This window comes from Microtus oregoni, unplaced genomic scaffold (genome assembly GCF_018167655.1).
Source record: "Microtus oregoni isolate MIOR12 unplaced genomic scaffold, Mior012 000030F_ref0000283, whole genome shotgun sequence".
Lineage (NCBI taxonomy): Eukaryota > Metazoa > Chordata > Mammalia > Rodentia > Cricetidae > Microtus > Microtus oregoni.
Genome location: NW_024543089.1, coordinates 8,792,042 through 8,864,130, shown reverse-complemented (window position 1 = coordinate 8,864,130; position 72,089 = coordinate 8,792,042).

Genomic DNA, 72,089 nt, shown 5'->3' with positions numbered 1-72,089 from the left:
ACCCTGTCTCGACAAACTAAAAATAAAATAAAATACCAAAAAAAAAGACTAGAAAGGGGAAGAAAAAGCCAAGAAGTATCTTTCAGATAATTTTTAATCTTTTGACATTGGTCAGCAAATTTGCTTTATTAAATCCAACTCTAATATATGCACAAGAAGTATTTCAAAGCCATTTTTTCTCTGGGTATAGTTTACCTCTTTTGAAACTAAGAAGACATAGACTGTTTGATCTCTGCTAGTTTAAGGCTTGTTCTAATATAGGCAAAGAGGAGCACCAAGTGAGATGCTGCACCAAAATAATAAATTAAGACACAGCTTTATAATTTCTTTAAGCACAACTGCTATTCATTATTTTTATTTATGAGACAAAATTAATAGGGTAAAATATTATCTAAAAATGTAACTTTAAAGCAAGGACAGGAGTTGAATTGATGGGTCACTGAGGGAAGTCTCTAAATTTAGAACCACATTCCCAAATTATAAAAAGTTATAATAATTAAAACAGGTTTAGAGACATGTGTCTGTAACCTCAAAACTGGGGTAGGGATACAGAAATGAGAAAATTTCTGAAGGTTGTCGAATAGCCAACCTAGTTAAGTTTTGGCATTCATGAGATACCCTATTTTTAAAAAAAAGTGTGTCTAGTATGAGCACTGTCATCATGTTATAAAGTAATTGTGTGTGTGTGTGTGTGTGTGTGTGCATGTGTGTGTGTAAGCTTCTACAGTAGTAATTTTTTAATAATGTATCTCTCAATCTTCATCAAATGCAATAGACACAGGGACTCACAGTTGACTCAGATGCATAGAATCAGACTATGGTAGGTTCAACCCCAAATAAGACGCCTATGTCATGGCTCTGCTCCTAGTACTCATGGATCTTTGCAGATAATCAGGGAATAACTGTTAGTGCCAGAGGTGATGGATTACTCTAAGAAAACAGAGTTCTTTGTACAGCAGGGGAGCATCACATGTAAACTCATAGCAGTTGTGACCACATGTATAAGATAAGTAATTGGTCAAGCCAACCCAAATCCCTTCATGAAGAAGGAAGATAGTTACAAAACACTGCCCTTTGCTGAGTTGCTATGGAAATTGATAGCTTCTGGGAGAAGTAGAGTCAATTTTCTTTAAGTTTATAGTTTCTGACATGCTGACCATGATCCAGGGAAAGCCTCACAGTTGTGCACATGCAATGCAAATTAGATTAGGTAGGCTTTAAAAAAAATTGGCAAAGTGCATAAACTTGCATGGATGAGGAAGAGCTGGAGGAAAATATCCTCTTGGCTATGGGAAGTAGACAAAATTGCCGGGGAGAAAATTGGGATCTTGGGGGTGGGGTGGGATGGGGGTAAGGGCAGATGGGGAGAGAAAAGGGAGAAGGGGAGGATGGGGGGAACTTGGGGAAAAAGGATGATTGGGATAAAGGAAGGTTGGATAGGGGAGCACGGAAGCACAGTTCTTAGTTAAGGGAGCCACTTTAGGGTTGGCAAGAGACTTGAACCTAGAGTGGCTCCCAGGAGCCCAAGGCGATGTCCCCAGTTAGTTCCTTGGGCAGCTGAGGATAAGGAACCTGAAATGACCCTATCCTATAGCAATACTGACGAATATCTTGCATATCACCATAGAACCTTCATCTGGTGATGGAAGGAGATAGAGACAGAGACCCACATTGGCGCACTGGACTGAGCTCCCAAGGTCCCAATGAGGAGCAGAAGAAGGGAGAACATGAGCAAGGAAATCAGGACCACGAGGGGTGCACCCACCCACGGAGACAGTGGGGCTGATCTATTGGGAGCTCACCAAGGCCAGCTGGACTGTGAATGAAAAAGCATGGGATAAAACCGGACTCTCTAAACATGGCGAACAATGAGGGCTGATGAGAAGCCAAGGACTATGGCAAGGGGTTTTGATCCTATTACATGTTCTGTCTTTATGGGAGCCTAGCCAGTTTGGATGTTCACCTTCCTATATATGGACGGAGGGGGGAGGATCTTGGACTTTGCACAGGGCAGGAAACCCTGACTGCTCTTTGGACTGGAGAGGGAGGGGGAGAGGAGTGGAGGGAGGGGGAGAAGGGTGGGAGGAGGGGGTGGGAAATGGGAGGCTGAGAGGAGGCAGAAACTTTTTTTTTTCTTTTTTCAATTAAAAAAAGCATCTTATAAGAAATTCTTAAAGAACTAATAATATGACTATGTAATTGGAAGTGAAGTATGGTAGACCAATCAAGGAAAGACACCATAATTCATCTCCAGCCTCCAAATATATCACATGCAAGTTCATTTATTCCTGAATGAACACTTTCCTACATACACTGGCACATACATATTATGCGTGGTGCATTCCTGTTGTGGGAGGTCCTCCCGTTCCTCCAGCCTATAGCTGCTGAGTTACCAGCCCATTGGGGCGTGGTCTCTCTCTCTTTAAAAAAGCGGCCACTTCCCTCTCCTCTCTCTCTTCACTTCCTGCTCCACAGGCGACTAGACTCCCTTCCTGGTTGTGCAGAGGGCTGACGGTGATCTGTAATTTTTTTCCTCTTTAAATAAATACCACCCTATTAATCATAATTCCAAACTGGTGTGGCATTGTTTATGACTTACGCCTTCAGTTGGCACCCAACATTTGGTGTTAGGACCTCTCCTTTCCCCCCGCTCGGCTGCTGGCTGCAAGTTTGGCTTGGCGAGCCTCCCTTCCTCAGCTGCCATGGCCACTGCCGGCAGGCGGCCTTGTGGCCTGTGTCTTGTGCTTGGAGCCAGCAGCTTAATATAAATCATCACGCACTGGCTTTTATTGCTGCAATTCTTTATATTTCCTCTTTAGACACCTCAGATTGACTTCCTGTCCCCATGCACCCTATCGTCTGCCTCCCCACGTGGATTTAAACTCCACAGGCCTGCGTAGTCTCCGCCCATGTGGTTTGCTCTTTTCTGAGTCATTTTGAAGTCTCCCATGCAAGCACAGCACTTAAGTGGTAAGAACCAGAGCACGCAGTTGCTGAAAGCTGAATGCATAGGGCCTGAAGGGCAAATAGGAAGACTAAGGCCATATATACCCAATATTGCCATAAATTTATGGGGCCGTGACCTGCTACAGCAATGGAATACCCATATTAACATTCCTGTAGTTCCAGGAACTCATAATTCTGGGAAGGATATGATGAGGTATTATGGAAAAAGGTCACCAGCCATTCAGGCTGTACAAGAACATACAGCAAATACCAAACCTTTAGAGGTACCAACAGCCCTACCTCTAAAATGGCTAACTGAGAAGCCAATGTGGATCAAACAGTGGCCTCTAGCTGAAGATAAACTACAGGCATTGTAACAGCTGGTGCAAGAGCAACTAGATGCTTACCATATTGAAGAATCAACCAGCCCTTGGAATTCTTCTGTGTTTGTTGTAAAAAAGAAATCTGGTAAATCGAGAATGGTGACAGATCTAAGAGCTGTCAACAAAGTAATTCAACCTATGGGCCCACTACAATCTAGAATTCCTTTGCCTTCTCTGTTACCAAAAGGATGGCCTCTTATAGTTATTGATTTGAAAGATTGTTTTTTCACTATACTGTTACAAGAAAAGGATAGAGAAAAATTTGCCTTCACAGTGCCTACTTATAATAATTCTCAGCCTAATAGGAGATATCAATGGATTATCCTCCCACAGGGTATGCTCAATAGTCCTAAATTGTGCCAATATTTTGTAAGTAAGCCATTGGAAATAATTCGTAAACAATTCCCAAGTCCATAATTTATCATTACATGGATGACATCTTGTTATCTGATTCAAATAAAGTTACTTTAGAAAGGATGTTTGAAGAAGTAAAGAAAGTCTTGCCTAGGTGGGGATTACAAATTGTCCCTGAAAAGACTCAAAGAGGAAATTCTATTAATTACCTAGGTTACAGAATAGGGTTAGAGAAAATTAAAACGCAAAAGGCACAAATTAGGAGAGACCGGTTAACAACTCTTAATGACTTCCAAAGATTGTTAGGGGACATTTCCAGTCTACGACCAGCTGTTGGGATAACACCTGATCTAATAGTTCATTTAAACAAAACCTTAGATGGTGATAAAGATTTGAGTAGTTCAAGAAAACTGACAGCTGAAGCAGAAAAGGAACTGACAATGATTGAGGAAAAATTACAGGAGGCACATGTGGATAGGGTGAACCCATATCTTAGCTGCATCCTAGCCATATTGCCTTCCAGAATTTCTCCTACAGGGATTCTAATGAAGAGGGAAGATATTATTTTAGAGTGGATATTTATACCTAATAAACCAAGTAAAAAATTAAAAACTTATGTGGAAAAAGTCTCTGAATTAATTATAAAAGGTAAGCTGAGACTTCGTCAACTAGCAGGTATAGACCCAGCAGAAATTATAGTGCCTTTTACTACTGAAGAAATAAAAAAGTTATGGGAAGACAATGAACTGTGGCAAAGAGTTGTGCTAACTTTTTGGGAGAAATTAATAGCAACGATCCCAAAAGTGGTAGACTTAACCTCATAAAAAGAACTTCTTGGATTCTTCCTAGAATTGTACGTGATGCTCCAATAACTGGAGCTCGTACGTTCTATACTGATGCAAATAAATCACGGAAAGCAGGTTACAAGTCAGATGAATTGAGTATGGTATAACAAATCCCTTATAATTCTGTCCAGAAGGCAGAATTATATGCCATTCTTATGGTGCTAAGGGATTTTAAAGAACCTCTTAATATAGTTAAAGATTCACAATATGCAGAAAGAGTTATCTTGCATATTGAAACTTCTGAATTTATACCAGATGACACAGAGTTGACTTCATTGTTTATCCAGGTACAAGACATAATCAGGAACAGGCTTTGTCCGATGTACATAACACACATCCGGTACCATACAGGTCTGCCTGGTCCTCTAGCCCAAGGCAATGCTGAGATTGATCAATTATTGATTGGAAGTGTGTTGCAAGCCTCAGAATTTCATAAGAAGCATCATATCAATAGTAAAGGCCTAAAAAAAGAATTTTCCATTACTTGACAACAAGCTAAGGACATTATAAAGAGATGTCCTACTTGTTCTTTCTATAATCAAACACCGTTGCCTGCAGGGAGTAACCCAAAGGGTACTAAGAGAAATGAAATCTGGCAGATGGATGTGTTCCACTTTATGGAATTTGGTAAATTAAAATATGTACACCACAACATAGACATGTATTCAGGTTTTCAATGGGCAACTGCCCTGAGCTCAGAAAAGGCTGATAAAGTAATCACACATTTATTGGAAGTTATGGCCATCATGGGTATACCTGCACAAATAAAGACAGATAATGGTCCAGATTATGTATCTAAGAAAATGAAACGCTTTTTTGATTATTATAATATAAAACACATTACAGGTATACCAAATATTCCTACAGGGCAGGCAGTTATAGAAAGATCAAATCGTACTATAAAGGATATGCTGAACAAACAGAAAGGAACCGAAAATAGCCCCAGAATTAGATTACATAATGCTTTATTAACCTTGAATTTTCTTAACACTAATGAGAAAGGAATGACAGCAGCAGAAAGACATTGGATAATGGAAAAGTCTGCTGAAATAAATCAACCGATTTATTTCAAAGATGTGCTGACCTTTAAGTGGAAGCCAGGAGATGTGCTACGTTGGGGAAGGGGTATTGCTCTTGTTTCCACAGGAGAAGAAAAATTCCACAATTTTTGATGATACCATCAAAATTAATAAAGTGTCGATTTGAAGAGGCGAAACCTCTTGGAAAGGAGAAATGACAACTCATCCACAATGATGATATTCATACAACTGGTAAGAAAAACATAAAATGGGGGCAGGTTTCTGTTCTTATCTCCACAGGAAAACACTCATCTTTGAAAAATTCAAGGGACCCTGGATGTTTGGATACTGACAGATGGAAAAATACCTGCCCAATAGGAAATATCAAGAAAACTGAATGAGTTGTGTAAGTAAAATATATTAAACCATATTTCTAAATTTATAAAGCTGGTTTTGAAGTTGGACTCTGGCTCAGTCCCTCTCCAATTCTAAGCCTGTTAGTAAGAAAAAATCTCAGAGTTTCTGGAGTTTCTGTCTCATATCAAGAGCATGATATGGGACAGAAAGAAATATGAGTTTAGAAAACATCTTTGCTTTTCTTCATATCTATCATACTTTTCATTGAATATATCTATCATGCCTTTCAATGAATATTCATTGATTCATTATATGATTAATGTTTAAGTTTTTCACAATGAACAATGAGTTTTTCCTGAAGTGATATTTGAAGTCTCCAGGAAGAAGATGGGGCCCCATAACAACAACTCCACCTAGTTGATATGACGTCATGATACTGATAGCGCTACTACAAGACCTGCTTTGGGTACCAGCTGCACAAGACAGTTCCAACTTGGTTAGCTGAAATGGTGCACATCTTTTTTTTTTTTTTTTTGGTTTTTCGAGACAGGGTTTCTCTGTGGTTTTGGAGCCTGTCCTGGAACTAGCTCTTGTAGACCAGGCTGGCCTCGAACTCACAGAGATCTGCCTGCCTCTGCCTCCCGAGTGCTGGGATTAAAGGCGTGCGCCACCACCGCCCGGCTTAAAATGGTGCACATCTTATACAATATTTTGGCCAGACCTGCACAATATACTCAGAGACTCTTGGCGATTTTAAAAGACATTGATCTTGAAATTTAACCATTATTTTACTTTCACAGGATCCCCCAGAAAGAACGTCACCCCCATGACAGCTGGAAGTAATTCTAGAGGACGACGTCCCCTCTCCCAGTAAAGTTTGCCCTTGGGTTTAGGGACATCATTTAGGGGTTGATTATGATTAGTATATGATTGAGGGTTGGGGGAGGAATTTTATAAGCTCAGGGATCATTTTGAAAAAAAAAAGAGGGATGATGGGATAATAGATTTGTAATTGTGAGTTACTGTTTTAGACAAATATATTGGTATAGATTCTTGTATATTGATACAAAGTTAAATTATATTGACTATTGTATGCATGCATGTTTCTACCTCTGTTTAAAACATTTTTATGTATTGACATATATTGTATTGATATTTATATATATATTGTATTTATTTACCATATTGCAGTGTACATTTCTACCTCTGATTAAGATACTTATATAATGTTTGTGTATTGATATATATTTACCTACTGCAATGTATATTTGTACATTGTTTATATTTGCAGGTCATTGTCCTCATTTGTTTCACAGTCATTTATTGTCTTAGTCTTTAAGTTAGGTAGATATTGAGAATGATATAGACTAATAGTCATCTAAGTTTGTCATTTATAATTAGATTAATCAGGTTCTTTAGATATATAGAGATTATACTCAGTATAGATAGATAATCTTCAACTTCTTCAAAGAGCTGTAGAAAATGTCCTTTAATCTAACTCAGAGTTTTGTGGTAGTGAGATACAATTGCTCCTGGCAACACCGCTCTATTCCCGAGAGAATGTTGAGCACCAAGACACTCCACCTGGAGCCTTTCTTTTTGGCAGAACTGGCCGTTGGACAAAGATATGCCCATACCTCAACCACTGACAGAGATACAGAGCGTGCATCAATGGTTAAAACAGGATTGTCATATCCTGCTAAGACAGGGTAAGATAGTTTTGAAAAGTTGCTTGCCTTTGAAAATGGTATGTCAGTTATGTTAGGCTTTAGCCAAAGTTGGTTGCTTCAACGCTGCTAATGTGACTTTGGGTGATTGCCCAGGTAGCTAGTTGTCTCTGTGATTTGTTGCATGTTTTGGAAGTTGTTTTACTGAACTTCCTAATTACCCAGGTAACATTATTTCCCTTCTCAGATCTTTGATGGGGTTGAAGACTATATAAATGTAGTTACTTTCTCTCATGACTTGGCCAAGTTATTTATTATACAAGACCTAAGCTAGTTAGAATAGGATATTTGTACATATTGTATATAATTTCATAGTAGGTTTAGAACTCTCTTATTTAAACAAAAGGGGGAGGTGTTGCGGGCGGTCCTTCAGTTCCTCCAGCCTATAGCTGCTGAGATACCAGCCCATTGGGGCGTGGTCTCTCTCTCTTTAAAAAAGCGGCCACTTCCCTCTCCTCTCTCTCTTCACTTCCTGCTCCACCGGCGACTAGACTCCCTTCCTGGTTGTGCAGAGGGCTGACGGTGATCTGTAATTTTTTTCCTCTTTAAATAAATACCACCCTATTAATCATAATTCCAAACTGGTGTGGCATTGTTTATGACTTATGCCTTCATATTCCTATACACCATGCATAATAAAAACACAACACATTAACATATACACATTCATATAAAGAGTATTCTCCAAATGATTTTATAAATGTGAATGTTAGAATCTAGAGCTTGGTACAGATGTTGCAGAGAGTTGTTTATATCTTTGGTGGCAACTGTAAAACTCTGCTAGTAAACCCAATGAGAAAGATTTTGATGGTGCCTGATAACAGATTATTACAGTGAATATCTGGAGATTGGCTAGCAGACACCCAAAAGTGGAAGTGTCTGTTTGCTTTCACTAACCTATTTAGAGAATATGAACTCAGTAGTTTTTAAATGGATATTAAAGGAAGTCTTATTATACAAAGAGCAGATTTTTTTATAACTCTGGAAAGAAAATGCCAAATAGTATGAAAATCTGGAAGCATAGTTGAATAACATTATCAGTTTCCAAAGATAAATCAGGAAATCCTAAGAATAAAGTGGTGTCCATTTTTATCCTGCATTCTCCAGTAATAATATTGAATATTTAAGAAATGCAAAAAGTAAGACCTGGGATGTACAAATTCACCCCAAAAGACAGCAAAGTCTCCCAAAACATATATTCAAGGAAAACATTTTAAAAAGAATCTTTCATTGCATATACCACTTATTCCTTATCCATATTTGAACATTTTCCTTGAATCTATTTTTTGGGAGACTTTGCTGTCATTTGGGGTGAATTTTAGTAAGCAGATCTCAGACATCAGGTCCCACAGATGCGACATCCACATAAAAATCTGTATTGTCTTGGAGAAATTTCCCTAGAGCTACAGTTTGAAAGAATTAGATACTGCCTTCTGACCTCCCTGTAAGTAGAGCTGTATATGTGTGCAAATAAACACATTATACATACAAATAAATAATTTGCAAATGCAGTTTCCTTTGTGCCTTTTGTATTGTAGTCATTATCTTTTTGTTTAATCTATGGTGATTTTTATAAAGCAACTTCATATAAAAGCCTGTATGTGTAATAGAGGGAGCAGTCTGACTTTATGATAAAGCCGTTTTAATTATATCATGGCTGCAATTGCCTATCTGTCCTTAGCCAATGCTCCTTATTTTTTCTAAATCTTTGCTGCCCGGGGTACTATGTTAGTCCTGTTCTAACATTGCTTCTCCACCAATGTGCAGGTCAACTACTCAGAGACTGTAGTTTCTCAAGTCATAAGCCAAATTATGTTTTCTACTTTTAAATTGTTCTTTTTTTCTGGTACTATAGTAATAGCTTTAGTCAAACTAAAACAATAACAAAATATGAATTCAAGATTTGTAAAATGGATACCTGAACTGGTTTTTAAAAGTACACGAAAAGAGATAAGAATATAAAAAGCAATTTCAATACTTGCTTTGATGACTACTCATTGCCAAAAGACTCCAAACAATAAAAGACAGACCTGAGTATCTTAATAGAAAGAAACATATCATGAAGTTTACAGGGCATATTCCATAATGTTCCATAATGATATAATGGACCCATAGGATCCATGCCTGTATGGTCTTCCATATTTAAGTATAAATAAACTTGTTGATACCATTCTAAGAATAGGTTAGAGCTGAATGGTGAAATATCATCTTAGAAGTTGGGTTTATAAAGAACTTTTTCGTTTATCCATAATATCCTTTCCTTCCATGCTTCTTGGATCAATGACCATAATTAGAATCACTTGCCCAGAATGAGAAATTCTGACAGTTAGACCCACATATCATGTATGGAAACACATTCCGTGGCTTGACAACATCATGTGGAGTGCAAATGTTTTAACCTGTTGTAGGTGAATCCGGAAACATCTGCTGTATCAGCAGCTGGCAGTGACTTCACTGGAACTGCCACACACAGACTTCCAGTTAAGGTGCTTTCAGATCCCTGTGTCACAAACAATGTAAAATATAACACAATTTCCAGGAGATCCACCTTCCAGTGATGTGTCATAGTTGGAGCAGAGCTGAAATTAATATAGAAACCAAGCAAGGAAAAGAACAACTATCAATATTTCAACATGGAGAGCAGTGCTGAAATAAATGTACCATAATTATTCAGTTATGTATCAAGACATACACACTAGAAAATGCCTGGAGAATGAATTCAAATACAAAGCTTAAGAAATACATCCACATGTTGCCAAAAACAGTGAAGTAAAAGACTTTACCAAAGACCAGTTCTATTTAATACTACCCCTAAATTTTCAAATAGGGGATATAGATCTCATAGTCTGCTGACAAAAATATACTCAAGTAAGAGAAATAATTCTTGATTTTTTTCTTTTTTGGTTTTTCAAGACAGGGTTTCTCTGTAACAGTCCTAGCTGTCCTGGAACTAGCTCTCGTAGACCAGGCTGTCCTCCAACTCATAGAGTTCTGCCTGCCGATATGCCTCCCAAGTGCTGGGATTAAAGACGTAAACCACCACTGCACAGCAATAAAAAATTCTTTAAAAAAATAAGGAAATTGAAGAAATACTAAGAATGGTAAGCTTGGTGTTGGGGAGATGGTTCCGGGGTTAAAAGAACTGACTGCCCTTCCAGAGGACCCAGGCTCAATTACTGGCACACACAAGGCATCTCACAACTATTTGTAACTCCAGTTCCAAGGGATCTGACACCTTCACAGCAATGCACATAAAATAAAGTTAAATGGGTCTGCGAGGTCCCTGGCCATCCTACACCTGTCAGAATAGCTAAAATCGAAAACACCAATGATAGACTTTGCTGGAGAGGATGTGTAAGGGGAACACTCATCCATTGCTGGTGGGAATGCAAACTTATACAACCACTTTGGAAACCAATGTGGCAGTTTTTCAGGACATTCAGGATCAACCTACCCCAGGATCCAGCAATACCACTCTTCGGAATATACCTAAGAGATGCCCTATGATACAACAAAAGTATTTGTTCAACTATGTGCATAGCAGCATTATTTGTAATTGCCAGAACCTGGAAACAACCTAGATGCCTCTCAATGGAAGAATGGATAAAGAAAGTGCGGAATATATACACATTAGAGTACTACTCAGCAATAAAAAATAATGACATCTTCAATTTTGCATGCAAATGGATGGAAATAGAGAACACTATCCCAAGTGAGGTAACCCAGACCCAAAAAGATAAATATGGTATATACTCACTCATTAGTGGTTTCTAGACATAAATAAAGGACATTGAGCCTATAATCCATGATCCCAGAGAAGCTAAATAGTAAGGTGACGCTGGTGGTGGCGCACGCCTTTAATCCCAGCACTCGGGAAGCAGAGGCAGGCAGATCTCTGTGAGTTAGAGGCCAGCCTGGTCTACAAGAGCTATTTCTAGGACAGGAACCAAAAAGCTACGAAGAAACCCTGTCTCGAAAATCCAAAAAAAAAAAAAAAAAAATAGTAAGGTGAATCCCCCCAAAAAACACATGTAGTTATCCTCCTGGATATTGGGAGTATACAAGATTTCCAGGCAAAAATTGAGAGCTTGTGGGTGGAGGTGGGATGGGGTTAAGTGGAGATGGGGAGAGAGAAGTGAGAAGGGGAGGATGGGGAGAGATTGAGGGAATGGGATGGTTGGGATGGAGTAGTGGATATGGGGGCAGGGAAGTATATATCTTAATTAAGGGAGCCATTTTAGGGTTGGCAAGAGAATGGACTCTAGAGGGGTTCCCAGGTGTCCAAAGAGATGTCCCCAGCTTGTTCCTTGAGCAGGTGAGGAGAGGGCACCTGAACTGGCCCTATACTATAGCTATTCTGATGAATATCTTGCATATTACCATAGAACCTTAATCTGGCGATGGATGGAAATAGAGACAGAGACCCACACTGGAGCACTGGACTGACCTCCCAAGGTCCAAATGAGAAGCAGAAGGAGAGAGAACATGAGCAAAGAAGTCAGGGCCGCGAGGGGAGCTCCTGTCCACTGTGACAGTGAGGCCGATCTAATAGCAACTCACCAAGGCCAGCTGGACTGGGACTGATGGAGCATGTGATCCAACCGGACTCTCCCAACGTGGCTGACATGGCTGGCTGGCTGACTGAAAAGCCAAGGACAATGGCACTGGGTTTTGATTCTACTCCATGTACTGGCTTTGTGGGAACCTAGTCTGTTGGGATCCTCACCTTCCTAGACCTGAATGGAGTGGGGAGGACATTGGACTTCCCTTAGGGCAGGAAACCCTGACTGCTCTTTGGACTGGAGAGGGAGGGGATGGAGGGATGGGGGAGAGGAGGGAAATGGGAGGAGGGGAGGAGGTGAAAATTTGTATTAATAATAATATCCATAAATAAATAAATAAAGCTAAATAAATTAAAAAAGAATGGTAAGCTGTTTTTAGGTAGACATTGAAAGGATCATCTGCTAAGGAGACTGTAACTCACTCTGTTAGGACTTCCTAGTGAAGATATTATATCTGTAGAGTAGTATGTAATGCAGCATGATTGTGAAATGGCATCAATACAGCTCCTAGTCATCAGTATTTGTAAATATTTAGTTAAATATTAATTGAAAGTTGATGAGTAAGATCGACCCTTACCAAGAACAAATGCTGAGGCAGACTAACATTGAAAAATAAACAATATATATATATATATATATATATATATATATATATATATATTTGAAATCAAAGGGTAATGAATAATAAGATTTCTAGTCAACAAATCCAAGGAAAATTTTAATATGGAAATATTTTGCCTGGTAATGCTTTGGTAAAATATGAAATAATGAACTAGCCTTCATAAAACTATTGATGATAGGCTCCTTTTCTAAAAGAACAATAATATCAAAACCTATCCATCAAAGCTTAGAGCTACTATTTTCTTCAGAGTTGAACTAAACCGACAGGTCTCTTTAACCAACATGTACTCTCTAGCTTGAGTGTCTGTGAATGGAGCTTCCCTTCCTGACTATAGTGTTTTCCTCAAACACAAAAATTCTCTGAATTTTCTTTGTTGTCTTTGCTAGATTTAAGAAAACAGTAAGTTCAGTATGTTATCTCTGATAGATCTAAAAATAAAGTTAAATATACAGTAAGTTAAATATGTTAAATATACCTCTATTGATGTATGTAATCTATTTTAACAACCTAAATGTAAATGAACTGGGTTAAATCCTAAAACTGATGCTCAACAAAGTCTCCCTCTCTTTTCCTTTTTCTATTCTTATGTTTGTCTCTCTTTTTGTTTGTTTGGGTATATCTCAGATGCCATTAATAGTTATAATGTGTTTCCTCACTTTTTTATGGACAAGCAATTTATTTTATTACTAATTATACACTTTGATTAAAAACTATTCTTTATATTAAGGAAAACAAACAAATTACTACTAAATTGCCACTGTGCATTTCATTCCTTAAATAAAATTTTCTTTACTAGTAATATAATTATCTAAGAAAACAACACTAAACTTTTATGAACATAATTTTATTTAGAGAAAATTGGTCTTGAATGTCCTTTCTGATGTTACCAGTAGCATTGACCTCTTTTGTGTCTTGAATGTTAACGTTTTATGTGTCTTGTATGCAATTTGTGGCATGATATATTCAAAGTTAAAAAAGCCACCATCATCCTTAGCCAATTCAAATTTGCATACTCAATGCAGATTTTCTCATGCAGTACAGCACCAGAATAATTTTGTAAAATTAAGAATCATTAAAAAGATATTTCATCCCAAGTCAGTTCAACACATAGACAAAATTCACCCTGCGATGCAATATGTAGAACAAAGTTAATGTGTGGAAAACACCGTGCCCAGAAGATTTTGCTGTTGATGATGATAATAATTTTAAATAAATACAAAGTTTTTCCATGATGCCTATTTCTTTGTAAGATAAATATTAAAATTCTGCTGACATATAGGTAAATATCCATGAACTATCAGACTACAACAAAATAACTGAATTTGTATGACACTCATGAGCCTGAGCATCCAGTTTTTTTTTTTAAATAAGAAATTGCTAACTCAATCTTTTTACAAGAAATTAATGTTTGCTAACTATATAAGACAGTCTTAACAATTTCCACATTCAAAGATAATGTCAGTTTGGATGAAAAAGTACAATGCATTTTCCTGGAATCCACAGAAGACTTTACTATCATGATCTTTCTTTGGAACTGAAAGAGATTATGTAACTCAGTACAAACATACACACACACACATGCAAACAGATACATACACACACACATATGATAGAAAAAAGAAAGAATAATAATATTTGTTTTATATTTCAATTGCAAGTCCTTGTGAGAAATTTATAGAATTTCAAATGATATAATAAATAAAATGTGTTTTTAAGAATGGATTATTGAATTGAACATCTACACATAACCACACACACGCACACATACATACACACATATACATACTAATAGAGGCATGAAATGGTTTTATATCAGTCTTGAAAGATAAGCAAAGATACAATTCAATATCGACTTATGAAGAAGCATATCCTGGAAAAAATGTAGATGAATTCCTAGACATCAGCTGAATGCAAAATAATTTTGTCAGTAAAAATTTAGAAAATATATTTTTATTCTTACAAGTGATTTATATAGTATAGCTGACCTGCATTTAAATTTGTACATTTAGAAATTAGCCTTAAAAGCAGTTTATATTATCTCAACTAGTTTTGAAGATGCAGGGAAAAGTACAACAGTAGACCATTTCCTGCATATGCAAGATTCTGTTCTCACATTCCACAGAGGGGAAAATCTGAGGACTAAAAACGTCATCTCAAAGCATTAATTTGGCAAAAAAAAAAAAACCTTGTCTTCTAAGAGCAAATAATATTACATTTACCCTCTTGTCACCTTGGTATAAGCCAGCAGTCACTGAAGTCAGACTATTATTTTAAATTCATATGTGTAACTATTTCATCAAGTCATAACTGACTTTGATTCTTTTCTGTGAAAGACTTTATCCTAGATTTTATACATATTATATATGTATATATATATATATATATATATATATATACATACATATGTCTATGAGCATGAGTGAATACTTATAGAGGTATTACAGTAGTTCTAAAATTGTGTGAAATTTTCTTTGAAAGAGTTCATTTACATGCCTAGGTTAGGTATTGCAGGATGACTGTGGACACTTTCAATGTTTAGTTAAATGAAGCAGTCCTATTATAATTTTTCCAGTGCAACCTTTACCCACTGCTAGCAAGTCAATGTGCCATTTATATGATAGAATATTTATGAAATTATTGCAGCTCTTCTCTGCTCAGCTTTTATATTATACTGACTATATATAATAAAGAATAAAAATGGAATCTTGAAATTATAGTTTAATATATGGCTGGAAGAAGATATCATGGCTTACAGAGTACTAAGATATCATAGCCAATGCTACTTGATAAAGTATTTTGATTTTTTTCTTCATCAGAATTTTGGACAGAAAAAAAACTATCTTTTTTTTTAACCAAAAAACTCAGAATTTAATTTAATGTTTCCTGTTTGCTCATCCTTATTCTCAATGAAATTTCCATAGTTTCCTTACTTATAACAGTCACACATATATACACAAACACACACACACACTCACAAATGACAATGTTTCCTTCTATAAAATGCTGACCAATAGCAAATGCCACTACCAATGTTTGTGTAACAGTTCATTTATATTCTAAATGATTTAGAATTTCTGTAGTAAAAGTCAAGTCATGTAAAAAAGAAAAGCAGAACTTTGTTTTCTCTCCCTTTTCTTTTTTCCCCTTTTCTCATTTTTATTAGTTCCTTGGGGTTTTCATATATATTTTGTTAATATTCACACTCCTCCTAAAACTCCCCTCAGGTCCACTTCCATTTCAATACACTTACAACATTGTTTACATTTTGATGCTTTTGTACAATCCATAACACACAATTTTTTCTGTATATATAATTTCGCTGGTGTGCCATTCCAGTACAGAATGGTTGACTGCTAGTGGACACAGGGTTTCAGAAAACTGTATCTTCTTCTCTTACCCACTATTATTTTCAAATAATCTGGTGAGCTACAGGTTAGATATTTGGCACACCTCTCTCTTTAGGTTAAAATTATTCCAGGCTTGAATTTGACCATATCTTATGTGTACTTTCACTACTGCTCAACTGTGTCCAGAAAACATAATTTATTTATATTCATCCATTGCCTCTGGCTGTTATACTCTTTCATCTTATTGTTATACTTTTTCTTCTTATTACCAAGGTTCCTAAGCCTTAAAGAGAAGGTCATATGTCATATTGATGCCACATTTAGGGCTGAGCATATAACTCTTTCTTATTCTCTAGCCTGACCAGTTGAGTGTTTCTCTGTTAATTCCACCTATGACAAAAAAAGCTTTCTGGTTGATTAGTGAGGGATTTGCTGATCAATGGGTACAAGAAATCATCAGTGTTAAGTTTAACACTATGTAAGTTTAACACTATTCCCAGCATAGTAATGTTATGTTGTACCTTTATTGTGTTTCCATATAAAACAAGAATAGTCTTAACTTCTGTGAATAATTGCATTTGAATCATGCTGAGTGTTGGATTGCATTGGTAGATATTCTTGGTAGGATGGTTATTTTCACAATATTAGTCCTACCAGTCACTGAGCACATTGGTGAGCAGTCTTTCTCTTTTCTTGTATCTTCAACTTCTCTTTTCACTGCCTTAAAAACAAGCACACCAAAATGTGTCTTTTTTCTAATTAATTACTTATCAGTAGGTTAAGTTCAGAAATTGATTTGCACCCTGAAATATTTACCTCAGAGCCTTTATAAGTCACCATTTATGGCTCACTTGCTATAAATTCAACAAAGTTATTGCAAATCTTAAAATCTTTCATTTGAAGAAGCAAAATACAAACAAAATAGAGCTACAAAAAAAATAAGAATAATTGGAAAGAATTAAATGTAGTTCAGGGGTGAATATTATTATCATCATCATATTTAAGCCAGAAACAATTTTCCCTTTGTTAAATTGCTGTACGCATATTTATTTCCTATAGAATAACCATTCAAAAAATAAACATTAATAAAAATTAAATGTATCCACTTATCATTCATGAATCCAAAAGTCTTTTCCTCCTTCACAATATAGTACTTGCTTTGAAAAGGGCTATCTTGGGATCTGCAGCTATTTCACAGGGGTAAAAAAAAGAAGAAGGAGAAAAAAAGAAGAAGATCTGAAACACTCCAGTGCTCAGGTTCCCAGAGCTGGCTGTACAATAGTTCCCTTGAAAGCTTCTGATAGAATCCAATGATAAAGAGCCAAAGGTAAAGGCGAGGTCGGCCAGCACAGTCTATAGAATTGCAAGCATTTGTAGAGAAGTGCCCGGAGGTAATTGATAAAAAAAACGGAAGGTGCAGTCCACTGAGACAAACTATGAAACAGAAGAGACTAAAAAATTTCTTCTTCCTGGAAATACTGAGCTAATCCATCAACTGCACTTTTTTAGTTCCTTTCCATTTCACAGCCCTTCAGTAAAGTCTTTATTCTGAGACTCTAGAAAGGTTTATATAAACAGCCAGGAGTGAAAAAGAAAAAAAAAAAAACAAGAATAATCTTCAAATTCACTTTCTAAGGGAAAAATTCATTGGCTACTAAAGAAGCTGGAAAGCTGGCAGTTATTTTTAAATGGTATTTTAGCTAAGTAAGGCTAGAAAATTTACAAAACCGTTATGAACATTTAACAATCTTGGTTTGTTTAGTAGACTGCTGGATTTTAGGGGAGAAAAGAAGAGCTAAAACTTGCCTTAAACAGTCATATTTAATCTGACACCAAAAATACGATGATAAACTCATATATAATATAGAAACCCTTGCCTTAACAGCGTCTGTACATCATGCATTGCTCAGACTCTCAGGACCCAAAGACATCCTAAACAAAGCCTGTTCACTCAAAGTGTGGCTTCTGCAAGGGCTTCTTATCCCACTATCTACGCTAAACCTTGGGAGTCCAGGGCTTGGGCTGCTCTTCTTTTTTAGCAACTTCCCTTTCATTTATAACCTGCATTTAGGCCACACATTCTCCTGATCCTCGGATCCTTTCTTGGTCCATTTCCCCCTTCCTTCTCCCATTTGTAGTATTTCTCCCTCTCACCCACAGCTGGCCCATGGCCAACTTCAGTCTGTATTGTGCTAGAAGCCTCTTGGTGTACTCTCTTTCATATCTGCAATTAAAAACCTTTCTCTCAACCATACCTTGAAGAGATCATTTTCTGATATTCATCCAGGGTCTATAGAATGGATTACATAATTTTCAGAAAATGAATTAATATATCTTGATAATCAATGGAGAGCAGCTACCTTATTTGAAATTACTAAAGGAGGGAAGTATGAACCAACCTATTTACTTAAAGAACACATAGATACTTTAATAGTTTCTACCAGTTTCTTCTGGCTGATAAGATAATACCATCAAAAGCAAAGGCCACAAATGGCCATAGATGGTAAGTATAATTATCTGTCCTGTCACTCAAATAGACAAGCCCCCCCCCCAGGCGGATCTTCCTTCCTCCTTCCTGCTTGTAGCCTGAGTCTTATCGTTTTTTGATCAGCTTAGGTCTCCTCTCTCTCTCTCTCTCTCTCTCGCTCTCTTCTCTTCTCTTAACTTCTCTCCTTCTCTGCTATTCTCCCTTACCTCTCAACAACCCACTAAATAAATACCCAACCTCATCCTGTATAGTGTGCCTATCCATGTGTCTGTCTCTTCCTTGCAGCCACGTGGCTCCCTGCCTGGGACCAGCCATCTTCAGAGACCTGCAGTGTGGTCTCATGGCATTCCTGTCTGTCTGCCTGCATTTGGGGGATGTGCCGCATTGTCTCATGGCTCACTGCAGCCACCTGGGATCCTACAAAATTTTGTAATTAATATATTACAGTAAGTCTGAAAAAAGTTAAGGAATCTTCAAAGTAAATGCAGCCCCCAAACCCTACTGCCTCCTGTAGTATAGTACTAGGGTCTAATTTTTCTCACATCACATTTTGGATCATGCTCTTTCTGCTTCTTCTATTTTGCCTCTGTCTACTTTCAGTGGTGTGTGTGATGAGTGAATTTCTCAAGCAGACCTTTATAATCATGGGAGGGAATTTGATCCCTGACAATTTTGAGGATATTAATCCCTCAGCAGGCACTGCTCTGAGCTCATCATCATCTTTGCCTGCTTCTCTGTCATCAAGTCATCCTCTGGCAGATGAGGAAAGAAATTTCTTTTATCACCACTAACTCTTGTAGAAAAATTTAAACACATTTTAAAGTCGAGTTCTTATCACACAGCAAGGCAGTCCTGAGAGACCTTATCATGTAATCTTCTAGGGCACTAGAAAGAGGAAGTCAACCAATTAATGATCAGCATTACCATGCATCTACATGTCCCATCTATCCTGCTTGTAGATTCAGGCTATATCTCACCGTTTAATATATGTTGCTATTCCCTTTCTTTTATAGCATTCTATCCCCACCTTTATTCACAGAAATGGATTTAGAATGTTTTATATTCAACATGGACCTGTACTGTTTGTAAATATAATATAACAGGTGGAAGCAAACTTTAAATGTTTTTATGTTTGATTATAGGTTAATCCATGCCTGTCTAGAGTATACATGGTGATCACATCAAAGCAGGTAGAAATGATAACCCATTTTTTTTTCCCAAAGTGAGCTCTGAAAGGGTGAGTTCTTAATTAGGAACCAATGCATATAAGATTAAATTCTCATTATAGCTCAGTGGCTAGACTCACCATGCTATATTATATAATATGAACAGCTAATTCACAGTCAAAGGAAATGTAATTGTTTTGAAATAAACAAGATATTTTTAAATCCTACATAGCACAGTTGTGGTTAATATAGTCATTTTGTAGTATCTGCAATCACCTAGGAGATTAACCCCAGGTAGACATATCTTTAAAGGGGTTTCTAAATTAAGTAAACTGAAGTAAGAAAGCCTACACTAAACATAGATGGGATTGTTCCATGGAATTGTGTTGTATTGACTCTTACCTCCAGCACAATGCCTGCCTTTATGACACCTCACTTCCTGCAATGAAGAAAAGAAAGTAAACCTCTAATTGTAAATGAGCCAACCAATCAAATATTTCTCTTTATAAGAGTTGTTCTGGTCATGGTGTTTCCTTACAGCTACAGAAACCTTCTTGTTTTTCTTATGTTTTTGTGAACCTCAGTGACATAAATAATAAAAACTCCGGATTCTGATGGAGGAAGGTCATTGGTTAATTAATAAAGAAACTACTTGGCCCTGATAGCTTAGAACATAAGTGGGTGGAGTAAACAGAACAGAACGTATAAGCTAGCCAGGCAGCCAGGAGCTGGGCTGTGGGAAGAGGCCCGCAGCTCTTACTACAGGATTCCACAGAAAATCAGAATGATTTATTTTTACCAAAAATAATGCAGTGAATTTATAGTAATTTTTCTTTGTGTTTTCATGATAGAGGCTAGCATTATCAGTTCAGCTTGGGCATTACAATCTTTTCTCAGGTGGAGATCAACATAAAACTCTTATCTTTGGTTCATCAGGAAATGATACCACCCTCATTACTCCTAGGCCAAGTATGTCACATAATATTGATTTCTGGAATCTAAAAACAAGTTTTGTACAAAACCCCCATTTACTTTTATTGGTCACAAGATTGTAAGGGTGCCCTTAACATCTTTTTTTCTTGCTGAAAATGGGAATAATAATCATATATATATATATATATATATATATATATATATATATATATATATAATATCATTGCTCTTTTGTTTTCTGGCCACCCAGACCCTACATTATCAAAACAGAAACACTTTGTTTTAGTTGCAACACTGGCCAATTGCTCAGACTTCTTATTAACTAACTGTTACATCTTAAATTAACCCATTTCTATTATTTTATACTTTACCAAAGACTCATGGTTTATTGGGAAGGTTCGAGAGCATCTGTCTCCTTTGGTACCTATACAGTGTTTCTATACCTCTGCCTTCTTTCCTTCTCTATTTGCTTGAAATACCCACCTTACTGTATTCTGCCTTGCTGAAGGCACAAAGGAGCTTCTTTATTAACCAATGTTAATAAAATATATTCACAGCATAAAGAGGGGAATCCCACATCACTAGATAAATAAAAATGTATTTTTTTCCATTATCAGATACTTAACAAATATGATATTTATAAATATAAAACTTACAATGTATGTTTCATGATATAAATCCTAGAAGGGAATCAAGGAATGTCTTTTAATATACATACTTCTATATACCAAATATATTTGCTGCATTTCATTAGAGATTGTAGACCAGGGTTAATATCTAGATTTAATTGGTCATATATTGGTATGTATCAATTATGATAAAATACAGACAAAACTTGCAGGAGGTATAGTAGAATTTCACTGTGAGTTGGATGGTCAATATCCCAGAAAATCAAAGCAGAGCTGTTTGGTGGTACTAAGAAGCCACACGCTAATGGCAGTTCAGAATTTAAAGTTCAACCAGTCAGCAAAGCCATGTTTTCTGGCTATGTTCAGTATTATGCTTAAAAATATAAAAGAGGATAGAGTTTGTCCAAAATGAGGTTTTATTATGACAATGTGAGGAACAGAAAGAGAAGGTCCTTCTCCAAGTTATATAGCCAGAGCCACTTAAAGAAATTTCTGTTATATTGTAATGGCATTAAAACAAATAAATAATACTCATTAGATTAAGGAGGTTACTAACCTTAATGAATATGAGTTACTAACCTTAATGAATAAGACTCTGGTGTTTCTGGCATTTAGCACTGTTATTGCAGGTATAAATAAAAACACTTCTCGCGGTATGGATAACAAAAGAAGGCAGATGACTATTAGCCAGCAGAACAACCAAGAAGTATACTCACCAATGATAGAGAGAGAGTCAAATATTTATTAGCCGCATTGATACTTGATGAATCTTAGAAGAGGAAGGATCATTTGTGTATCCACCAATGTCCATTTGGAAATATGAAAGAAGCATGGTGAATATGTTTCAGCTTTAGTGAGTGAAAGGTTAATATCTCAAGCATGGAGAGTGCCAGTTACCAGAGTGCCAATTAATGAGTAAGGGAAAAACAAAAAAACATGGTAGCAGGGGTTGAAATTTGATCAAAAATGTGCTGAAGTAGAGATGGTGAGAAGCAAACTGAGGCAAGAGGAAGGATAATAATCTGAGAAAGTGCAGACAAATCAAAGACATGACTACTTTCAGATCATTTTCTAAGGGTTAGGGATACAGTCCCTTTTTCCAAACGTATATCAATCAAGCTGGACACAAAAATGTGAAAATGATTTAGAGAAACCATCAGGTTTAGAAGAGTGTACTCCAGTGACTTAGACAACAGAGAAGAAAGATTTCAGAAGTCATGGTGAGTAGCTGATAATTCCAGATAAATCCATGTGCAGGTCCATGCAGGGAGAAAGTATAACCTTGTCTTCTTCTCTGTCAAGAGATTTAAGATGCTGATACAATAAAACTGTTTCAGTGGTAATGTCTTTGTCCTTTCTGACATAGAATGTGACAATGGCATTAAGAGAGAAGAGAAAGGGACATGCCAGAAGCACGAAAAATGCTGTTTTCATTTAATATGCACCACCTTTACCGTCAAATATGATGCAGATTTCAGAAAAATAAAAGAATTTTAGGATAGTTCTGACATTTTTTTTAAAATATTTGCACCATGGAAACAACAGCTTTAAACAATAGAACTAAGAGTCTATTCAGGGTGCTCTCCAATTTACTACAAGCCACAGCTATTTTCATTGTGGATGAAGAGGCCAATAAAAGTTCTAATTAGCTTGACATTCACTTCTGTGAACTAAATGATGAATAAGTGCATAATTAGGTATTGGACTATAGAAATTATTCGAGCTGTGTATATGATTTCATTGCTAAAAAGTTTGTTACAATGATGAGCTTTTTGCCTTTGTATTTTATCTAGCAAATTGTTGAGTAGGTAATTATTTTAAAAAAATAGATCTATTCAACTAAAGGATTAGAATAAAAAGCTATTGAAACGATGAAAATACAATTGGTTTCTGACCAACTAATGGTAACTTCAGGAAATAAAAAATTATAATCACTTAATTTAACACATATTGTTTTCTTTTTCTCTTCTCCTGTGTTCTTCTTTTCTAATTTCATGTTTTGTGTCCTGTAATTTAACAGCACAAGTTTCAGGATTTCCACTTCTAATAAATTCTCTACTGATTACATCAAACTGACTGTTCCTCTAAGATTGAATTATTTAGTGTTTATATCAGAAGTAACTTCTACAATTTACCAGATTAATTAAAATGTCAACTCTTGAAGTAGAAGACTTTGGATTATGCAACTAAGATGAACACAGCTTGTAGTTTTGGAGAAGTTTTTTTTTTTTTTTTTAATCTTCTGTGTAAAGGCTGTAAAAGTGAATGGAGAAATGAGCCTTAAAGGAATATTCCTAAAGTACAATGGTAAAGGAGCAATTCTGAGAGTAGTAGTTGTTCTTCTTGGCAAGGACCTAACATAGTCAAGTAACTTTCTATACAGCAGCAGTAACTTTCTATACAGGGAGATTTTTGTTGACAACATTTGCAGGACAACTCCTTTTATAATTCTAAGACCTAGAAAAAAGTGATAGGTAATTCTTTAGCAAACTCAATATGCATTGTCACAAAATCCATGAGCACTTCTTTCTAATAAGTGTAGGTTTTATGATTGGGTTGGTACATAAAATGGGACAGATCTTTAAACACCTGAAAGGAACATAAATCTGTGGACCTAGATTTGGAAACATGTCAAATTAAGCACCTAAAATGTATGAGAAATTTCATTTCATAGTGTCAGTTTGGCTAATCTTCTACTGTGTTTTTTTCTTTAAAAAAAAAAACAGAGTTGTGTACTACATTTGTAAGTCAGATTCAATTTTGTATTGGAAAATTTGCATAGTCATGGATGGAGTATGCCTGGCTCACAAGCAATTAAGTGTAAGACAATAGACTCAACCTACACCATTTATCAGTCAATCAATAAGAAGTAAAATTTGGCTATAACTAAATCTGAATATCTGAAGAGGTATCAATGTTTGGCTCACATTTTGGAGACTAAAGGCCTTGTTGTTTTGCATTGGAAGTAGATCCACTTGAAGAATCATATCAAGAATCACACAGAATCACAGAAAAAGAACTATCCTGCAGAACAGGCTAAAATCTTATGATGTCTTCACTTAGACCCATTCTAGTCTCAGGGGAGCTAGTTCTCTCTGGTAGAATAGGATCAGTTTTTTTCAAAGGAAATCCCCCCATGTCACCTTCCTAACTGGCGCTGGTACAGAGGTCCAGATGGCTCTACCAACTTCAACATTGCTGCACGAGGACAATCTTCATGCACCGAAGGATTTGAAGGATATCACCAAGTCAAGTCTTGGGGAATTTAAAGATAGCTTTTCAGATTTTGCATATTAATACCAGCTGTTTAGAATAATGTTTCCTATGAATCATACTACTGGTTAATTTGGTTGCCACTGTAGGGGAAACAAATGCAAGATCATTTTTGTCCCACTAGAAATGCAAACAAGAAGGCCTTAAACCCACAAAGGAAAAAACATACCACTAATTTAAAAGGCATGATACAAATGCTTTTTTGTTTGTTTGTTTGTTTTTGGCAGAGGTTCTGGGCAAATATGGAAGCACCTTTGCCCCATTTTTGTCCATAATTTATTTTCTCCACAATCCTTCTTAACATGTTACATATTATACAATTTTATATACATGTATGCAGTGAAATATGATTATGTTCCCTAACAGACTCCCCAACTTCATGACTATTTTTTTCTTTTTTTTTATTGAGAAAAATAAATTTCCGCCTCCTCCCAGCCTCCCACTCCTCCCCCCTCCCCCCACTCCTCTCCCCATCCACCCACTCCTCTCCCCCTCCCCCCACTCCTCTCCTCCTCCCTCTCAAGTCTGAGGAGCAGTCAGGGTTCCCTGCCTTGTGGAAAGTCCAAAGTCCTCCCCCCTCCGTCCTGGTCTAGGAAGGTGAACATCCAAACTGGCTAGGCTCCCACAAAGCCAGAACATGTAGTAGGATCAAAACCCAGTGCCATTGTCCTTGGCTTCTCAGCAGCCCTCATTGTCCGCCATATTCAGAGAGTCCGGTTTTATCCCCTGCTTTTTCAGTCACAGTCCAGCTGGCCTTGGTGAGCTCCCAATAGATCAGCCCCACTGTCTCAGTGGGTGGGTGCACCCCTCTTGGTCCTGACTTCCTTGCTCATCTTCTCCCTCCTTCTGTTCCTCATTGGGACTTTGGGACCTCAGTCCAGTGCTCCAGTGTGGGTCTTTGTCTCTATCTCCATCCATCGCCAGATGAAGGTTCTATGGTGATATGCAAAATATTCATCAGTATGGCTATAGGATAGGATCATGTCAGGTTCCCTATCTTCAGCTGCCCCAGGAACTAACTGGGGACCTCGCCTTGGGCACCTGGAAGCCCCTCTGGGTCCAAGTCTCTTCCCAACCCTAAGATGGCTCCCTTAATTAAGATATGTGCTTCCCTGCTCCCTTATCCAACCTTCCTTTATCCCAATCATCCCATTGCCCCAAGTTCTCCCTATCCTACCCTTCTCACTTTTCTCTTCCCATCTCCCCTTACCCCCATCCCACCCGCCCCAGTGCTTAGCTGTGGATCTCTGCTTTTGCTTCCATCAGTTACTGGACGATGGTTCAATGATGACAATGACGGTTGTCATAAATCTTATTACAGGGGAAGGGTAGTTAAGGTACCCTCTCCACTATTGCTAGGAGTCTTTGCTGGGGTCATCCTTATAGATGCTGGGAATTTCCCTACTGCCTGGTTTCTTGCTAACCTCATAATGGCTCCCTCTTTCAAGGTGATACCAATGCTTTTATAGCATAGGAATAGTTTGCCAATAGCTCCTGAGTAAAATGCTATCAGTCCAATAGAATCATGTGTTTGGGAATTGCTGAGTCATCTGTTGATTGTTAAGTTACAGTTTCAAAAATCAACCACTTATTTAGGTGTACTGATTATGAAGAGTCTCTTAAAGGTATCTTTCAGGTAAAAATAGAGTTGGTTGAACTGAAATACATTTTTTTTTATCTCAGAACTGACATTTGGAAAACAGTTTGTAATCTGAATTGTGAGTAGTAGGAAAAATGTAACCTGTAGTCAGAGTTACAGAGCCACAAATCTTTTAACTACTGCTCAGGTAAATATGTCAGAAACATCACATGTTTAAATCTTCCATGACTTTGATAGTGTAAGTATTTAAATATCTTAAAATCCCTTAAATTCTTGCCTTCTTGATTATTCAAAGAAGATATTGATAACTATGTTTATGCTTGTGAGTTTAATAAAACAAATATCAATGGGTAGCATCAGGCTTTACACAATTTAACATCTAAAGCGATCTACTTTTAGAAGGAGGATACTGTTTAGCCTGATCTCACATGACTAACTTCATCTTTAATTTATTCTTTAAACCCCTCTAAATCATTATAAATGCTAGAATTAATCTTCCCTATTATTTAGAACTCTCCCTCCTTCCCACTCTTTCTCTTTCTCCTTCTCTTTCTCTCTCTCCTCTGTGTGTGTATTGTGTGTGCACTGCCAATTAGCTGTGGGATTATGTTCTTGCACACCGTAAAGATTTTAGACTCATATTGATATAACAAAACACTGATTGTCCTGTAGTCAGACAGGAAGTTTAGGCAGGGTGACCAAAGTAGGAGAATTCTGGGAAGAAGAAAGGTACGGATACAGTCACCAACCAGACACAGAGGAAGCAAGATGAGAATGCCTTACTAAGAAAAGGTACCAAGCCACATGGTTAGATGTAGATAAGAAGTACTGATTATTTAAGTTGAAAGAGCTAGTTAGTAATAAGCCTGATCAATAGGCCAAATAGTTTATAATTAATATAAGCTCCTATGTCTTTACCTGGGAGTGAATAACTACGGGACCAAGAAGGACAGAAACATCCACTGATACCATTTCTTTGTAATACTTATATTCCTTTTGTAGCTAAAATTTAGTTTACAAATTATGACTTAGAAATCCTCAAGCCAACTTTCCTTACAGCCTCAGTCAGGTAGTATTAACCCTTTCTCTCATTCTTCATTTACTGATAAAAATCATGTCTGAAAAAAACAATACAGATATTGAATTAGAACAAGGCTATGCTAAATAAAAAAAAATCTAGGCAACTTTCCAAACTGAATTTTAGGAGTTCAACAATTTCCCAAAGCATTACTACTGTTCCGCAAATATTTTATAACTCAAAAACTCTTTAAAATTCACAAAACCTCTTTTTTTCAATGCTAAGTTTTTACTGTAATTTTGAATTAATCATCTTTTTCTAAGAAATGGAAACTGTTAGTAAGATAGGAAAATGTTTTAAGATATATTTTATGTTCATCTCCCCACATTTTCACAAATATTTCCCTTGATATTAACCTTTGTTAAATAGTTTTTTATTTTAAATAGTTTTTATTTAGTGGTTTCCTATTTAAAAACTATCTTTAATGGCATATTTACTTCTTAAATATACATGGATGATAGATAAATACATAGATGATAATTTGATAGATTATAAATTTTATATATGCATATATATATGATTAAAAACAGAATAAAATAATTTTATTTCATACACACCATAAGGAAAACTAACAAGTACACAGTTATTTTTTTCTATTTTAGAAATCAGGTTACTTTATAATTGTTGTGCACCTCACCGCTGTATCTGCGCTCTGTGCACTGGCACCCAGTTTGCGAGCTTCGGGCAAGGGGGCTGGAAGGTAAAATACACACACACACACAGAGACAGAGAGACAGAGACACGGGTTGTCCTTGAATTCCCCAAGAATGCCCCCTTCCTGTGTTCAGGGCAGATTATATAGAGATAGTCACGCCCCAGCCAAACCCACCAGAAACCACTCTCCTGCCATCAGGAACTCCTGAAGGTCTCGTGCTCAGAGCAGCTGTAGGCACTCAGATCAGGGGATTACAAGAAATTCAGGTTCTGGGGTCTCACTGCTCCCAACACATAATATTTGAGAATTCTGTGTTTAAGCACAAATACAGCTGGAAGACTGATTTCATTCCCAAGCATGCTCGCACTGAGATTGACAATGCTCATTGCCAATAAGAGTTCTATCCTTATCAAGGCACTATAGGCTGAGAAAGATACAGTTAATATGAAATTATAGACAATAATTTTATAAAACCATAACAGGGAAAAAGTATAAAATGTAGAACATGAAGGATTGTGAAAGTAAATGGCTACAAAAGAGGTTATTGTCTGTAGTAAATAGGGGTGGCGGGGCTGCGTTCCCAGCACCCCGGCAGCCTGGCTAGCTTATGCTCTGAAATAACAACACACAAACTGTATTCATTAAATCACTGCTTGGCCCATTTCTATCTAGCCCTTACTGGCTAATTCTGATATCCCAAATCAAACCCATTTCTAATAAACTGTAGCACCGCTCTTACCGGGAAGATTCTAGCCTATGTCCATCCTGGGTCGGAGCTTCATAGCATCCGTCTGCCTGGGCGCCGGGCATGGCGTCTCTCTGAGGTGTCTGCTCCAGAGAGGAGAGCTGTGGAGTCTGAGCTCACTTCCTCTTCCTCCCAGCCTTCTGTTCTGTTTACTCCACCTACCTATGTTCTAACCAATAAAATGGGCCAAGGCAGTTCCTTTATTAGCCAATGACCTTCCTCCATCAATTGTCCTAACTATTCTTTCTTATAATAGATGTTTACATACCCATTCATTATCATGGGACTTTCATTCCCAGTTTGTGATTGGAAACTATACACTTTCTCACTGGGTTTTAGCTTTTTAATATGGAGAACATTTTGATTAAAAAAGAGAGGGAAATTGAAACTTATATCACAACAGATCTTTAAATATGACTGTGTCATTCAAATAATACATTGTCCTCTCTGGACAGAACACCACGTTCCAGATAATTCTTACTTGTTTTGGTCTCCAGGTGAGAAGACACAGGACGAAGGTATGAGGTGCACAGTATACAGCTTGTCCTCATGTTCACTGTGACATGAGGGAAGCAGGGCTGTTGAATGTGCTGAAAATTCCAGCTTCTAGTGACTGTAGGACTCAAATAGATATCAGTATTTAAGTAGGGGTACAGCCATCATCAAAAAAATATCTGTTACTGGTTTGGGGCTAATCGGCAAAGAGCAGCAATACAAATAGTATAAGTCTGGTTTCTATAAATTCCAATTTAAATTATTTAAAGTGAAATATTTGGACAGTTCTGACCTATAACAGACTTAGGTGGTGCAATGGGGAATTTGTATGTCAATTTACATCCCAAAATTTATTTTCTCAGATGAATAAATTTTAAAGACTTCATGTATTTTTAAAGTGACATCATCATAAAGAAACGAACAACATTTTGATTGAAATAAAGAATAGAATTATTCCATTAAAAAATAGCTCACTTAAACAAGTCACATCATCAAATACTTTATTCAATCCCTCATTTTTTGTGGCAATAGATATGTGTTGTATTTAGAGGGTAAATTAAAAGCATAAATGACACAGGGAATTCATGGATTAAATAAAATCAAGTCCATATTTGTTTATTGCTGACCACTAAGTGTCCATAAAAAAATAGAGAAATATATTATTATATATATTTTGTTTCCAAATGGCAAAAATAGATTTCGTTAAAATGGTTCCTTGTAGAAATAAGAGTTCTCAATCACTGGTTCTAATGAAAATAAGATTGAAAAAAAAAATGTCACTGGTGGCTCTAATCTCTGAACTACATGTCTTAGGTCTCTAAGTTCAAAAGCAGCTTTTAAAAGAACTTACCCTGCTAAGAATAGTACTTACTGAGTACAAAGCTGCAACTATTACCATGAAACAACCGTTAGATATTTATATCTCTAATTAGAACTGCAGAGGAACAATGAGGACATCTTTAGTGATGACTTATACCAGGATATAAATTTTTTACATTCATATAGAGTTCATATATTAATATTGAAAATTCAGTAATGGAAATTTAAAGGTTTTTATATTAGCTAATTGAGAGGAGTCATGCTTCCACAAATACCAATGTGAACTACAAAAAAATTAAAATATGTTCCTTTTCTGCATCTGTTCTATGACAAAGATAAGTACTTTAAGATAAAAACAGGCATCAGTATAAACATAGGAGATAATAAAACATTGTTGGAGACTGTTTGTTTGTTCCCAGCTGCCCAGACCACAAAATAATCAGTCAGAAACTATATTAAATACAATACTGCTTGGCCTATTTGCTTATAAATATTTCTAGCTCACTCATATCTTAAATTAACTCATTTCTATCAATCTGTGTATAGTCACATAATGTGGCTTACTCGCAAGGTTCCGTCTGACGTCTGTCTCTGGTGGGGCTACATGATTTCATGCTTCCTTCACCTTCGTTCTTCCAGCATTCAGCTTAGTTTTCCACATCTAGCTCTATTCTGCCCTCTCCATAGGCCAAAAGTATTATCATTATTAACTAATGGTATTCACTGCATACAGAGGGGGAATCCCACTTCACTTTCCCTTTTCTGTCTATATAAAAGGGAAGGTTTTAACTTTAACATAGTAAAATTGCATATAAAAACAACTATAAATCAAGAATTACAGTTACAAAATTTATATATACTTTATCTTTTATCGTAACTAAGGAAAACTACAATTATAACTTTTTATAATATAACAATTATATTCCTCAGCTCCATCAAAGATCCCAGAAGGGTATATTACCTAAGTTAACAGAAAATGCATTGTAAGCAACTTCCAAAACTCTAGAATTGCCAGAAACATCTTGCTGCCTGGACAGTCACACAAAGTTCTTCTGTAACATTGGGGCACCCATCTTCAGCATACAGGCCCATAGTATCTGGCAGAACTTTTCATGAAGCAGAAAATTTGAAACTGTTTTGCCTCTATTGGCAGTTTGTCAGTCACTTTCTTCTGTGTCCTGCAGAATGTCTAGCAGACTCCTTCATGAATCAGGAAACCCGAAGGACCTTCTCACCTTTAGGCAAGTTCAGCAGTCATTTTTCTGTGGGTCCTGCATATCCAGTTCATAGAGCATAACATCAAGCAGTCTAAGCAAGAGCAGTTTCTTGCCCAAATGGCTAACCAACTCCATAAGGAGCCTATTTGATGTCCATCATCCTCTTGAGGTAATTGGTGCTACCAGGAGCTTATGTGTCTCACTGTCATGAAAATTCCTCAGTTCTTAAAAATTTTAAATGCCGTATTCCGAAGGTCTCTGAAAGATTTGAAGAATACCTCTCTAACTAAAATATATTTCTATACATCTAGAAAACCTAACTAACATGACTAGAAGTTGACTATTATGGATGATTATCCATTAACCTATAATTTTTAGCTATACATTATATTTTTAAATGAGCTGTACAAACACAAAATCTTAATTAAGAGCAGAAATATGGATATAACAAAATTTACCCTAAATTTGTATCAAAAAAACAAAATCCATATCATTGTAAATGTCTATAGCATATTGCCTTAAATGTAAACAGAAATTTATAAATAATACTTTGAAATTTAAACATAGTTCTCTCCAAACTGCTTCCTGCTTTTTGTTGGGCAAAGTATTTTTGAGGGTGTTTCCGGTTACCTTTCAGGGGTTCTTGGTCCATCAAATCACATTAGCCTGGAATGAATCCACAGGATTTTATCCCCCGTGGAAAAAAAAGAAGAACCTCCTTTCCAAAATAACATATCCTTAAACCCAAATTCTGAAGTCATGAGATACCTTTAAAATACCTAAGTTTGTTTAGCTTAACAGCCCATACAATGAATGTCTTTCTGTACTTAGTTCCATCACAGACAAAAACATTCAAAGAAAACACAATAATATACATAATCCAGACTCTCTTGTATATTCCATCTTTACATGGTTTATTTGTTTTTAGTCTATTACTTTTTAATATTTATTATTTTTAACTCCTTTATTCTATGATTGTCTGTACTCTTTCCCTTTAAAGGCTTTGTTTCATTTTTTTTTATTGAGAAAAGAAGAAAAAAAAAACATAAACAAAAAACAAGTTTCCACCTCCTCCCAGCCTCCCATTTCCCTCCCCCTCCTCCCACCCTTCTCCCCCCTCCTCCCACCCTTCTCCTTCTCCCCCCACTCCTCTCCCCCTCCCTCTCCAGTCCACAGAGCAGTCCGGGTTCCCTGCCCTGTGGTAAGTCCTAGGTCCTCCCCCCTCCGTCCATATCTAGGAAGGTGAACATCCAAACTGGTTAGGCTCCCACAAAGCCAGCACATTATGTAGGTTCAAAACCCAGTGCCATTGTCCTTGGTGTCTCATCAGCCCTCATTGTTCACCATGTTCAGAGAGTCCAGTTTTATCCCATGCTTTTTCAGTCACAGTCCAGCTGGCCTTGGTGAGCTCCCCGTGGATCAGCTCCACTGTCTCAGTGGGTGGGTGCACGCCTCGTGGTCCCGACTTCTTTGCTCATGTTCTCCCTCCTTCTGCTCCTCATTGGGTCCTTGGGAGCTCAGTCCAGTGCTCCTGTGTGGGTCTCTGTCTCTATCTCTGTCCATCACCAGATGAAGATTCTATGATGATATGCAAGATATTCGTCAGTATTGCTCTAGGATAGGGTCATTTCAGGTTCCCAATCCTCAGCTGCCCAAGGAACTAACTGGGAACCTCATCTTGGGCACTTGGGAGCCCCTCTAGGGTCAAGTCTCTTGCCAACCCAAAAGTGGCTCCCTTAAATAAGAATTGTGGTTCCGTGCTCCCCTATCCACCTTTCCTTTATCCCAATTCTCCTGTTTCCCCAGGTCAACCCTCCTTCCCTTCTAACTTTTCTCTCCCCATCTCCCCTTACCCCCATCCCATCCCACTCCCAAGATCCCATTTTCTCCCCGTCAATTTGGTCTATTTCCCTTAGCCAAGAGGATAACTATATGTTTTTCCTTGGGTTCACCTTCTTACTTAGCTTCTTTAGGTTCACCTATTGTAGACTCCGTGGCCCTTATTTATGGCTAGAAACCAATTATGAATGAGTACATCCCATATTCATCTTTTTGGGTCTGGGACACCTCACTCAGGATAGTGTTTTCTATTTCCATCCATTTGCATGCAAAATTCGAGAAGTCATTGTTTTTTACCGCAGCGTAGTACTCTAGCATGTATATATTCCATACTTTCTTCATCCATTCTTCCATTGAAGGGCATCTAGGTTGTTTCCAGGTTCTGGCTATTACAAATAATACTGCTATGAACATAGTTGAACAAATGCTTTTGTCATTTGATAGAGCATCTCTTGGGTATATTCCCTAGAGCGGTATTGCTGGGTCCAGGGGTAAGTTGATCCCGAATTTCCTGAGAAACCGAAACACTGACTTCCACAGTGGTTGCACAAGATTGCATTCCCACCAGCAATGGATGAGGGTACCCGTTCCTCCACAGCCTCTCCAGCAAAGGTTATCCATGGTGTTTTTGATTTTAGTCAATCTGACAGGTGTAAGATGATATCTCAAAGTTGTTTTGATTTGCATTTCCCTGATTGCTAAGGAAGTTGAGCACGACCTTAGGTGTCTTTTGGCCATTTGAACTTCTTCTGTTGAGAATTCTCTATTCAGTTCAGTGCCCCATTTTTTAATTGGGTTAATTAGCATTTTAAAGTCTAGTTTCTTGAGTTCTCTATATATTTTGGAGATCAGACCTTTGTCAGTTGCAGGGTTGGTGAAGATCTTCTCCCAGTCAGTAGGTTGCCTTTGTGTCTTAGTGACAATGTCCTTTGCTTTACAGAAGCTTCTCAGTTTAAGTAGGTCCCATTTATTCAATGTTGCCCTTAATGTCTGTGCTTCTGGGGTTATACATAGGAAGTGATCTCCTGTGCCCATCTGTTGTAGGGTATTTTCCACTTTCTCTTCTATCCTTTTCAGTGTGATCGGGCTGATATTGAGGTCTTTAATCCATTTGGACTTGAGTTTTGTGCATGGTGATAGATATGGGTCTATTTTCATTCTTCTACAGGTTGACGTTCAGTTGTGCCAGCACCATTGGTTGAAGATGCTTTCTTTCTTCCATTGTATACTTTTAGCTCCTTTATCGAAAATGAGGTGTACATACGTTTGTGGGTTAGAATCTGGGTCTTCTATATGATTCCATTCGTTGACTTCTCTGATTTTATACCAATACCAAGCTGTTTTCAATACTGTAGCTCTGTAGTAGAGTTTGAAGTCAGGGATGGTAATGCCTCCAGAAGTTCCTTTATTATATAAGACTCTTTTGGCTCTCCTGGGTTTTTTTTGTTTTTCCATATAAAGTTGATTATTGTCCTCTCCAGATCTGTGAAGAATTTTTATGGGATCTTGATGGGGATTGCATTGAATCTATAAATTGCCTTTGGTAGAATTGCCATTTTTACTATGTTGATCCTCCCAACCCAAGAGCAAGGGAGGTCCTTCCATTTTTTGGTATCCTCTTCAATTTCTTTCTTCAATGCCTTAAAGTTCTTGTCAAATAGATCTTTCACTTCCTTGGTTAGATTTACCCCAAGATATTTTATGCTATTTGTGGCTATCGTGAATGGTGAAACTTCTCTGATTTCCCTCTCTGCTTCCATATCCTTTGGGTATAAGAGGGCGACTGATTTTTTGGAGTTGATCTTGTATCCTGCCACATTACTAAAACTGTTTATCAGATGTAAAAGTTCTTTGGTGGAGTTTTGGGGGTCGCTTATGTACACTATCATATCATCTGCAAACAACGAAAGCTTAACTTCTTCCTTTCCAATTCGAATCCCCTTGATCCCATTATGTTGTCTTATTGCTATTGCTAGAACTTCAAGCACTATATTGAAGAAGTATGGCGAGAGTGGACAGCCTTTTCGTGTTCCTGATTTAAGTGGGATGGCTTTGAGTGTCTCTCCATTTAATTTGATGTTAGCTGTCGGCTTGCTGTATATAGCTTTTATTATATTTAGGTATGACCCTTGTATCCCTAATCTCTCCAAGACTTTTAATATAAATGGATGTTGAATTTTGTCAAATGCTTTTTCAGCATCTAATGAAATGATCATATGGTGTTTTTCTTTCAGTTTATTTATATGCTGGATTACATTGATAGATTTTCGTATGTTGAACCAGCCCTGCATCTCAGGAATGAAGCCTACTTGATCATAATGGATAATTATTCGGATGTGTTCTTGGATTCGCTTTGCCAGTATTTTGTTGAGGATTTTTGCGTCGATATTCATGAGTGAGATTGGCCTGTAGTTCTCTTTCCTGGTTGAGTCTTTGAGTGGTTTTGGTATCAGAGTATTGTGACTTCATAAAAGGAATTTGGTAATGACCCTTCTGTTTCTATATTGTGGAATACATTAAAGAGTATAGGTATTAGGTCTTCTTGGAAGTTCTGGTAGAAATCTGCATTGAAACCATCTGGTCCTGGGCTTTTTTTGGTAGGGAGGTTTTTGATAACAGCTTCTAATTCTTCGCGACTGACAGGTCTGTTTAGATTGTTCACCTGGTCCTGGTTTAGTATTGGTAAATGGTATTTATCTAAAAAAAACGTCCATTTCTTTTACATTTTCCAGTTTTGTGGCATACAGACTTTTGTAGTAAGATCTAATGACTCACTGAATTTCCTCTGTGTCTGTGGTTATGTCCCCCTTTTCATTTCTGATCTTATTAATTTGCGTGTTCTCTCTCTTTCGTTTGATTAGTTTGGATAGGGGTTTATCTATCTTGTTGATTTTCTCCAGGAACCAGCTTTTTGTTTCATTGATTCTTTGGATTGTTTTCTGTGTTACTATTTTGTTGATTTCAGCCCTCAGTTTGATTATTTCCAGTCTTCTACTCCTCCTACGTGAGTCTGCTTCTTTTTTTTTCTAGAGCTTTCAAGTGTGCTGTTAAGTCTCCAATATGTGCTTTCTCTGTTTTCTTTAAGTGGGCACTTAGTGCTATGAACTTTCCTCTCAGGACTGCTTTCATAGTGTCCCATAAGTTCGAGTATGTTGTTTCTTTATTTTCATTGAATTCAAGGAAGACTTTAATTTCTTTCTTTATTTCTTCCTTAATCCAGGTATGTTTCAGTAGTTGACTGTTCAGTTTCCATGAGTTTGTAGGCTTTCTGGAGGTAGCATTGTTGTTGAATTCTAACTTTAATCCATGGTGATCTCATAAGACACAGGTGGTTACTAATATTTTTTTGTAACTGTGTAACTTAGCTTTGTTACCTAGTATGTGGTCAATTTTTGAGAAGGTTCCATGAGCTGCAGAGAAGAAGGTATATTCTTTCCTCTTTGGGTGGAATAATCTATAGATGTCTGTTAAGTCCATTTGCTTCATTACCTCCATTAATTCTCTAATTTCTCTGTTAGGTTTCTGTCTGATTGACCTGTCCATTGGTGAGAGAGGAGTGTTGAAGTCTCCTACTATTAGTGTGTGCGGTTTGATGGCTGCCTTGAGTTTTAGTAATGTTTCTTTTACGTACGTGGGTGCTCTTATATTAGGGGCATAGATATTCAGGATTGAGACTTCTTCCTGATGAATTGTTCCTGTTATGAGTATAAAATGTCCCTCTCCATCTCTTCTGATTGATTTAAGTTTGAAGTCAACTTTGTTAGAAATTAGTATGGCCACACCTGCTTGTTTCTTAGGTCCATTTGCTTGATAAGCCTTTTCCCAGCCATTTACTCTGAGTAGGTGCCTGTCTTTGTGGTTGAGGTGTGTTTCTTGTAGACAGCAGAATGTTGGATCCTGTTTTCTTATCCAATCTCTTAGCCTGTGCCTTTTTATAGGTGAGTTGAGTCCATTGACATTAAGTGATATTAATGACCAGTGGTTGTTAACTCTGGTCACTTTTTTAGTAGTAGGTTTTGTGTGTTTTCCTTCTTTGATTTGCGCTGGTGAAGGGTCTCTAGATGACTGAGTTAGTGTGGTCATTGTTGGACTCCTTGGTTAGTGATTTTCCTTCTATTATTTTCTGTAAGGCTGGATTTGTGGCTACGTATTGTTTAAATTTGTTTTTATCCTGGAAAATTTTGTTTTCTCCATTTATAGTGAACGGAAGTTTGGCTGGATATAGTAGTCTGGGCTTGCATCCGTGGTCTCTTAGTTTTTGGAGAACATCTATCCAGGACCTTCTGGCATTCATGGTTTCCATAGAGAAGTCAGGTGTAAGTCTGATAGGTTTACCTTTATAAGTAACTTGGCCTTTTTCCTTTGCGGCTCTTAATATTCTTTCTTTTTTCTGTATATTTTGTGTTTTGATTATTATATGGCGAGGGGATGTTTTCTTTTGATCCAGCCTATTTGGTGTTCTGTATGCTTCTTGAACCTTCATAGGTACATCTGTCTTCAGGTTGGGAAAGTTTTCTTCTATAATTTTATTAAGTATATTTTCTGGACCGTTGAGCTGTACTTCTTCTCCTTCTTCTACTCCAATTATTCTTAGGTTTGGTCTTTTTATTGTGTCCCATATTTTTGAATGTTTTGTGATGAGAGTTTGTTGGACTTGCTGTTTTCTTTGATCAGAGTGTTTATTTTCTCTATGTAATCCTCAGAATCTGAGATTCTTTCTTCTATCTCTTGTATTCTGCTGGTTATGCTTGATTCTGTAGTCTCTATTCGTTTACCTGGATTTTCCATGTCCAGCCGGCCCTCTGTTTGTGTTTTCTTCTTTGCCTCCATTTCAGTTTTCAAGTCATGAACTGTTTCCATTATCTGCTTGATTGTTTTTCCTTGGTTTCCTAGGGTATCTTTCACTGATTTACTCAATTCCTCGAACTTTCTGTTATACTTCTCATCCATTTTTATAAGGGCATTTTTTATATGCTGTTTAAGGGTGTCAATCACTTTCATTAAGTCAGTTTTTTCTACTTCTTCTTGATTAAGGTGTTCATGTCCTCCTGTTGTGGGGTCACTGGCTTCTGGTGGTTTCGTGTTGTTTTTCAGATTGTTGGGAGAATTCCTGCATTGGCGTCTGCCCATCTCTTCCTCCCAATACTCCCCTTTGGATCTTCTTTTACAGGATCAGGTCTTCTTGCCCACTGATGTACCTTCCCAGTGATGTCACTCCCCAGAGATGTTTCTCCACAATGATGGTTCACTTGGGTCCCAGATTGAAACTCTGCGCTGCTTGGTTAGCTCGCCAACAAAGGGCCCACCCTGCTCGCTGCGGGCAGGCTATGGGAACAAAGGAGCTACCGGCCACCCCTTTGTCCTCCTGGTTCGGGTTCGGTCCCAGCGCCCTTGCAGGCTGAGCAGGGAGTTTGTTTCATTTTTTATAAGCCATTTACTTCCTTTTATAACTCTTTATATTCTTTTTCTTCTCTCTCAAGCCTATGTACACTTTTTAAACACATTGTGTCTTATTTAAAGGTTGTTTATGTCTGAATCTGTCTAGTTGTAAATCTGTTATCATTTTCTGTCCTGGAGAGCTTTTTAAACTGGTAAGCAATTTGGTTGCAGTGGCCCTGGGTGATGGCTTCGCCTCTGTCTGCCTTTCAAAATGGCAAAGTAACCTCCAGGTAGGAGGTACACTCACCACTTTAACTCTGAGAAGGAATATGCAGCACATAAACTTTTTTTATCTGAGGAATAGGTAAATAAGCCATGCAGCACATTGTGAGGCCTGGAAATATCTCTGTGTATGGTAGTGGGTTTCTGCCCCATTCTTTTTTCTGTGTACACCTAGAAGACTCAGTCCTACCATCTGCCCAGGCAGGGAGTGCTGAGCCCTGGGCATAGTCTCAGCTACTTTCCTCCCGAACCCAAGTGGGTGCATAAGCACCAGACTGAAGTGGATGGTGGGTATCAATGACAAAAAAGAGCCAGAGCTGTTCCTGTAACTAGCACAAATCAGGAAGCCTTCTCTTAAAGAAACTATGCAGTTCTTGACACTAAAGCTCAGTCAGGAAACTTCTTAAAGGAACGACCAGCAAACAGAGCCAGCACACAAAGCAAGAAACTGCATAGCCAACTAAATCCACTTAAAACCTGAGAGAGTTTGGGAAAGAGACCTACACACACACACACACACACACACACACACACACACAGAGTTTAGTGCAGTTTTATTGGTGTGTTGTTTATATGATTATATGTACGTGTGTGAGTGGGAATATACATATAGACACATATGTATGTGTAAATATGCATACATACATACATATATATTATACCTATGTACATACAGATTTTCTTGCTTGTTTGCTTTTGTTTTTGTTGTTTTGTCCAGATAACTTTGCATGCTAATATTCAATTCAAGAAGTCATTGGTCTGTCCAAGACTTCTTGTTTCTGAAGTACCATAAATACTGGATGTTTCGGAGACTCAACTTAGATATCCTGCTGTTGCGTAGAGACAGGGTGATGTTGCAGCTAGGCAGGGTTTCCTGGGGTAGTTTCTGTGTAAACTCCTGGCTGCCACATACCTGCATGCTCTAGATGTCTGCCACTCCAATGACTTGCCAGACTAGCCTGTTTGCAGACTGCTGGTTGAGATGTGACAGGAAAGGTTGTAGATCAGTCATTCTCTCCTGGTTCTGGCTCTGTTAAACCATCTTGCCTTCCAATATGGGGAGTCTACTTTTAAAAAGCATTTCCACACAAAGACTTATCACCCTCCTAAGTTCTGGAGCGAGTGCAGATCCTGAAGACTTCTTTTCTTGGTCTAGTCAAACCGCAGAGCTTCTATGAGTCTCTTGGACTCTGAGGCATTCCAAACCTGGTGCTGCCAGTTGCTGCCATCTTTTCAAACTCTTATTTTTTTTTTTTTTAATATTTGGTAATCATAGTTTAACTTGCTTACTTTTAAAATATACTAAAATTCCTTTTTCTGCTAGAAGATTAAAATGTTTGTCTTCAAACTAAAAATAATAATTAATGTTGTTCAGCATTTTAAATTATATAGATTTACTTATTCATTCTTTTTTTTTTTTTTTTTGGTTTTCTGAGTTAGGATCTTATATAGCTATGCTGACCACAAACCCACTGTTACCAGAGCTTTTCATTAACATCAAAGGGAGTCTCCTTGGACACTAGACTCCTCTTTTCCAAGCAGCGAACACCTGTGTTTTCTCCCACCAACATTTATTAAATGTAATTTCTATTCTCATCCGATATATCCTGATTACAGTTCCCAACCCTCTACTTTTCCCAGTCCTCCTCTCCTCTCTAACATCCTGATCCAGTCTTTTTGTTTGTTTGTTTCTCATTAGAAAACAATAGGTCTCTAAAAGATAACAACCAAACATGACAAAATAAAATAAATAAAAACCTTCACATCAAAGTTGGACAAGGCAAAGCAACAGAAGGAAAAGAGCTCCAAGAGAAGACAGGAGAAACAAAAGTCCACTTGTTCACACACTCAGGAGTCCCATAAATCTACTAAACTGAAAGCTATAATATACACACCAAGGACTTAGTGCAGACACCTTTGTAAGTTCTGTGCTTCTGAAATAAGGATTTGGTAGACTATTAAAGATAGACAAAGGGAGTGCATGAGTTATCTCCTACAATGGACACATTACATACCATTATAAGGGGACATTGAAATATAAGAACTAAACATTTATAATTGATTAGAGTCATTCTGTATTCAGAGAACTGGAGTTGCCTGTGTGAGTTCTTGGTGATGTTTTGGTAGTTTAAATTATTCTGTCTGTATCCAAGGCCAGAGGTGGGACTCAGAATCTAAACTTTGTTCAGGAGAAAGTAGCTTTCCCTTCATGGGCCTCAACAGAACCCTGCTAGGGAGCTCTACCTTTTCATGCAGTATTAGGACAGGGCTGAGAGGAAACAGACAATGAGGAACTGGCTCCAAAAGGAACCTGTTCATCTAGACAGATTGTTATGATAATTACAGATGTTGTATGCATCAAACCCCTCTGATGGATTAGCTTTAGGAAATTATATTAATTTCTGATGTAACAAGGGTGTTGGAGAGAAATCAGAAATCTTGCGTAATCTGGAGGGAGAGAAGATATCCTTCCCCCTCTTCCCTGATGATATTTTGTAAATATTTAAAGGCAAGAAATTCTTGCTTCTTGGGAACCTATCCTTTCTTGTACAGCCCACCTTGAGACTTTCACTTTCATTTTATTTCAAATAAATGTGTGGTTTATTCACTGTAACTTTCAGTTTTATGAAACTTATTTCTTATAGTCTGCTGACCATGACCCCAGTACCATGGTAGCTGTTACAGTTATTTTAGATTTTAAGGAGGGAAAACTCCATATATCTCTTTCTAGTGTTAGTGTGGGAAAAAGAAGTCATGAGGAAGAATTTCATTCTCAATGACTACTAAGGTTGCTACTATCTGTGTAGCTTCCCACCAATTCCACATGTTTTCAGCTTTTCCTGTGAAAGACAAAAAAAAAAAAAAAGCAGAGGAAGAAATGCTAAAAATATGTGATTTCATTACTTAAAAAAATAGACATCACAATAAAAATCTCTCCTAGTGTGGAGCAATGAACTAACTATATGGATTACTTTTGATTATAAGGGAAATGGAGTCCTTTCTTGGGAACACAGTTTCACTACTAAAACATATTAAGTACACACTGAAATGGAAGCTCAAAAACAATTTTACCAGGACTTTTAAAAAAAATTAGGACAGACAAATTTTAAATTTCAGCTCTATTGTGACAAAAAGTCTGTTGACATTCTGAATTACATCCAAACAAGAGAGAGGCAGGAGGGAAGAGACACAGGAAGAAAGGTGGGCTGAGCTATGGTGACTTAGGTAAGGATTGTGCTGGCCAGTGCAAATCCTGGTTAGGAAAAGTACCCTGGCAGGTTAAAGGAATAATTGTTCTGTGCACTCCTGGAGAATGACTAAAGGTGAGTCTGCCTTTCTAGGGCTGGTCCTATCTTTCTATTGGGTACTCCTCAGGAAAACTCATTCCTCCCTGGAGATGAAATGTCAGGTCTTCACTCTGGCAGAGAGTTCCTTCTCTTGATCAGAATGAGTTTTCCCTTAAGGAGCTTTTCTGCCACCCTGACACTTATTCCAAAACTGTATCGTTTACTATTTCACAAAAGAAATGCTTATATTCATAGTTCTCACCACAAACTTGTCCCAATGTCTTCTGAACAAGTAAGAACAACAAAAATAATCATGTTGGACCTCAGAAGATCTGGACAACAGTCAACTAAATCAGCAGTTGATTATGTCAAGTAATTGATCTCAGTCCCCCATTAATAACCGGTTTACTAATTTCCACTTCTTACATGTCTGAGAGAATTCTATTATTTTAAAATTAATGAGACAGTTAGAAATATCTTCAAAATATTCCTAAGAGGTACTATTTGTTTTAGTAGGTCTGAATGAGGATGATATTATGTGTTTAACCAACCATGACCTTCTCATGACTATTTGTTTACCTAGACCACATGCTTTAATTAACTCAAATACTCATGTATTTAAAACCCAAAATTTTTATGATGTCCTGAAAAATATTCCATTATAATTGTAATTTTAAAAGTTTGTTTTTAAATTAATAAAGACTGAAAAGCAAATACTGCTTAAATACTTGGATTTTAAGAGCAAACCTGACTTATAGGATTGTTCTCTGCATAAGCAAAAAAGCACATCATTAATTTTCTAAAGTGCTTTTAGAATTAAGTAAATGTCTACTCAGGAGGGTGGCATTTCCACTGAAATCCAGTCTTTACTAACTTGCTTTAATTGCCTATCTTGGTGGCTATTTGATCATTGTACATAGGGGTCAAATAAATACTAAGTGGGATTTTCAACCATTCCTTTAGACTTCCTGCAAATTAAATGAAAGTATCCAATAATAAACTGCAATATCCTTTTATTTTCTAATTCAAAAAAGACTTTACTTCCATTTTGAATATTGTCATTTCATCTGCGGTCTCTAGGTTTCTGATGCTTAAAGACTCTGAGAGAGAATGAAGGCCATGACTAACATTATATTCACTTTTTTTTTTTTTTTTTTTGTCTAATCACAGCATGTGCTGCTGCTCTCTGTCACGTCTAAAGAAAAGAAGAAATCTGTGGACTTTGTAGACATGATTGCAAAACTGAATCTGCACAATGCCTGGGTAGGGGTTAATTGGGAATGAAAAAAGCTTAACAAATTCTAGAGAGGCCACTTTTAGATGCATGCATCCCTGAAGCACATTTTAAAGGCATGCTCTTTTAGAAAATGGTGAGCCAGCTGATCATCAAGAGGATGAAAACTGGGAAAGATCCATTAAAAATAAAAGGGAATTTCAAAAGTACATTAGGATATTTGATAAATTCTGCTGGGTGAAATCATTTAACTCAGATATATTTTTCTACAGATACAATAAAAGATGCTCTGTATTTTATGTCATTAAATGCTATGCTAAATAGATACATTATTAAGTAATTGTTGACATTAGCATTGTCTAGGAGTGTAATAAATTCTATATTTGCTTAAAATCAGCTTTATCACAGAAAAAAAGGCAACAATTTCTGCATCACAAGACAAGAGGTTGGCTTTAGCCAGCATGTAAAAACACATTGTGAGTGTTCATCTGTGGATGTTGGAGTCATTTCCTCTCATTCAGAATTAATATTTGATTAAGTCCACAGAATTCACTATAGAAAAAAAAAACAAAATAAAAACAAACAAACATAAAATATCCTATGACTTTGGCTTGTTATTGGGACATATTATAAAATGTATTATTTCTGAAGCCAGTTTCTAAGTATTACTTTTTTCTCACTTCTACACATAAAAGCTTAAATCCTAAATATACAGATAAAAATATCATCAATACAGTGAATCTTTCCCCCCATTTAATAGGTCTGAGTTGCCAACAATGATGACAAAAAGAATCCAAACAATTTCCTTGTCTCTAAAATAAAACAAAATGGAAAAAAAAAAAGGTGGGATAGCAGAAGAAGGGTATTTAAATCAACTGGCTTTTAACAGGAACAGCAAAAATGATATCTGTATTGTTTTTTTGAACCTCACATGTACGCTTGGGAGTCACAGTCTTGTTTGTTTAATGAAATGAGCCTCAGTACCTGGATTTGCAGTATACAATGTCTAAGAACAGGAAGAGAAAAGCAATAACAAACAGCCATTGTTCTCAAATGTTACAAACCACCTACAAATTTTTCTAGTATGTCTACCACAGTGTCACCAAACAGGCACAGTTCTCTGGATGGCATCCTCCTCTTGGGGGTAGTCATTGGGGAGTAGGATGGATTTCACTACCTTTAGGGATCCCCAAGTGTTCCTGAACCATGGACCATTTTATGGTGACTGTAGGTCCTGGGTTGGGGAAACAGTTTTTGGCAGAGGCTGATGCTGTATCCACATTAATGATTTGGAATATGGAGGATTGTATTTGAATCTCAGAGACTGGACAAAGGCCTCATACATCTGGTTACTAAGGGATGTGGCAATCTGTTGGTAGATAAGGTGTAAAACCTGTGCTTGTCCTGCCAGCATATGCTATTGAGAACTTATGTGGTTCAGTTGGTCTGCTATCCAATGCACTTCTTCAACTGTTGCAGCTACAGAATCCACAGCTGTAGGGCTTGCTGATGGGTGGGTGCTGTCTGCCCCCAAGCCAGGCTGCCCCACCTGGCCAAGTTTTCCCATCCAGACAACCATCTGTTCTGTGGAGTTATACTCAAAGTGGAGATGCTATTTCATGGTGTGGGGCTGTTGAGGAAACAGTTGTTACAGCAATAGCAGCAGCAGCAGCAGTAGCAGTAGTAGTAACAGCAGCAAATACAACAAGAAAACAACTACAAAGCAGTGTCATCATGGCAGGGGAATGACAGAGCATATCCACTTGCAGCAGTTACAAGGCCTGAAGGCTGTGATCTAACAAGCATAGCTGACCCATCCAGCAAGTCTAGTTATTTAGGGTCTGAAGAGGCTCTACCTGTAGAATCATGGGAGAAAAAAAAGAAAGAGACCAAGCAGAATTCAATTGTCAAGGTCTCCTTTTATTAGGGTAATGGTTACAGCTTATATAGCCCTTGAATTAGGAACTTGGCTTGGGGTGGGGGGTAGAGGGTAGCAAAGGTCACCAGTTAGCACACCTGCAGGTTTTTTTTTGTGTGTGTGTGTGTGTGTGTGTGTGTGTAAGCAGAAACATTCTTTTTGTGGTTCCATTAACAAACAGTTCTCAAGATAGTTGGGATGTGGGGCTCTTTGCAAACATCCTTAGGACAATGGTCCCTACTATCATCTTTAGGACAATGGTCCCTGACACATAGCTAATGTGTTTTGAAGAACGAATTTGTACTTTGCTAATTTTTTTTTCAAGAAGAATTTTGTCAGGGATAAAGAGCCATCTTTGTCAAAGATACATATCCTGGGAGCCAATAACCTGTACCCTTCCCAACTTCTCTAGATTAAGCAATTATCTCTGCAAGGAACTTTGTTTCAAAAAAAAAAAAAACCCTGTCTCTTGTCATAATATAGATATAAACTATAAATTATCAATTAATATTAAAGACTATTATTGTTGTTCCTATTTTCGCTGGCTTTCTTATCTGTGGGGTTAAAGGGTAAAGACATTACGCGGGGAAAGGAGACACAGACACGCGGCGGTCCCACGTGGGCGCACTTTTAATGGCGGGTAGGTACAGGTGTGCAGAGACAACAAGAGAGGGGGGGGAAAGGGAAGGGGGGTCGTGGAGACCCTTGCCTTTTAACGAGGAATGCAAAGGCTTCTGGGAAATGTGTCCGTAGTCCAGGAACGCTGGGAGCTGTAGTTCCGCAAAGGAACAACAATTATAACAGTATAACAGTAGCCAAACCTTTGTGAATTGTATTTTTGTAGCTCATAACTTGGATTAAAATTATAAATTTTAATAAGACACCAATTTGTTGCCCAGTGGTAAATGATCAACTCTGAAAACACACATACAAATAACTTTTTACAGACAGAATGAGTTATATTTAGGAATCTATATGAATGTACATATAAATAAATATTTGCAATAACAATTAGAGGGGAAAAAGGCCTTAAATTTAAAGGAAAGTGGGGAAGGATCTATGGGAGGGTTGGAGGGAGGAAAGAGAAGAAAGAAATGTTGTAATTAAATTACAATCTCAAAAAATTCTAGTGAAAGGATGTACTTATGAATGAATGATGTGGGAGTGTCATATATCAATCTGTTGATTTCATCGGTTAAGCAATAAAGAAACTGCTTGGCTGGCCCTCATAGGTTAAAACATAGGTGGGAGGAGTAAACAGAACAAAATGCTGGGAGGAAGAGGAAGTGAGCTCAGACTCAACAGCTCTCCTCTCGGGAGCAGACGCCTCAGAGAGACTCCATGCCTCGCTCCCAAGCAGACACACGCGATGAAGCTCCAACTCTGGATGGATGTAGGCTAGAATCTTCCCGGTAAGACCAGTGCTCACAGATTATTAGAGATGGGTTGATCGGGATATCAGAATTAGCCAGTAAGGGCTAGAGCTAAAGGGCCAAGCAGTGTTTAAATGAATACAATTTGTGTGTTGTTATTTCCGGCATAAGCTAGCAGGCAGCCAGGGTGCTGGGGATGCAGCCCCGCTGATCCTATCACTATAAATGAATATGCTAAATGATTACTAGTCTTTCTTTTGGCTCAAGGAACAATTGAGAACATTTGGTATCTTAGAATGTACAATGACATTTTGTGTTCTCATCAATGTCAAATTTTGAATTTATTTCATACTTTTGTCTGCAAAGCAGATTATCTGTCACACATTTATCAGACCAATTTAACAGAAGACTTAAGACACCCATCACTCAATTTGTCCATATGCTTTTCTTTTATCATTTTTAAAATATTATTTTTCTAGAAATTATCTAGAACAGTCCACTGAACGCTACAAGATGGACAGGATTGGGACAAATCCATGCCCTTGATTTAATAAAGTCATCTTTAACCTTGAAAAATGAGAGATGAAAAAAATGACAAGACAAAGTTTGCAAAAGTATTGGGACAGTCAAAAAGAGAAACAAATAATAATGATCGAATAAAATATCAGAGGGGTTGTGATAATAGGTTAACTAATTAGAAAACAATTAAAGTAGTCTCCAATCTATTGTCATATTAACAAAATTAATTATAAAAAATGAAACAATCAATTAGAGTCAAATGACATATGTCTTATCATAAAATAAAATTATCAAACAAAATGGTTGCACAAATAAATGCATAGTATAAAAATAAATTTTGAAAAATAAAGCAGAAATGTACTCAGAAAATTTCATTTTGACAAGTCTGTTATTGCTAATATGAACAAAAGTTAGCAGACAATATTTGATGCTTCCTTATTATTCCATTAGTGGGCAAAGAGGAAAAAAGAGAAAATTAGAAAATAAAAGCTACAATCAACCCCAAATTTCTAAATTCCATATGTTTTCTGCCATATTGTAAAGAAGGAATAAAAATAAATTCCATTGCTCTCATCATTTTTGTTTGTCTCATTGAAGTACAAAAAGCTCTATCTGCTTGCTTTTTTGAATATGCACTATGTGTTCTTATGAATATTTGCAGTGGAGGTTAAGGGAACTGGTAATCTAAAACTTTTAAGTCTTCCTATAACTAAGGATCCTGGTTTCAAGTCCCTGTTTGATGGGGGAGAGTCTTCTGTTTTGTGTTAATTTCATTGGTTAAATAAAGAGACTGCCTTGGCCCTGATAAAACAGAAAATTAGGTAGGTGGAGTAGATAGACAGAATGCTGGGAGAAAGAAAGCCGAGTCAGGCAGTCACCATGATTCTCCTGCCGGATACAGGCACAGTTTAAGATCCTCCTTGGTAAGCCACCAGCTCATGGTGCTACACAGATTATTAGAAATGGGTTAATCAAAGATGTGAGAATCAGCCAATAAGCAATAGTGGAATAGTGGAGAGGGTGCCTGAACTGACCATCCCTTGTAATGGGATTAATGACTATCTTAAATTTCATCCTAGAACCTTCATCCAGAAACTGAAGGAAGCAGATGCAGAGATCCACAGCTAAACAATGGGCCAAGTTCTGAGGGTCAAGTAAAATTTAAAAAGAAAAAAAAAGGCATCTAAAGAATAGAAATAAAATAAAATACAGTAAGACAAAAGCAAGTACATTGGAATAGGATTAATAAAAAGAATTTAAAAAAGTCAAAGGAAAATCAGGAGAAACATATAAAGATGAAGAGACATACAAAGTTGCCCCACAGGAATCCTATAAAAACATAAAACTAGAATCTATAGCATATATTTAAAGAACCTATTCTCAATGAAGGAAGGAAGGAGAAAAGAAAGGAAGGGAGTAAGGGTGAAGTGGGACTCCCCTCTGTGTGCTGGGATTATAATTAATGAATAAAGAAACTGCCATGGCCTGTTGATAGTACAGAACTTAGGTAGGCAGGAAAGACAGAACTGAATGCTGGGAGAAAAAGGGATGTAGTCAGAGGAATTTATTTAAGGGGGAAAAACTTACAGATCACTTTCCCAGACAACAGCCCTCTGAGCAATCAGGAAGGGAGCCTAGTCCCCGAAAGCCCAGCCAGAAGCCAGAGAGCAAGTGAGGGAAGAGAGATGGTGTCCCCACTGAGCAAGCCAGGCATGCGGGAGCCGGGCGGGATGAAAACAGGCCTGCCTGTAGCTTCTTCTACAGTATATTGACACAATTCAAATTATATTTGTTATATTGAATATGCTCCTATTTTTGTTTACATTATTTGCACACCATTGCAAAGTTATTTTGTCATACTATATCTACAAATGTTTCTACCTCTGCTTAAGTCATTTTGTATAGTGCAATATACATTTCTACCTCTGATCAAGATACTTATACATTGTTTACATTTTGATGTCATTGTCTTCCTTTGCTGTACAGTTGTTTAAGAATTGTCTATTATTCTAGCATGAACCCTTAATCTTTAAGCGATATAGGTATTAAGAATTATAGGTCAATAGTCATCCATGTTTGTCATACTTATATTTAGACTAATCAGATTCTTTAGATACATAGAGATTGTATTTCACATAGATAGGTAATGTTAAATCATTTCAAAGAACTGTAGAATATGGCATTTAAAAACTTAGGTTTTTGTTGATATGAGACACAATTGCTCCTGGCAACATCGATCTATTTCCAGAGATTGTTGGGCACCGAAGTCACTCTACTTGGAGCTTGTTTTCTTCTTGGCAAAATTGACCTTTGGACAAGGAATCCATTGACCACTGACAAAATGTATGATATCCAGACAGGACAAGCAGGATACAAGAAAAAAGACTGTCAATTCTTGCCAAGACAGGGTAAGACAATTTTGAATTCTTTTCTGCCTCTGAAAATGATCTCTCAGTTAGTATAGACCTTAGCCAAAGTTGTTTGCTCCAATGTTACAAATGAGACTTTGGGTGATTGCCTAGGTAGCCAGTAGTCTCTATCATTTATTGTACATTTTGTAAGTTGTTTGATTTCACTTTCTGTTTATTCAAGTAATATTATTTCCCTTCTCATTTCTTCGATGAGGTTGAAGACTAGATAGTTGTTATTGTTTTTCTCTCATGACTTAGTCAAGCCATTTATCATACAAGACTTAGACTCTTTAGGATAGAATAATTATTGAATTATTTTTTGCTTAATATTATTTATGCTGTTTATAATTATAATTTTATACTTGATACTTGGTACCTGTTCCTATTGTATATAGTTTTATATTGGGTTTGGATCTCTTATTTAGACAAAAGGGGATGTTATGGGGGGACTACAGCCAATGGCCTTTGAGATGCTGAACCAGTTTGGGCATGGTCTTGGGTACTATAAAAACAGATAGAGACATATTTTCCCTCCCTCTCTCCCTCCCTCCCTCCCTCCCTCTCTCCCTCCCTCCTTCCCTCTCTCCCTCCCTCCCTCTCTCTCTTTCTGTCTCTCTGTCTCTCTCTCTCTCTCTCTCTCTCTCTCTCTCTCAGCTGCTGGATTTGGTTCCTGTTCCCCACTCATGCAAAGGACTATTGATCTGTGAATCTATCCCTAAATAAAGAACCCTTTATTATTCTGAGCAAGAGTAGAACTACTTTATTGTGATCCTCTACACATTTATATCTCTGTAAGTTCTAAAGTGACTACAACCAGTTACAATGTCTCTAAGAGAGTTCAGCGAATTATAAAAAGCCTTGCTAGATGAAAGATTAGTGTGGATGGGGGAAAAGACAGTCTGTGGGTAATGAATCTCAACATTTGTTGACAAGTTGAGATTCAGGGTCATAATTAAGTTCAGTCTTAATTAATTGAGCAGCAGAAGAAGTAAGGTAGAGTCCATAAAGATGAATGGGGTTTGAATGGATAAACAAAGGTGTGGACAATACCAAATAGTACTGGTTGATTGTGGTTTGAGTAGGTCCCATCTGTGTTGATGACAAAGCAGTAATGACACTCTAGGCAAGATGGAGCTCTCTGTTTATCAGTTCTGAAAGACCCCCCATCCAGCTTGCTAAGCAGCTTAGCACCAGATAAAAGACTCCCCGCCCGGCTTGTTAAATGACTTAGCACCTGGAACGCCATTTTACAAGGCTTGTACTGAATATTCAGGGTTTGAACAAAGGGCAGTTTAAAAGCTGCCAAAACGAGCTAGAGACACCTGTGGCTGGGGGAGGAACGGGAAAACCGAGAATGTGGCTAGGTGCTGTCTGTCCCAGGCGGGGAGGAACGGTAAAGTCTGCCCTAGATAAGAGCCAAGGCAGCCCATATCTGAACTCTCGGGAACTAGAGACTTTGTCCTGACCTGAACTCGGCCACATTCAAACTGACCAATGAAAACCCTGTAACTATGCTTCTTGCTTCTGTACTGTGCTTTTTGCTCCACAAAATATATATAAACCCATTACCCCGACCTAAAGGCACACAAGTACTCTGAGAGACTTTGTCGCCCCAGGTACCTGTGTATCTAAATAAACCTCTTGCTGTTTGCATCCATACAAGTGGACTCGCTGTTCCTTGGGAAGGGTCTCCCCAGAGGAAAGACACTCGTGGAGGGTCTTTCAGTTCCATGGCACATACACCAAGTTTTCAGATGAAAAGGCATGAAGTACAGACACAAATCTGTTACTGGTCTTCATCTTTTTGGTGTCCTTAGGAGGATGCTGGACCCTTTACTTGCTCTGTTATATTTGGAAAGTTCTTGGTCCTGGTTTGGCTGATATGATCTTGTTATGCCCATGTTATGGTCCCACATTACTTTGCAAAATTAAGATGGTGGCATATTTGCTACTTTCAGGAACAAGATATTTTTTGGTCTGAGACTTGCTGAAACACACTGTGTTGTAAATCAAGGTCCAGAGTCATCTTCGTTCAACATATGAACTCAAATGGAGTCAAATGTTTCAGGTTTTCATTTTTATTTTGTTTTACTTTTCAATGAAACTGTGTCTCACAATGCAACCCTAGATGGCCTAGGAATCACTAAGTAGACAAGACCAGCTTTCACAGAAATCCACCCACTTCTGCCTCCTGAGTCCTGAGATTAAAGGCATGTACCACTATATCCTCTCAGATGTTTTTTGTTAAATGGAGTGTGTGAGAGCAAGCCTCAGCTTAAAGAAAACAGCATTTTTTCTTTTTGTAGACAGTGAGGTGACTCAGAGAAGAACATCGTTTCATAAGAGGGGTGACTTTCTTCCAAGTAAACGTCATTTATAAAATAGGCACATGTTTGCTAACTTTACCTGGCTGTCCCCTGCTCATGAACTCTGGACTCTGTGACGGTTGTTACAACATATCTGACAGAGATGTCATTTGAAAGACTGGCAGAATAATATTACTTCCAAGTATTCAATAGTGCTATATTGATGGACCACAATATCTTTCTTCTCAGTTCATCTAACACAAACTCAAAAGGTGGGAGAACAGGCAAAACAACAACAACAATAATAAACAAAACCTTTTAGTCACTTACCTTCCACCTGTTTTCCTCTCTTAATTCATCCCAGAGGGAAAAACAACCTTGTTTTTTCCATGTCCTGTTACTTTTTCACTACAGAATAAAACTCATGCAGAACAGTTGGCATGAGTTTCATGCCAGGACGGAATGCTTTGCTGTAATAAAACACTGGTTCTTCAGGAATTTGGAGTACCTTTTGCTCTAAACCATGATTTTAAGGATAATGCCTTTCTAAAATGATGCAGTATGCCACCTGCCTTGAAAAATATTCTCATGATGCTTAGCATGAAGTGGTGTTTATAGGGAAAAAAATGCATTGCATAATTTCTATTTTGTATGCATATTAATGATGGAGAAGCAACAAATATTTGTCTTTTGTCTTAACATTATGCAGAAAATGTTTGAGAGGAAAACAAACAAATTCTTAAAATATTTATGTGAGATGATTCTAGAAAGCATATGAAAGTTTTCATGTCTTCACAAGACTGAAAGGAAATTTAGCCAACAAACTAGTAATCAAACCAAATTGCATAAGAAGCATAGTATAACAACACAAACAGATTCATATTCCTAATGGCTAAGAGTTTTAGCTACAGACAGAAACTTAGGAGCTGTGTAATGGGATGCTGTCAGGTGTTCAAATGTCCTATCAACTCAAATACTTGCTTAGTTTTGGTCTAGAAGGCAAAAAAAAAGTTGCTAAGATTTATGTTCCACAAACTGTCATTGCATTCTCATTCTTTTTCTTTATTCTAGTAATTACAATTTGAAGATATTATATTAGAAATCCCCTTTTTACTTCTAAATTTTTGAACTTTGTTATTTACATATGAATCCACTTCAAGGGGGGATCAAATAAAAAAGTAGACATCTGGAGATTAATTAGTTTATCTGCCAAAAATCACTTAACAGTTTAATTTTATATGAAAAGATCTCTTGGATTTTTATTTATTTCTCCATCAAAAAATAATTGCTTTTATATCTACTTGGAACAAATTTTAGAGCATATTCACTGTAATTTCCTGAGTTTGATACATACCAATATCATATGTATACATACCATATACATAAATATCACATGTATCATAAAAATGTACACATGGACAATGAAACTTAAATCACTGGTGCATAAGTAATTCCTCACATATATCACTGGGGAAAGTACCAAGCCTAAAAAGAAGATTAAAAGAAACAATATATTTAGGAAGATATGAGACATGGTTAATAAATACTTCCTTCTTGGACTATCAGCACAATGGGATTAAAGAAATGCACCAGATAACTCTATTAAAAGTATTTTAATATAAACTTATAGCATAGAGGTTAGAAGAAAGTGAGGTACTCAAAAAATAACAAAAACCAAGCATTTGTGTGAGCTTTTCAGAGGAGAGTAACAATGAAATACTTTAGCAGTAGCCATGAATGCCATTTAATAGCTCTCTAGTTAGATCTCAAATGACTGTTAAGAGTTCTAGTGTTTTTCATTGCTGTTTTTTCTGTTTTTTTTTTTTTGTTTCTTTGTTTCTTTTCTCAATCTTCTGATTTAGGAGATTATAAATTAAATTTAGAGATGCTTTTAGTGGAATTATAACCTGATAAAGTGAGATTATGAACAAATGGATGTTCATTAAAAGCTAATTACAGGGCATTTCATTATAAATGGGGATCCTAATGAGATACCAGGAAACTTTAGGTCTACAGTTGAGAGAAATGATGTAAGCAGTTGATAATCTTTCTGGAATTTAAGTTTCTCAGTTACAAAGCAGACCAGTCAGACTCCTCTGTGAAGGGCTTCCATTCCTTTTTATATTACCATAATATTCCATAACTTTCTATGCTGTTGCTTTAAGATTATAACCCAGAGCTCTGGCATCATACATAGGAGATGATATTCCCTCTACAAAACTCTGGTGTGGCTGATAATTTACGAACAACTGTGTGGATGAAATGTGATTTTACTTCTATTCTTCCACTGTAACATTCTTTTCAGAATTCTCTCAGATAAATTTTTATATCAGATGTTTATTCTTTGTTATTTTTCAAAAGCTCCTTGTACATATTTGAAGTTACAGGTGAGGAAATAAATGCATTTTGAAGATAAATTGACCTACTATTCAATTCAAGCAAACAATTGCCCATAGAGGGAGCTTGAAAAGAATACATTTGAAAGAAATAAATGTCCAAGGTCTTTGCGTTACAAGTTTCAAGACAAAGTTTACCCATGATACAAATAATTCTTGGCTATAATTTTCCAAATTCAGTTTACTATATTACTGAATAGAAACATTTAAGATTACTTTGTTTATTATACTTCAAATAATACATAGCATATTATTTAATGAATTCAGTGTGTTTTATATTAATTTTCAAAGATAAATTAATAAACTTTAGATCAATCACTGTTTTTGCTTCATATATAATTAAATGTATTCATTAACTATAAGTAATCCACTCATGTAAGGATTTTGAAATGGGAATAATATGTCTTTATATTGTACATTCTTTATTAGTCAGAAGAGTTCAGCAATAAATTGCAGAAAACAATGTAATTGAATATAGCATAAATATATTAGTTGTTTCAAATAATAATAATCCAAAAATTCCTGAAGTTTTTATTGTTTAAATCACTGCTTTGGAGCTAGTTTAAGTAAGTCTATTCCAATCTGCACTCCTTATATTTTTTGAATGTATCTTATTGGTGTTAGAGGGTTAAAGCCATCACTGGCACTGTATACTCAGCTTCTGATGAAGCATGATGTTGATACAAGAATCACAGTTTGCACCTCAAAGCAGATATGAAGTAGCTTATTCTGGAGACAAGCACTAGTGATCACAGTCTGGGAGTACAAATTCAGATTATCCCAAATTTTAAATTCTAGCACAGTAACATTGTCAGGAAGCTTTTACAGGAGTAAATGCAAGAAAGTAATTAATCAAGACAATTCTCAAATACCTTTGGTGAAATATTAGGAACATGGCAAATCTCATCTATTGGCCTCAGATGGTTTTGGTAGTGTGTATTCTTTGACTTTTGGGTGGTGAAAGCTAGTGAGTGGGGTATTAAGTTAATGAGTTCCAAATGTTTCATTACAAGGATGTAATCTAAGCCACAGGGTGGGCAAGGAATGGTATTAAGTGGGTTAAAAATAGACTAGTCGGTGGACTCAAATATTCAAACCTGTACACAATCATTTCAGCTAGCCATCCCCATCAACGATTTAGAATATGACACAAGTCTTTTCAACAACTTTTATTCACAGTTAGAAGGAATCATCAGTCACTGGAGAAATGAATGGCACCATCAATCATGATCACTCTTGGGCCTCCAGAAGCAAGAAGACATAAGCTTAAAACCTGTTTTTCAGAAACATTGAAAAGAATCTATCATATCTCTATACTATGCTGAGTTAAAAACACATTTTACATTTCAAAGTATCTTTGCAGTCAGAAGCATTGATTATTTTTTACTGAATTAAACACCACAAGCTTGTCAAACTTGCCAAAAATACACACTGGGAAAAAAAGATAGCCTCTTAACAAATGGTGTTGTGAAAACTGGAAAGCCACATATAGATGAATGAAATCTGGCACTCTGCAGAAAAATCAACTCCAAATGGATCAAAGGCCTCAGTGTGGATCCTGAAATTCTGAAACTACTAGAAAAAAATATTTTGAAAATTCATGTTCTTCTTTGACTTGTCTATGTTGGCTTCTGTTTGGGTTAACTAAACTTCTTTTATTCTTATTAAGAAAAGTAAAGGGAAAAATGAAATTCCTTTTCTTCCTTAAAATATATATTTCTAGTGTAGAGATAAATTATTGACTTTCAGTGAACGAGGTAGGCTGCATACCTACCTTCTCTACTCTCTTTGTTGATGTAAACTCAATACTCAGGGTCATCCTTAATGCTGAAACAGAGCCAACTGTAGTCTCATCTTCACACCTCCCGGGGATTCCACAGACCATTACCCAGGGCCTTCCCTATCCCCTCATCATTGTGTCCCAGCCCCCAGCTTGGCAAGACACATACTGCTCAACCGTAGGCCCCACACCTGCCTTCCAGAAGACCAGATAGGCTGTCCAAAGACCTTATCCTTGCTTTCTGCTCCCCCAGACCCAAGATTCACAGTCGTTCCAAGCACTACAACAGTCCATATGCCTATTTTGTCTCCTTCACTCATCACACAACACCAGCAAGCATTCCCTAATACTGAGCAAGCTAGTTAAACCTGCAACACACAATGAACACACTCTGAAAATCCACAGAGAAAATAGAAACCAAGAATAATCACCCAACAAAAATAAGGCCAGAAATCAGCAATAAACCTATAATCATTTCAAACCCAGATACATAGAAACAAGCATAAGAACACCTAGCAGTCAGGGCAATATGCCTTCATCAGAGCTCAGCAGTCCTACCACAGAATGTACTTAATATTCCAACAACGCTGAAGCACAAATTTAGGACTTTAAAACCAACTATAAAAAATGTGATAATGGTCTTTAAAAAAAATAAATAAATCCCTTAAAGAAAATCAGGACAACACATATAAACAATTGAAAAAAATGAATAAATTCCCCCCCAAAAGCCAATAAAAACAAACAATTGAATGAAATGAAATGAATTTTGACTGAGGGAGCCATTATTCAGCTAGCAAGAAATGTGGCACTAGAGAAATTCCCAGGAATCCGTAACAATGATCCCAGTTAAAATTAAAAGCAATAGATGAGAGGGTGCCCAAACGGACCTTGCCCTATAGTCAGACTGATGAATTTCTTAAGTATCACCATAGAACCTTCATCCAGCAACTGATGGAAACAGAGGCAGTGACCCACAACAGAGCACTGGGCTGAGCTCCCAAAGTTCTACTGAAAAGTGGAGGGGTGAGAATATGAGCAAAAAGGTCAAGAACATTATGGAAACACCCACTGAAACAGTTTACTTGAGCTAAGGGAGCTTGCCAACTCCAGCCAGACAGGGAAGGAACCAGTATAGGTCCAAACTGGTCCCTCAGGTGACTCTTGAATAGCTGGGGTGGACTGCAGGGTCACTAGCAGTGGCAACAGGATTTATCTGTACTGCTTATACTGGCTTTTGGGGAACCTGATCTCTTTAGATGGATACCTTGCTCAGCCTAGATATAGTAGGGAAGGCCTTGGACCTTCCTCAAAGCAATGTGTCTTATGCTCTCTGAGGAGTAGATGATGGGTATAGTGCAGTATAGGTGGAAGGAATGGGAGGAGGGGAGGGAGTGGGATCTGGGGTTGGTATATAAAATGAAAAAAAGAAAACAATTTGCTTCCTTTAATGAGAAAAGAAAAATTTTAAAAAGAACTAAAGTCAAGGCTCTTGCCAAACCTAAAATGGCTCCCTTAATTAAGATATATACTTCCCTGCTCCCATATCCATCCTTCCTTTATCCCAACCATCCCATTCCCCCAAGCTCTCTCCATCTTCCCCTGTCCCCAACTAGGTCCTTGGGCAGCTCAGGAGAGAGAGCCTGAAATGGCCCGATCCTATAGCCATACTAATGAATATCTTGCATTCACCATAGAACCTCCATCTGGGGATGGATGGAGATAGAGACAGAGACCCACACTGGAGCACTGGACTGAGCTCCCAAGGCCCAAATGAGGAGCAGAAGGAGGGAGAACATAAGCAAGGAAGTCAAGACCGCGAGGGGGGGCACACACCCACTGAGATGGTGGGGCTGACCTATTGGGAGCTAACCAAGGCCATCTGGACTGGGACTGAAAAAGCATGGGATAAAACCGGACTATAAAGACAGATGAGAAGCCAAGGACAATGGCACTGGCTTTTGATCCTACTGGTTTTGTGGGAGCCTAGCCTGTTTGGATGCTTACCTTCCTAGACCTGGATGGAGTAGGGAGGACCTTGGACTGCCCACAGGGCAGGGAACCCTGACTGCTCTTTGGACTGGAGAGGGAGGGGAAGGGGAGTGGGGTATGGGGTGTGGGGAGTCGGGGGAGGGGGAGGGAAAAGGGAGGCTGGGAGGAGGCAGACATTTTTAATAAAAAAATAAAATTAAATTAAAAAAAGAACTAAAAAAAAATTACAATAAAAAAGAGTTGAAGAAAATGAATGAAACTATTCAACACCCGTAAAGAGAAATAGAAACAACAATCAAAAATATGAACTCAGGAATTTTGGAGGTGAATAATACAGGAATGTGAAAGGAATTTACAGAGGGTTTTAAATTTTACATACAGAAAAACAGTTATCATGTAAGAGTTACAGTTACAATATCTAGTCTACTTTTATTTGGCAAAATTAAGGAAAATATTCCATTTTCTATCTTATATTGGTGAATTTAAAGTTTTATATCTAATTTATCCTTTTCTCATAACTAAAAAAGTGTAATTATAACTATCTAGTCTTCAACTCCATCAAAGACTTGAGAAGGAAATAATATTAGCTGAGTAAGCAGGAATTACAAGCAAGTGACTTCCAAAAGATGTGAGAAATAACAGAAACAGTTGGCTGCTTAGACAATCACCCAAGTTTCCTCTGTAACATTGCGTTTTTTACCTTTGGCAAATAGGCCTGGCATCTCTGACCAACTGTTCTGTAAAGCAAGGAACTCTGAAGGCCCATCCTTTGTCTTTGCCAAGCTCATAAATCACCGTTTTTGTGTCCTCCTGGTCCACTTCTAAGAGTAACTATCAACAATGGAGACTAGAGCAGTTGCTTTGTCCACATGACTATCTTTTTTCATAAATAAAGAAACTCCATACAGAGTTTAAATAATCCTAACATAATAAAATTATGCATAAAAAGAATTATTATCAAGTGCTATCTAGAAAGAAAAAGTAATTGTAGTAGGAGGCCGCTTGTCTGTAGTATAAGGCCTCTTGTTCTATCCCTTCTGCCCAGACCATGAAATAATTACTTGGAAACTATATTATTTATATCCCTGCTTGGCCAATCACTTAAACATGTTGCTAGGTAGTGTTTTATATCTTTGGTTAACCCATATCTATTGTTTTATATTTTATCATGAGTCTCATGGCCTACCAGCAAGGTTCTAGCAGGCAACTCAAGTCTTTCCCATCTGGTGGCTTCCATGGCATCTCACTGACTTTGTTTACTCTCTCTAAATACCTCTTCCAGCCTTGCTATATTCTGTTAAGCCATTTGGCCAAAAGCAGCTCCTTTATAAACCAATAAAGCAACACGTATACAGAAGGACATCCTACACCAGTAATAACCTTAACAAAAGTGAAACTATATACAACAGAAGTGATTATTAAGTAAGAAATACATCCTACATATAAAAAACATATGTAATTGATGATTTTATATTGATTACTCCAATAACTTCCCTTTTCTGAAGAACGTTAGGCTTGTAGCTGATAAGCCTTTAGCTAAAATTTATGAGGAGTCTGAAAGGTAATCCCACAACAACATTACATATTCGTCAAAAGAAAATCTACCAAAATGTTATTACAATTCTTAACACGTACACTCCAAATACAAGGGCACCCACTTATATAAAGAAACACTACTACAGCTTAACCCACAATTGACCATCACACACTAATAGTGGAATACTTCAATAACTCACTCTTTCCAATGGACAGGTCAAGTCCAGATAAAACTAAAAAGAGAAATGCTGGAATTAACTAGCATTATAAATCAAATAAAGCTATCAGATACTTATACACTATTCTATGCAAACACAAAAGAATATATCTTCTACTCAATACCTCCAAGAACTTTCTCCAAAGTTGACCACATGCCGAGACACAAAGCAAGTTTCAACAGATTCAATAAAAATGAAATAATTCCTTTCAGACCACCATGGATGAAAGTTGCTTATCAACAACAACAGAAACAAAAGAAATCTTTAAAACTCATGGAAACTGAATTGTTTTCTATTGAAGGAAAAATGGGTCAAGACAGAATTAAGGAAAAGTAAAATACTTTCTAAAATTCAGTAAACATTAATATACAACATCTCCAAACATGGAACACAACAAAACTGCTACTAAGAAGAAAGTTCAAAGCACTAAGTACCTACATAAAATAAATGGATTGATCTCACACTAACAACTTAACAGAACACCAGAAAGTTAAATTGTTAAGGAAGAATTTAAAGTATTTTTATTTTTGCAGGTAATATGATAGTATACAATGACCCTACAATTCTACCAGGGAACTCCTACTGGTGAAAAACATTTTTAAGCAAAGAGACTGCATACCAGATTAACTAATAAAAAAAACTCAAATGACAAATGGGTGAAAAAAGAAATTAAGGAAAGAGACTCTTCACAATAGCCTCAAATAATATAAAAATTGTAAGGTAACTCTCACCATGAAAGTGAAAGAATTGTACGATAAAAACCTCAAGTCTTTGAGGATAGAAATTGATAAAAAAAAAACCTCAAAAGTTGTAAAGATCTCCCATGACCATTGACTGGTAGTTTTAACATAATAAACATGACTATCTTACCAAAGCAATATACAGATTCAACACGATCCTCATCTAAATTTTCAGACGATTCCTTAAAGACCTTTAAGAACAATACTCAACTTCATATGGAGAAGTAAAAACTTAGCATAGCTAAAATAATCTTGAAAAATAAAAAGCCTGCTGGAGGTATCACCATCCTTGATTTAAAGCTGTACTATAGAGCTATAATTATAATTAAAAAACACAAGCCCAGCACTCGGGAGGCAGAGGCAGGAGTACCTTTGTGAATTTGAGGCCAGCCTAGTCATAAGGAGCTAGTTCCAGGACATGCTTCAAAGCTACAAAGAAACTCTGTCTCAAAAAAACAAAAAACAAAAAAATCAAAAAATGTCATAATATTGGCCCAGTAAAGATAATGTCTCATCCTTGGACATAATTTTATAGTATGCATATTACCTTCCTGGAGAGACATTCTATCAGTCAATCTATCATAACCATTTGACAGAGTCCGATTAATACATTCATCAGTACAAATTCTCTCAGACAATGTTTCATCACCCTCTGTCATTGACTGGGTTTTGACTGTCAAATTCATTGAATAGTTCTCCAGACTACTGAATTTTCCTTCTAGTTGGTCATTATCAGTCTGTAAAGACCGTATCATTTCTAAAAATGTCTCATTCTTGGCCCTGTTATCAAACCACGTTTTTAAGCAGAAAATACGAAGGACAAAGCTAATTCCCAGAATCAAATAGAGGGATGTAGGAGGGAAATCTTATAAACCTTGCATAACATCATACATGGTATAAGTAAAATGCCTATTGAACTCCGGCATTGTTAAATTGTCTGTCATTTTGCTCTTTTAAATTATAAATTTATGATGTGTATTTTAAATTATAAGTCTTCCTTGTGGTTGAGTTTGAGCTGGAGTAGGTACAATAACCGTTACCTGTCAGTAAGTGTCACTGCGCACTTGTAGCCACAATGTCAGCTTCAATCTGATTTTATCATTAAGCACCGAAAGATACGCTCAAATTAAAAACAATTATTCAGTGTCAATCACAGACTGTGCACTCGTCGGATGTCCCTGACTGGTTAACAGCTGCACAAGCACAAAGAGAGCAAGAAAGCAATGCCGAACAGATACACCCGAAGCATGTGTCCCACCTGAGCTTCTGGAAGCACTGGAAAAACTGGACCCAGAATCCAGCAGCACAGTCACAGGTGGCCAAGCTGCCTGTAGACTAGCAGTGGCTCTGCGAACTTTAATGAGGATCGTGCCTGGCAGCTACTCAGGGCCACAGCACGGGAATTCTATACCCAAATGAACGGTGTAGAGCCTGGTTGATGCTGACTAGAGCCGCTAGAGACCCGAGCCCCGCAACTCAGCACCAACAGTTGAAGTTAGCTCGATTTGGGAAAAAAACAGGCTAACTAAAAGATAAAAAAAAATATATATTTTTTTATTTATTATAAGGGGAAAACGCATGAAACAAGGATGAGATGTCCAAGCTCAGCTGTGCCATGAAGGAAACAGAGAAAGAGAGAGAGAGAGAGAGAACACCTGGGCCACAAACCCTTTTTCTCCAGGTCCCAGAAAGCCACACCCTAACTTGGTCCCGCCTCTTAATGATAATTGATTGGCAAAGTTTCCCCACCAAGTTATAGCCACAGAACTTGAGGATCCTCATTAGTCTTCCTTCTTTAATTGCTCCAACCATAATAAAGTAGGTTGATCGTTAGGATAAGGAAAAAAAAAACATTTGTATCAATTAAAGCTACACAAAGAAGTAGCATTTAATATAATGAACAAATGATGAAGATACTGCATACCATAGGATAAATGCTTTTAATGTCATCGAAATATAGAGAGTATGATAGTTCTTTACAATTCCAAAGGAACTTGCCTTTCTGTCTGAATTATGAGAGAACAAACTGTGCATTGATTTTCTGAGAGAACAGTGGAAAAACAATGATGTATGGAGATGAATTATTTCAAGGAGATTTATAGTAGGAACTATAAAAACAACAAAAACCTAGTTGAATCTTACTTTTTTCTTATTTACTGGCAGACTTGTATAAATTTTATTGTATTCCTTCTTTGTAGGCAATGATTTTTATCAACATTGTCACAGTGGGATCAATTTTATTTAATTTTGAGGGAGGTTTGTGTTTTAAATTTTAATATTCCATTAATAGTAATATATTCTAGTGATGAGAAAACTTTTTTAAATTTTATTTATTTATTTATTATAAATGTCCACCTCCTTCCCACCTCCCATTTCCCTCCCACTCACCACACTTATCCTCCCCCTCCCTCTCCAGTTCAAAGAGCAGTCAGGGTTCCCTGCTCGTGGGAAGTCCAAGGTCCTCCCCACTCCATCCAGGTCTAGGAAGGTGAGCATCCAAACAAACCAGGCTCCCACAAAGCCTGTCCATGAAGTAGAATCAAAACCCAGTACCATTGTTCTTGGCTTCTCAGTCAGCCCTCATTGTCAGCCACATTCATAGAGTCCGGTTTGATCACATGCTTGTTCAGTCCCAGTCCAGCTGGCCTTGGTGAACTCCCATTAGATCAATCCCACCATCTCATTGGGTGGATGCACCCCTCGTGGTCCTGACTTCCTTGCTCATATTCTCCCTCCTTCTGCTCCTCATTTGGACCTTGGTAGCTCAGTCAAGTGCTCCAGTGTGGGTCTCTGTCTCTATCTCCATCCATCACCGGATGAAGGTTCTATGGTGATATGTAAGATATTCATCAGTGTGGCTATGGGACAAGGCCAGTTCAAGCACCCTATCCTCTGCTGCCCAAGGAACAAGCTCGGGCCATCTCCTTGGACCTGGGAACCCCTCTAGAGTCAAGTATCTTGCCAACCCTAAAATGGCTCCCTTAATTAAGGTATCTTCTTCCCTGCTCTCATATCCACATTTCCTCCATCCCAACCATCCCATTCCCCCAAGCTTTCCCCAAACATCCCCTTCTATCTTCTCTCTCCTCATTTTCCCTTACATCCACTCCACCCCCACCCCCGTGCACCCAACTTTTTCCTGGCAATCTTCTCTACTACTTCCAATGTCATGAGGAAACTTTAATACAAAGAGAGAAAAATCAGTTATACCCCATGGGATCCTTTGTGGAATATTTTTCCTAACAACATAACTCACTTTTGTGAGAATTAAAGAGATTGCTAACAGAATGACTTTTGAATGCTGCTCATTCATATTGAGAATTCAGAATTATCACTGGTCAAGTATGGACCCTGGAATCTGGGTTCATCTGAAAGCTTTTGTCTACCCCAGCTGTACCTACACTGCTGTATTTGAGCACAGTGAAAAGGACAACTTGAGATACAACAGGAACCACTCTACTGTCTCATTCTATTGGCAACTGACCAAAGTCCATGAATTCAGATCATTTCCTGAGCCTTTTCAACAGTTCCTTATGAATGGCCACCTTGTGTTCTTAGACCAGGACCTTTAAGTACTATTCTTGTGCAATAGGCTCTTCTAAGCAGGACATATGTCTTGTCTCAGATATTTGTAATGTTATACTTTTGGTGTTGGTCGTAAACTGAGCTAGAGTGTGGATTAGCATTAATAAATCTGTTTCAGGCAGCCAGTCACCATCTCTCCTCCTTTATGATGACATGTTCACATAAATCATACAGTGTCAGCTTTAAAACAGTTTACAGTGCAAAATTGTACTGATTAGTGCTGAAAAATAGAGATGATATTTTTTTAAGATATTGTTCTTATCCATTTACAGTATGAAGTTCCAACAGTAATGGTAACATGGCAAGATTATTTACTATTAAATCTCCTATCTGCTTTGCATAATATTGCAGTTGTAAACATAGCTTGACTCATACTCAGAAGCTTATATGCAGTTACCATCTACAGCATTACAAAAGATAAGTAAGGTGTATTCCTTTGTTTTCCACACTCTTGAGTATATGACAAAAATAATCAATGGCTGGTTTAGTATTTTACAAATAAGTTTTCAATACTAAAAGAGTGTTAAGCCAATACCACTACTGAAGATGTATTATTGTTTTATACTTTTTACCTAATTTTCAGAAATACAAATGATGTAATAAATATTGGAAATTATGATAAAGCATAGGTATCAATCTAGCTTGGATCTTGAACATCTCCAAAAGACTTAGAGGCTGCTCAAAGGCATGTTTAACAGGGCAGCACATTGAAAGGTTCTAGAAATTTCTAGAGGCAGAATCACTGGATTTTTGCAGGTTTGCCATTGAGGAAGATATTTTAGAAATTTGTCTCCCTTCTATTTTTATTTTTGGCTTAAGATGTGTAATTTTCTGAATCACATGTTTTAACCATGGTTAAATCAGTTATGGACTAGGAGCTATAAAATGTTGACTAGAAGATATCCTTTTCATTTATAAGTTGATTATCACAGATATTATTTTTATTAAAGTTACAAATAATAGCAAAACTATTAGTCAGGATTATAAAATCTTTAAAATTAAAAACTCAATGAACAATCTTCATTCATGTTACTGATGAGGTCACAAATATGACATATTAACAACTGGTAAGTGCTCATGAACGAACAGATTCTTTGAAATACACATTATCTAATTATGTTGTTCTTTGTCTGGGAAGAAATACAACTTTAAGCCCAGAACTTGAGTTTATTGATAATAAATATGCATAAGACATGTCAAATGTAACTAATAGTACCACTGTTTTGGACGAGGGGTAGGGACTCACTTTCTTGCTATTTGTAGATTGTCTGATTATAAACAACAATTAGAGATAGGGTACATGCTAAGTTTGCTTTACAATATTACCTATAATAGTTAACTGATACTATAAGAAGGAAGAAATGCTTCAGAAAGACATTGTATACCTAGTATCTGAAACCATGCACGTTTACTATCTTACTGTTAGCAAAGGTCAGAAGTACAGAATCAATGTGAATGGATGCTCTGTTGAATGTCTAACTAGAATGAGAGGTTTCAAAAGCCAAGGGAAGAGATATAGTTAAATTCAGACATTGATATCGTTCCAGTGCTCATGGATGGCGGTGAGATTAATTTACTTGGGATTCTGGAGCTCATATTACTGAAAACTTTTGGCTGAATTTTCTGTAAGCATCTGATGCTGCCTGTAGGTCATGGCCAATGTCTCTAAAAGCCAAGTCACAAAAAGTGGCTTGTTTTCTTCTTCAGCAGGCAAAACTTATCTCTCTTCCTTCATATTTGACTAGAATCCAAAAAAAAATCTTTTCCCTAAAGTGCTCTAAACAGGAGAAATAACCACAGTGAGCTCATGGCTTGACTTCTTACTTACAGTAAAATAAAAACTTGATTTAAATGTCAGTAGCCAGAAACATAGTTTTGTAGCAGTTGCTCACTGAAATGAACAGCTAGCAATATTCTACCACCCTTCCTTCCAGAACTGATAGTCAATGATGTGAGTTTTCCCGGTAATAGTTCCTTACATGGTTCCATAAGACTTTGTAGATGTCAGGCATTGAAACTTAGAGAATTTACCTTAGTTTTGCTCAAAATACCATGTATGTGGCTCCAAGTCTCCTTTCTTTTGCTAAGGCACCCACACCATTTCTTTGTTCACTGAAGCTCATCTACAAATTTTTCATACGTGTCTCACCCTTGGCCCATCAGGGACCATCTTTATGCTAACTTTCTACAAACAGAGAAGGTCATTAATGTGTTTTACTAAACCCAGGTGAGTTTTCATCAAAAAGGAATTCTGTAGCCATTTCCCTCTTAGCTACAGGCCACATTTAAAAGTTAGCCACAGCACTCCACAGCTGTTACTGGAATGTAAAACTCTTCTGTTTTGTATACCATGGAGACCAGCTGTATTAACATGAAAGAGACAGTCATTTCCTCTCATTTTTCTTGTTCAAAAATATTTCAACATCGAATTTCTTCTCCAGTTGGATTTAATAATGAGGTATGACTTTTAAATCTGATTTTATCATATCCTACAAAATAAATCTTTAACCCACAGGGCTAAAAAATTCCATTTATATTCATCAGGTTTATCATTTTGCCTTTAGTTATCATCTCGCTCACACAAACACCTGTAGCACAGATAGGAGGATATTTCCTTTTTTGGCAATAGTCCTTCAGTTTTCCCAGTTCCTTTAGGAACCTATTCACATATTCAAACACCTTTCCGTGTCAAAAATCTCATTTTTCTACCTCTCACGTTTACAGCCTTGTTATTCATACTTAGAGAAGAAAACGCTATAAAATACAGGGTGGGATAGTTTTTTGACTCTTTTAGTAGAACTACATATATACTGCTCATAAATTCAAGAAGGAATTATCAATTTTTAATTTCTGGGCTTTTTTTTAATGATATTGACCTTAATAAAAATAAAATGTATAAAATTTATAAGATTTAGGAAAGTTTCTGCTTTTGTCTAGTTATTTGTTGATGCCTGATTGAATAAAAATTCAGAGACTGATACTGGGTATCAACCTGATGATCAGAAAAACAAAACAGTCATCCATTTGCTCTTACTTTAACCCCAGTCTGAAAATGACTTTCTGCCTCCAGGAACTTCAGAGTGAGTCTTAGTCTGGGAGCTGTTTCCTTCTGTCTTATAATTCTTTCTACTTCTGGTATTAAAGGGCTGAACAATGAGGATTAAAGGCATGTGTTGCCTGGATTCTAAGGCAAACTACTGTGGCTATTGGGATTAAAGATTTGTGTTATTGTGACCTGTTCTTTAAGGCTGGCCAGTATGGCTGTTTTACTCTCTGAACTTCAGGCAAGTTATATTTATTAAAATAAAAATGAAATGTCACTACATTTGCCCTATTGTCTAAAAGGAAAACAAGCTATAAATAATATAATAAAACTCTATGCAATAAGTACAATAACTATATACAATATACAATCAATAAATATATCAACATTGTCTACTCCATTTGCATTTGACAAATTCAGAGAGAATACTCATCTATCTCTCTATCTATTGTATCTTGTTGAGTTCAAAGTCTTATACCTAATTTACTTTCTATCATAACTTGCTTTCTGTGTCTGGAAACAAATGGCATCCAAACATTTGTCAAGCATTTCCAATTAAAGCCTGAGAAAGCTGTATAAAAAATGATTCTAGACAGACAGAAGAACAGAGTTAACCACAGCTTCTTGGTAGCAGCATTGCATTGGGTGGGCTCCATTAGTTGGCTGCAAGCAGAGGCATGGCTCCTTTGCAAGAGGCTTCCTGATTCAGTAGTAGCAGCAAAAACTATTGAGTTCTTTGATGAGGCCACACCACCAAAGACTTAAGTGGTGTTTATGATCAGCCAGCAGTAAACTTCTTGGTGGTAGCATAGACCTAGAAACTCTATAGGGTTGTTGGTAAAACATGGCTCCTGACAGTACCTCTGCCATCGGCCAAGGAAGCCAAGAAGTGGGTTGGATCCAGTTGCCAAGGCAGCAGATTTAATTCCAGTCATGCCACTTAGCAGACTAAAGACTCTTATGGTCAGTAAAAGATATATAGTAAAGACAGAGTCAGAGGGAAAAAATAAAGAAAAAAATCCTCTAAATGATTTATAGTGTGTTTAAATATATATGTAGGCTTTGGAGAAAAAAAAAGAATATAGAAAGTCCTTAACAAATAGAGTAGTTGGATGTGCTGGGGCATGCCTTTAATCCCAGCACTTGGGAAACAGAGGCAGGCAGATTTCTGTGAGTTCAAGAGCAGCCTCCTCAGCCAGGCAGTGGCAACACATGCCTTTAATCCTAGCTCTTGGGAGGCAGAGGTAGGTGAATCTCTTTGAGTTTGAAACCAGACTGGTCTACAGTAAGTGCTAGTGCCAGGACAGGCTTCAAAGCTACACAGAAAAACCCTTTCTCAAAAACAAAAACAACAGCAGCAAAAAAAAAAAAAAAAAAAAAAAAAAAAAAAAGTCAGGTCTACAGAGTGAAATCCAGGGCAGCTAAGGACACTCACCATGTTTAATCTTACCAGTCTAATATTTCTTCATCAAAAGCCATATTTACATAATGGTTATTTATAGACTTTTATGATTTTTTAAAAAATGCTGGGAGATCCCCAGCAGCAGTAAGCAGGCAGAAGGCAGATACGGCTGTGGGTCCCTGCAAGATACCAAGCAGGCTGGTCCCACTATGCAGGCGGGTGTGAGCAGGTGAGGGTAGAAGGAAGGCATATCGTGCAGAATAGAATTGAATATTTATTACTTAAAGGAGAGGGGAAAGAAAGGAGAGAGAGAGAGAGAGAGAGAGAGAGAGAGAGAGAGAAGAGAGAGAAAAGAAAGAAGACAGAAAAGGGCCTGAGAACAACACCTGCATGCTCAAAGAGGAAAGTCAGGATCTAATGATGGGGGAGAGTCTTCTGTTTTGTGTTAATTTCATTGGTTAAAGAAAGAGACTGCCTTAGTCCTTTGATAGGACAGAAAATTAGATAGGACAGATAGGCAGAGTAAACAGAACAGAATGCTGGAAGAAAGAAGCCAAGTCAGGCAGGCGCCATGATTCTCCCACTCCAGACAAACGCAGGTTAAGATCTTTCCTGGTAAGCCAGCTTGTGGTGCTACACGCACTATTAGAAATGGGTTAGATCAATATGTAAGAGCTAGCCAATAAGATGCTGGAACTAATGGGTCAGGCAGTGTTCAAAAGAATACAGTTTCCATGTAATTATTTCGGGGCATAAGCTAGCCGTGCAGGCGTCAGGAACACAGCCCCACAGCTCCAACTACAGAGTGGCACTCCAACGTAATAGGTTAAATCCACTTAAAAGCCTGAAAAAACAAGGGAGAGAGAATTTAACACAGATTTTTGCTGTTTGTTGGTGGTGTGCCGTAGAGAGATTTCCTGATTCACCAACAGCAGCAGAAAAAAAGCTGCATCATTTTAAAGTGCAGCTTCCTGGGACTGTGCCGCCAGTGCAAACTCTGGCTTTAAAGCATTTCAATGGCATTTGTGGGACTAGATGTCTTTGTTCCCACTTGGGATTGGAAGGAGAATGCTCTGAGACCGTGCTGATGGCTCAGCGCTCCCTGCCTGCACCTGGGCAGACAGCATAATCAGGTTTAGGCAGGCGGAAGAACATGGCGGATTCCTGCCACCATACAGAGACATGTTTTCAGACTGCACAATGCTCTGCGTGTCAGTTTTGGATGTAACTTGGATGAAAAGAGTTTCTGTGCTGCACGCTCAGTCTCAAAATTAAACTGCTGACTGTGGCTCCAATGTGGACTTGCTGTGTGCCTATAACTGTGTGGCTCAGAGGCACAAGCAGCTCAGCCATGCTAGTGGTGCAATGTACAAGGCTCAGAGGTACAAAAGGCTCCAGCTCTGCCATGTTGGACTGGGCGGGGCAAGCAGGCAGTTCCTGTTTTTGACCTAGGAATGTCACAGCTTAGATGCTTAAGTGCTTAACAATTTAAAAGCTCAAAACAAAGTGCTCCTGGATAGTAAAAAATTACAAATTCACAATAGAACAGATTTTAGACATAGAAGACCACTAAATGGATCACGCTTTTGGATGAATGTACGTAGTCTTGAGAAAGAGAAAAAAAATATAGTTAAAGAAAATAAAGTTAAAAGGGTAAAGTCTTTAAAGAGACAGAACAAAGTAAACGGATAGAGTAAAAATAAGCCACGTAAAAATGGAAAATTCACAGAGGGTCTGGATTCTTTGTATTATTGTGTTTTCTTTAAAGTTTTTGACTGTAAAGGAGCTAAGTACAGAGAGACATTTCATTATATGGGCTGCCAAGTGGAATCAGAACGGATATCATGAGGGTATGACTTCAGAATTTGGGTCTAAGGATATGATGCTTTGGAAAGGGTCTTCTTTTGTTTTCACAGAGGATGAGACCCTATGGATTTCTTCTATCCCGATATGGTATGATAGACCACACCCTCCTGAAAGATTGCTGTGGACACCCTCAAAAAATTACTTCACTCAACTGCCAACTGAAATAAACCTGGCACACAGGTTACACCCTAAATGATCTGATTAACAGAGCCCCCATTCAGCAGGAAGCAGTTTGGAGAGAAAAACTGTGCCCATGTTCCCAAAATATTGTTTATAAATGTTCTTTTACATTTAAAGGGGGAAATGATATAGGTATGAATAATTTGCATTGGTATGGATTTTAAGGTCAATTTTGTTATATGTATATGTATTTCTGATCATGATTAAGGTATTGTGATTTTGCAGTTCATTTTTAAAATGTAACATATAATTAGGAAATATAGGTTGTTAATGGATAATCATCAATAATAATCAAGCTTGTAATCATGTTAGTTGGATTTTCTAGATGTATATAGATATATTTCAGTTAGATAGGCATTATTCGTATCTTTCAAAGGCTACAGAATATGGCATTTAAATGTTTTAATAACTTAGGGCTTTTCATGACAATGAGACATATCTGCCCCTGATGGCACCAATCTACTTTAAGAGGAAGATGAGCATCGAAGAGGCTCCTTAGGGAGTTTGATAGCCATTTGGGCAAGAAACTGCTCTTGCCTGGACTGATGTATAAACTGGACACAGAACCCGCAGAGAGGGAACTGCTGAACTTGCCTAATGGTGAGATGGTCTTTCGGGGTTCCTGACTCATGAAAGAGTCTGCAAGACATTCTGCAGGACACAGCAGATAGTGACTGAACTGTCTTTGGAATTTCCTGCTTGATGAAAATGTCTGCTGGATACTATGGGCCTGTAGGCTGAAGATAGATGCCCCAACGGTACAGAGGAACTTTGGGTGACTGTCCAGGCAGTGAGATGTCTCTGTCATTTCTAGAGCTTTGAAAGTTTCTTACTTCTTGTTTACTTAGGTAAGATTATATCCTTCTGGAGTCTTTGATGGAGTTGAAGAATGGATAGATAGCTATAGCTTTCCATTGTTATGATAAAAGATAAAATAGATGTAAATATTGTAACTGTAACTCTTGCTTGATAACTTTTGTTATATGTAATTTTACTATGTTAAAGTTAAAGCTTTTCTTTTTTGTTTAAACAGAAAAAGGGGAAATGATGGGGGAGAGTCTTCTGTTTTGTTTTAATTTCATTTGTTAAATAAAGAGACTGCCTTAGCCCTTTGATAGGACAGAAAATTAGGTAGGCAGAGTAAACAGAACAGAATGCTGGGAGAAAGAAGCGAAGTCAGGCAGGCGCCATGATTCTCCCACTCCAGACAGACGCAGGTTAAGATCTTTCCTGGTAAGCCAGCTCGTGGTGCTACACGGAATATTAGAAATGGGTTAGATCAATATGTAAGAGCTAGCCAAAAAGAGGCTGGAACTAATGGGCCAGGAAGTGTTTAAAAGAATACAGTTTCCGTGTAATTATTTTGGATAAAGCTAGCCGGGTGGCGGGAAGCAGCCTGCTGCCCTTTTTTCATCAATCTAAGGTGGCAGGGGAAGCGCAGGGGTCACCAGGAATGGATGTGGCTTGCCTCTTAAAGAGATGAAAACCATAACATAGACTATATCATTTTTATCTAATAATCATGGTTATTAGTTATAATAAAATA